The sequence below is a fragment of the Myxine glutinosa genome, chromosome 5, assembly GCF_964187855.1.
Source record: "Myxine glutinosa chromosome 5, kmMyxGlut1.1, whole genome shotgun sequence".
Taxonomy (NCBI): Eukaryota; Metazoa; Chordata; class Myxini; order Myxiniformes; family Myxinidae; genus Myxine; species Myxine glutinosa.
In genome coordinates, this window is record NC_136265.1 from 184,533,119 (window position 1) to 184,605,207 (window position 72,089).

Genomic DNA, 72,089 nt, shown 5'->3' on the forward strand with positions numbered 1-72,089 from the left:
GTTTCTGGTGATGCCAATAATGTCGTTGTGCATCTTGCATGTTCTGTTGATCCACTCTGTGGCTTGATCAGCTGGGACCTGGTTGAAACGCCGTTGACTTCTCTTCACCACAAAGTTTCCTTTGAGAAATTCTGCATGTACTTCTGGTGCTGTCTTCTCTAGCTCCTTCATGTCAGCCAAGTAGACTGGGCCCCATCGTGCATAGTTGGTGTGGTCATATATTGTGAACCATGGTAGCATTCCAGCGAATGCCTCCAGGTGCAGGTTCCAGTTGCCATCCCTTTCAGCTCGGATGAAGTCTAACAAGACCTCCACCATCTTCATGTACGTCAACCAGAATCTGTAGTTTGGGTTCTCTGCATATTGCGCAGAAAATTCTTCCAGGAGGTCTTGGATGTTGGTACCTCCTAGAACTTGTGATAGCTTGTACACGGCCGTGTTGAGATCGTCCCGGTTACCGTCTTTCTGTCTGAACTTCTGAGACACCAGCTGGGCCAGTTCCTTGAATTTAGCATCATCGGCATGACCATTTTCTACCAACCACATCTCAAACTGAGGCCACAGGATATGCCAAAGTGCTTCATAGGTCAGCCTGTGACCCCGGACAGCACGGTAGTATGCTTTTCCCTCCATCATGGTCTCAGTGGTGTTTGTGGCATACACGCCGGATTCAGTCCACAAATCATCGAGATTGAGTGCGAGGATTGAGGAAGGGCACAACATTCTCCATATGTTGCCCAATGGCCTTCAGGAAGTTGAAGCAGATGTGTAGGCCCCCCATCACGAAAATGACGTTTTCAAACTCTGGGTTGGCCCATACCAGCTCCTTGCCATACCATACCAGCATCCAACCACTTATTTGTTCCCAACCTACAGGCAATTGATGCAATGCAGATGCCTGTTTCTACATTCAACAGAAAGTTATTGTAATATAAAATATAGGCTCGAAAATACCCATTTTTAGCACTTTTTGGTCGATTTGACCTTGAAAAGTACCTTCAAGGTCAACATTGAGGGTGGAATCGACTCACATATTCTTCTACATCCTACGGGCAATTGATCTAATAAGGTTATAAATTTCTAAGTGCAACAGAAACTGTTATGAAAAATAGGCTAACGATATACCCATTTTTGCATGTTTTAGGTACATTTGACCTTGAAAATGACCTTCAAGGTCATAATCCAGGGTGGCATCCACCCACATAATTTTCCACACACCCCAACCAAGTGATCCAGCATGGATGCCTGCTTTTAACAGAAACTGCCATCCAAAGTTTTTTTTAGAGCACTTTTTCATAAATAGCTGGTCCACTATCTGGCTTCTTCGCCACTGGACTGTATCAACCGCTTGCAGAGATACTCGTTCGGAGGAACATTAGCCAGTTGGAGATGCCAGCATGGCCAAAACATTCCAGATCATAACATTTCCTTTCCCTGCACCTGTTCTAAAGTCCTGCTGTCATTCGGAATGTGGCACAACACACGACTGCATCCTTGGAAAAGCAATTATTATTTATCCAGCTGAACCTGAAACAATTATTGCTCTCTCTGGCATCATTGGAAGGGTACGGGTAGGGGGAAATCCCCTCCTTCCCCCAATGCATCTCTGTCTTGAAGTTATAAAAGTAAAGAATCACACTCTGGGTACGGTCAATACCCATTTTTCCTTTGGCATCTCACAAATAACTTCCAATGGCTGTCAGCAACAACTGTAATTCCCTGCATTGTACAGTATATTTACTTGTTTTTTTTGCACCCAACCGGAATTTGCCAGTTTGGGGGTTTATATTTTGGCTACTTTCAGTCTGTCTATCTGCTCCGTCCTTATGTCTGGCTGGAGCCTCGACTCGAAAATGATTGGATGGATTTCTTTCATATTCGGCACAGGCATGCAATAATTTCTAGGCATGGGCTAAGTCAAATGACGTTGGCATCGGAGCCAAAGATTATGGGGCATACCATTTTATTTCCGAATTTTGGCAATTAAATATTTTTTGTGTGAGAGAATAGTGCAGGATTATGGATCCCCTCGCATTCTCCTATGTAATTTTACTTTTCTCTCCATCTGATGTATCATACTCTTCACTGAGCGTCGGTGCCGCAAAAGCATCTTCCTGAGTAAGGGTTATGCTGGGTGGTTTACCATTGCCTTCCCAGCTGAAGAGCTAAAAAATTTCACTTTTTTAGGTGTACTTAAAATTACACTCCTTAATAAATAAAATCTGGTTATAGCCTGGTGTTGGCTTAGTGGTTAGGGTGCCAGCTTGGGATCCTGGGTTTGAATCCTGGTCGATCGCTGAATTAACGCCAGGGGGGTTGACTCAGCCTGTCATCCTTCCGAGGTCGGCAAATTGAGTACCAGTTCACTGTTAATTCCCTGTGTGTCGCAAGAGGTGACTAACAGGGTTAGCGGCAGGAAGGGCATCCGGCCGTAAAACATTGCTTCAAAAAGGGGACCACAGTGCCTGAAAAAGGCCAACCCCTCTTCTGCGGGGAAAAATGGCCTCTAAAGGTGGTTCAATAAATAATGTCTGGTTCAGTTGCGGCAGCATGGGGGGCACATGGGTTCTCCAGGGCAATGGGCCCGATCATTGCTGAAGATCAATCGGTGTCTCATTTGAGGGCATGGAGGGGCAAATGAGCATGAGGCGTGACACACACTCTCGATAAAAGGGGACATTCTGCGGATGACTGAGCCTTTTGGTGGCCAGATTCGCAGAAGGGAGCCATGTGAGTTGAACGACGACGATCTAGCAAGGTCCACCCTCAGAACGACTCTGCCCTCCAACAAGGTCTGCCCACTGGCCAAATTGCTCATTGGTTAAAGGAAGAGGAAGCGAACTGGCACTTCCGGTGAAGCTTTCATCTTCTCACGTGCATTTCACGTGCATTTCATCTTCATATTCATTTTCACTTTCATTTAATCTCTCTCTCTCTCTCTCTCTGCTGTCTTTTGTTTATTTCATCCACTCCCTGTGTTAATTGGAGCAAGTAGGCGTGTTTGAGCCATGGGTTGAGAATAAGCACGTTGCTTTGTGCCAGGTGGGATTCCCTGTATTTTTTTTCCTGCTCATCGTGTTTTCTTTCATTGGGTTTTCTCAAGTAAATGTGCTCGGCTCTTAAAACTTGTGTTTTTTTTGGGTTGATAGGACACCTTACAGACGTGGGCAAATTGGTCCAAATGTAGCGGCCTCCTCATTTGGTCCATTCTGCGAAACCTTTGTGTCTCAGTGAGCCGGGTCTGGGTCAATATAGTCCAGTAGATAGACCCGCAAAATTGGCCCAAGCATAAAAATGCGTAAATGAATGCTTGAAGATGCCCCTTTGAGATTAGCATGGGTATTTTTTCAGATAATGGTCTGGCAGGGTTGAGCATTTTTTTCTGTGGACAAAATAAAACATGTTCTCGTTTGCATATTTGATTCTGCAAAGCAGTGAGCGTCCACAGCACAACATATGTAATTATAGCCCCTAAGTGTGTCTGTTGGCCTAATGACTACAATATATTTGCTCACAATTTTAATGGCACTTCAGCCTGTTACGTTCATCTTTCAAGCTTTAGTACCTCTGAAATGGCCATGATCGTAGTAAAAAATCTATGAGTAAATAGTGAGTGGATAGCTTCTTAGTATATAATTTGTAGACTATTGCTTGCACCACCTACTAACGTTCATTTCCTCTTCTTGCAGGATTAGAATGAGCAAATCTTCAAGATGGATGCAGAGGCAGCAAAACAGGTGTACTTATTACTGGCCTACATGCAAGGATCATGAAGATCACTGAATCGAGCATTGAACGGGAAGACGCTTTGCAAATAGATTTGCGAGAACGTTTGGACAAAAATCCAAAATTGCCCATCAAATCCCATAATAACTGCGTTTCAAATTACACACTCAAACACACATGCAACGAGGATGAAGCGTGCAGGATGCCAGAGGTCTGTGAGTGAGGCACGGCCAAAAAGAAGATCGCAATCCCCGACCTTTGACGTTAAACTTTCACTATTCAGTGTAAACATGTTGAAGTGGAGGAGCACACACAGGGTGATTCAAACAAGCGGACTATTTGAGCAGCCTGATATTCTGTCGTTTCTAATGCTATACCCTTCTCTCCTGCAGGTTAAGGTGGTGGTGGTGATGGTGGTGGTATGCCATTTCCAACAAGTAGTCAGGAGGACCCCATGTCAACTATGGTGTTCACAGTGGAACAAATAGTGAAAATCGTGACTTTATGGTATGAGACAAAATCCTAGGTGCAGGTGTGCCGACGATACCGTCAGATTCACGATGCTCACACCCGTAATGGACCTGCGGTTTGTGGGGCACTTCCAAGCACATGGAAGCATGAAAAACCAAAATAAAGGCAAGAGCAGCTGCCCACCAAGTGTTACGGAGGACCAAGGGAATGTTGATCTTGTGAGAGATTCTGCTGTCAAAAGTCCTAAGAAATCCCACCGTCGACATTCCAGAGAACTGGCGATCTCATCCTCATCTGTGTGGCGCATTCTTATTTCTGAATTCAAGCTCTAACCCTACTTCATATCTGTAAGACATGAACTAACTCTGATTGGCATGTCAAGAAGAGTAACTACAGTGCATTCAGAAAGTATTCAGACCCCTTCACGTTTTTTCACATTTTGTTATGTTGCAGCCTTGTGCTGAAATCGTTTAAATTCATATTTTCCCTCATCAATCTACACTCAATACCCCATAATGACAAAGAGAAAACAGGATTTTAGAAAGGTTTGCAAATTTATTAATAATAAAAAACTGAAATATCGCATTGACATAAGTATTCAGACCCTTTGCTACGACACTTGAAATTTAGCTCAGGTGCCTCCCATTTCTCTTGATCATCTTTGAGATGTTTCTACACCTTGATTGGAGTCCACCTGTGGTAAATTAAATTTATTGGACATGATTTGGAAAGGCACACAAGTGATCGCAACTCGAGGTCCCACAACTCAGCTAACTCAAGGTCCCACAAAGAGGCCCTCAGGCTTTGGGAAACAGAGACACAAGTGGGGAGGTCTTATCCGACTGCGAACTCTACATGCGAGGCACCGGCGAAGTTTGGGGGGAGCCAGGGGGCAGGGGGAGCCATGGGGCAGGAGGAGCAGGGCGGGGGCACAATGCCCCCACCTTTATTGTTTTCAGTAGTTTACAATTAAGGTAAAAACATCCCATATTTGAACGTGAGTAACAGAGCGAAACGGAACCCAAGTGCGTGGATTTCTTACTCCAGCCGCAGATATCGCGGTGTTTGCATAGAGTGACGTGATTGGCTGCATCCGTTGTCAAATCAGATTAACAATTTTGAAATCTGTGATTTTTCACAAATGAAGGATTTTCACAAATGAAGGATTTTTCACAAATGAAGGATTTTCACAAATGAAGGATTTTTCACAAATGAAGGATTTTCACAAATGAAGGATTTTTCACAAATGAAGGATTTTCACAAATGAAGGATTTTTCACAAATGAAGGATTTTCACAAATGAAGGATTTTTCACAAATGAAGGATTTTCACAAATGAAGGATTTTTCACAAATGAAGGATTTTCACAAATGAAGGATTTTTCACAAATGAAGGATTTTCACAAATGAAGGATTTTTCACAAATGAAGGATTTTCACAAATGAAGGATTTCTCACAAATGAAGGATTTTCACAAATGAAGGATTTTTCACAAATGAAGGATTTTCACAAATGAAGGATTTTTCACAAATGAAGGATTTTCACAAATGAAGGATTTTTCACAAATGAAGGATTTTCACAAATGAAGGATTTTTCACAAATGAAGGATTTTCACAAATGAAGGATTTTCACAAATGAAGGATTTTTCACAAATGAAGGATTTTCACAAATGAAGGATTTTTCACAAATGAAGGATTTTCACAAATGAAGGATTTTCACAAATGAAGGATTTTTCACAAATGAAGGATTTTCACAAATGAAGGATTTTTCACAAATGAAGGATTTTCACAAATGAAGGATTTTTCACAAATGAAGGATTTTTCACAAATGACGCCACTTCGAAACGAAGCTTTTCTGCAATGAGACGGATTAGAAACTGTTTGTGCTCAACCATGGCCGGAGAAAGATTTTCTTCACTGACTCTTCTTCACATTGAAGGCGATTTAACTGTGAAGAAGATTCTAGAGGACATTGTGGACGTTTATGTCAACCGAAGGGGAAAACGATGTACCTACTTTACTTTAGTCATTAAGGTAAGAACAGTATTCATATTAGGACAATGTTTATGTATGTGTATCACCAGGGGAGACACGATTCATAAAGTGCTCGATTTATATTTTTATTCAAGAAGTTGTTGTTGTGCTAATAGTAATATTGGTGGTAGCTGGTAAACATGTCAAACTAGAAAGCATCTGAAAATGCAAAGCCCGTCCGCATCCGTTTGTAATCAGACCTTCTTCTTCTTCTTCCGCATATTCAAAATAATGAAAACGGTTTTTAAAAGAATACAAAATGAAAATTGATGATTGGATGCAGCCTTGACCTGTCATCTTTTGATCTAAAAAATAATCAGTTTCTAGCTTTCGATTGGTGAACCAATTCTGTGACCCAATATGCAAATTCTTAAATTTTCAAATGGATCATATGAAAATTGAAAAATGTAATGCAACCCATTCAGAGTATGGCCACGCTGTGGTTGCTCCAGCAAGTCTCATACAGTTTGTAGCATGCTCCTGCAAACCTGCAAATCCCTGTTCCAACAACAGATGTAGCTGTCACACTGCTGGACTATCCTGTACATCATCCTGCAAGTGTGAAGGTGAAAATGATGGTCTCAATGAGAAAACTGGCAGACCTCCCATAGTAGAAGATTCTGAATATGAAGATTAGTACTCGGAAAAGGTAATGTTGCAGAAGATTGTTCATAGTAGTTGATTGATCATTTGGTTATAGTTGTTTGTTGTTCATCGTTCAAGTTCATTATTCTTAGTAGAATATTGTTCCTAACAAAATAAAACTCATGAATTAAGTTTCAGGAGTTTCTTTGATACCATATACTGGATATCTATATAAATAAAACTGTGTGTGTGTGTGTGTGTGTGTGTGTGTGTGTGTGTGTGTGTGTGTGTGTGTGTGTGTGTGTGTGTGTGTGTAACTGATAGACTCCTAAACGGAGAGGCTCGCGTGCTTGATATTTGGCACAGACATGGCCTACCTCAAAATATTTGACGAGATCCATATTTTTTATTCATATTTACCTCAGCGCATTTCAGGGAGGAACATTAAACACGGAATCTCAGCCGATGCCAGAGCAGCTCGCTGATTCGCTCAGAGCGATCACGTGATGTTCCATCCTCGCCGCCAGACCACCGAACGGAAAATATATAGAATGACCATTGCCATTCACACCACATAGGTGGAGATGCAGCTGCCGGGCGCCATCTTGGTTGGCACTCGATGCTGGGCGATGGTGATTTCGGTCATGCGTTTGCACGTAATTCAGAGCGAAAAGCGATTGCGTTTTTTCACCTTTTAGTTTTGTGCAATCGTGTTTTGTGTCGATTTTGTGCGATATGAATTAAACGTCTTTGAAACAGCTATGAAACGTCTTTCCCACAACCCTTCCGTAACCGATTGGAGCAGTTTATTGCCGCACAAAATGGCATTTTAACAGTTGTCTCGCTTTTAAAATCTGGGACACGTTCAAAACAAACGAGATCCACGAAGCGAGTTGGTCGAGTCGTGCTAACCAAGATGGCGACACGGCGGCTACACTTTTCATGGAGTATGAGCGTTCTATATATTTTCAATTCAGTGCACCAGACTCGCTCACGTACTTGATTTGTGGCATAGACATGGCCATTGGGCCTTCACGGTGTAATTTGTGCGAGGCTTTTGTCCGAGTGAGCTCGAGTCGAGAGGGCGAATGTACGGTTTGGGAATGGACGGGTCTCCCTTCCCCCGCCCGGCAACGCCGGTACTGGAGGGCGTCACAGGATCGGAGAGTCTCCGGGCAAAGGGGGAAGGGAGAGGATGTTGTGCTGCTCTCCTAACATGAGAACTGCAACGTCATTGTTGACTGGCCCTCCCCTTCCTCCCCTCCCCTCCCCCTCCATTTCCCCCCTCCCCTCCCCCTTCCTCTCGCCCCTCTCCCTATGCCCTCCAGTACCCCCCTCCCCTTCCCCCTCCACCCTCCCCCTCCCCTCCCCCTGCTCTGCCACTGCTCAGGAGATAGGAGTGAGGAAACAGAATTTTGTACATATTTGAAGTGTTGGTTTAAGGGATTTAGAACGTTAAGGAGAACAGGTAAGTTAGCTACGACTCGCTTCCCATAGTCCCTCCTAATTTATTTCATGGGCTAATTAGGTGTGAGTCGGTAAGTAGTAAGGCTGGAACGGTAACGCCTTCATTGAACCTTGCAGGAGCTACGGTGCCGGGGAGGGGGGGTGGGTCTGTGTTACGTTTGTAGGGGTAGATGATGGAATACCATAGAAAGGCAGGATTGTAGATGTATAGCATAGACCGTGGACGAGTAGGAGGCATTTCTATGTATTTAAGGTGGGAAACTGGAGCTTAAGATTGTTTATGTGTCTTCACATGGGGGGGGGGGGGGGAGGGGGGAGGGGGTGAAGCTTTGTTAACTAGATCGTGATTAAGATTAGTTTCCCCCAGTATGTGATTGCCTCCTGTGGCTTTTCCCTACATTTTTACATCACCATAAAAACCTCTGTTTAAACAACAACCACCGGAATCGCCGACAATGACCGGACATTGCCGATCGGCAAGTAAGCCACGCCTTAATGATGCTCACGCCACGCAAAGCCAACAGGCCAGTCCCAAAGTTCGTCATTGGTCGAGCACGACCATGGAGTGATTCGATGGGGCTCGGCGATTGGCCAGTGTGACGGGAGAGCGAGAAAGTTCTCGGGAAAAAGGACAGTTGAAAGAAGAATTAGGCTCTTCGGTTTTTGTGCGGGAGGAAGAGGTTCAGCCATTGTGTGTGCACTCGTGAGGAGATTTTTTGGACCTCTTGTGTGAACTTTTGTAACGTTGGAGGAGGACGTTTTTGGCTGCCGCTTCAAAGCTCGGTGTGCTTGCGTCACTGAGTGACGCCATTTTTGGGTGTTTCACTGTGCAGGCCTTTCGTCGGCCAACATCACTGGACACTGCTGGCCTCACTAAAGTCCTCGTTGCGACCTGAGCTGAGTGCCGGCTGACTAAAAAGAAAACATTTTATATTTATTATTTTTTCCCCTGTGTGTTTTTGTGACTGAGCAGAGACATCATGTTAGTTTTACCCCAGCATTTATTTCATGTATTGCTTTATTTTTTTATTAAATCATTATTGTGGCATTTTTCATTTGTTTGTCGGTTCGGGAATACACCCGTGTGGCTTCTGTTCAGGTAAGTCGGTCCCGCACGCGCCATGAAAATAACTGCCAAGATTTCGGGAGTTCGCCTCAGTAGTAAAAACGATCGATCATTCGTCACCCAGTGCTCTTAATCGCTGGGCGACACGACAATATAATATAATTATATGTAATTTACTTTCTGAAATTTGTAGAAATTGTTTTTCACTTGGAAAATGAATGGGTTACGATGTGTAAATAAAGGTGGAAAAAGTCTGATTTAATCCATTTTAATTCCAGGCTATAAGTATAAGGCAACAAAAGGTGAAATTTTTGAAAGAGGGTGTCGATTTTCTATAGGCAGTGTATATCTTATTATAATAGAGCAAACGTATGTGGTTATGTTTGTCTGTTTGTATGTATGTTTACATGCGACCAAAACGTCTTCTTCTTCTTCAAATAAAATTAACACCCTCTTAATTCCGTTTAGACTGCTGAGACCCTTCAGACCGTTGACGACCCTTTAAGTCCCCCAAGACCCTTAGTACCACCAAGACCCCTGAAGACCCAAAGACCCAAAATAACCCAAAGACCCAAAAGACCTGAAAGACCCAAAAGACCCCGAAGACCCAAAATACCCTGAAGTCCCAAAACACCCGAAAGACCACAAATACCCAAAACACCCCAAAGATCAAAAATACTCTTAAAGGCCCAGAGCATACAAAAGACACTGAAGACCCAAATGGCGCCAAATACCCAAAAGACCCCAAAGACCCAAAAAGACCCAAAGACCCTTAAAGACACAGAGGCACCAAAAGCCCTTAATACCCAAAAGCCCCTGAAGACACCGAAGACCCAAACAACCCCGAACACCAAAGACCCTGAAGACCCAAAAGACACCGAAATGGTCAAAGATGCCTATCCCTCTCAAACGACGTGTGGTGAGGCGCGTCGAGTCACGCTAGTATAATCAATAAATCATATTGCATTAAAAATATCAAGCTTTGCACCATTCGCAGAATGCTCTCCTGCCCAATGTCCATACTTGCTTTCAAATATGTTTGTGAATCAATAAAAAGTAACAATAAATAAATATGGCACAATCCAATCAAAGTCATCAGTGTTTTAAGATTTCCTCGACAAGGAAGTGTTTAAACTTTTCTGCATGTTGGTGAAACTCTAGATTCATTGCACACCATTCCATTCGTATACATTTTACCCGAGACCACTCGGCATGAAAGCTTATCCTCCTGCCTAGTCGCCAAATGTGCCTTCCTCGTCTCTTTCTGGTACTTAAGGGGCAAAATTCATGTCCAACCACTTATATCAGTCAGAGCCAATAGTTTCCACCAAACTTGGATTGTACCACTGCAAAGAGTAGTTGTTCAAATGACCCTTTGGCACTGCAATACACCTCCACACACCGTGACTTCTCCCATTTGATATGTCTTTCACAAATGATCACATGACCCCAAAACACTATTAAACTGCAAAGACAAGTTGTCTTCTGGCGTCATAATCGTGCGATCTCATATTTGAATGACATGCCATTTTTGTTGTTAATTTGTGCAGAGGCTTCACATCCTTCTTAAAACTGGGAAACGATGCTGACATATAGTGGTATTTGCTTTAACGAGCTAAAAGGCCTCAACTGCAGAGACAGAAATGATATTGTATTTCAACAAATTCAAACTTTAATGCCTGCAGCATAATATAGAAACACCATCTTTTATATGTGGTCGAAGAAAGGCAAAGCCATAAAATAAAATTAAATGTTCCATCCCGAGCCACCTCTCCCCAACCCCCCAAAAGACAGAGTGAGATTGGAAAAAAACACAAAAAACACATCGGGGAGTTAAATCTCAAGCAATGCTGTATTCAAGTCCATCCATCCTTAACATATCAGTGAAAAAGGCACTTTTCACCCTTCCCCCATCATATTCGATCTTGTGAGCAGCTGTGCTGTTCCCAATGTGGTGGTCATGCCCAGTCATGCATCTGATTATCCATTAGACATAATGAACCTGGCACACAAGGTGTGAGCAGCTCGGCTGGAACAGAGGACGGTGAAGGATGAAGGGCGTGGAGGTTAAGTACCCTAAAGATATTTGAGCAAGTGGAAAGGTATGTGTTTTCAGTATTCCTTGCCTCTCTCTACAACGATGGGATTTCCTTTCCTCTGTCGTGTTAAATACGATGCTGTGACATCATGTTATGAAAGACCTCTTCATTGATGGAATGTGCTGTTCAATAGACAAAGGAAAACAAACAAACAAACAAAACAATAGACAAAGGAAAACGATACGAAGGCTTCTTGAGATAATTTAGACAAAGAAAGAATGAAGCTGCCATGCACAATGTGATGAATCGCTCAGTATTTGATGAAAAATAATGTGATTTATTTTGGGGGTAAAGAGGGGGCTATCCGTCAGTGCAGACTATCTTGAGAAGGTGCGAAAAATAACTTCTTGTCGCACACTTTTATTTAACTTCATCTGAACTTTGTTTGTCCCGTTTCAAATCTTTGAGCCGTTAGTTTTCTCGGTTGCATACGTCCGTCCTCGAGAGCTGAAATTTGGCCCACAGTCCTCTTTTCTGGTACATTTTCATCTTTCAAAATGTAATTTAAAAAAATTAAAAAGAAATTTTAAAAAATAGGTTAATAACTTTAAAAAAATTAATTTTGTAGCCCTAAAACATGTTTTTTCGTTTACTTGTTTTTAAATTATATTATTTATCATTCAATAAAAGAACCAATTGACTTTTCTAATAAACTTAGTTTGTTTGTCCCGTTTCAAATCTTTGAGCCGTTAGTTTTCTCGGTTGCATACGTCCGTCCTCGAGAGCTGAAATTTGGCCCACAGTCCTCTTTTCTGGTACATTTTCATCTATCAAAATTTAATTTAAAAAAATTAAAAAGAAATTTAAAAAAATAGGTTAATAACTTTTAAAAAATAAATTTTGTAGCCCTAAAACATGTTTTTTCGTTTACTTGTTTTTAAATTATATTATTTATCATTCAATAAAAGAACCAATTGACTTTTCTAATAAACTTAGTTTGTTTGTCCCGTTTCAAATCTTTGAGCCGTTAGTTTTCTCGGTTGCATACGTCCGTCCTCGAGAGCTGAAATTTGGCCCACAGTCCTCTTTTCTGGTACATTTTCATCTATCAAAATTTAATTTAAAAAAATTAAAAAGAAATTTAAAAAAATAGGTTAATAACTTTAAAAAAAAAAAATTTGTAGCCCTAAAACATGTTTTTTCGTTTACTTGTTTTTAAATTATATTATTTTTCATTCAATAAAAGAACCAATTGACTTTTCTAATAAACTTCGTTTCAATAGATATATTTATTTATTGGGCCTGCCAGTGAGGTCATCTCTTTTTACCCCATCTGCGTTACCCATTTCTCCTCTTTAGCTCCATCTGAATGACTTTTCTTTGTTTCTTTGCCAAGTATAATTTATTCTCTTACTCGTTGCTTTATATACAAATCGGCAAAAAAACATTTTCTAAAAACGAAAAAACATGTAGGGATAGAATATCCAAAAACAGCCAAACAAGGAAGGCAGGACCCCACAATACAACAACACAATCCTTTTATGGATTGCCATCACGACATCTTTTGACATTTTTGTTATAAGTGTCAATAGTAACAATTTTATGAAGATGTCTATGTTAGAGGTAGTTGGATTGTGGTGTTATCTGTAAATGGATTGTTGTGTTATTCCCATCTTTTCATTCCTTCCTCCAAAGTAGGTATTTTTTGTTTGTTTTTAGTCTTATGATTATGTTAGTATGATTCGACATGCTGCCCTGTCTTCTAGCAACCACTGAAATTGGTTCAAAGTACCTTTTGTCAGTGCAGTATACTATTTATTATACCAGGTTAGCGCCAGGGGTATTGCCCCAATGTTTACTTTGCCCTTTCTCTGCTCTTTCCCTTCTATTCTATCCTCATACTCCTATATACTTCCAATCTTCCTCCCCTTCTCTCTCAAACTCCGCTCATCTCATATAATCTTCCTACCGTCATCCATTCTGTTCTTTTCCTCAATTTACTCCCTACTTATATGTACACAATACAGATATACCTACATTCTTATCTTCTTCCCTTCATTTCCTTCACTCAATGTTGGCATTTCCAATTTATTCCCTCCCTATCCCTTCCTACCCTGTGTAAGTGTGTAAGTGTAATAAATAGATGCCTTATAATGGGGTCACATGGTCACATCTACACTACATGGCTAAAAGTATGTGGACACCCGAACATCACACCCGTATGTGCTCGTCGAACATCTTATTCCAAAATCATGGGCATTAATATGGAGTTTGCCCCCCTTTGCTGCTATAACAGCCTCCACTCTTCTGGGAAGGCTTTCCACTAGATCTTGGAACATTGCTGCAGGGATTTGCTTCCATTCAGCCACAATAGCATGAGTGAGGTCAGGCACTGATGTTGGGCAATTAGGCCTGGCCCGCTGTTGGCGTTCCAATTCATCCCAAAGGTTTTCGATGGGGTTGAAGTCAGGGCTCTGTGCAAGCCAGTAAAGTTCCTCCACACCAATCTGGACAAACCATTTCTATATGGACTTCGCTTTGTACACGGGGGCATTGTCATGCTGAAACAGGAAAGGGCCTTCCCCAAACTGGTGCCACAAAGTTGGAAGCACACAATCGTCTAGAATGTCATTGTATGCTGATTGCTGTAGCGTTAAGATTTCCCTTCACCGGAACCAAGGGGCCTAGCCTGAACCATGAAAAACAGCCCCAGACCATTATTCCTCCTCCAAACTTTACAGTTGGCACTATGCATTCGGGCAGGTAGCGTTCTCCTGGCATCCGCCAAACCCAGATTCGTCCGTCGGACTGCCAGATGGTGAAGCATGATTCATCACTCCAGAGAACACGTTTCCATTGCTCCAGAGTCCAATGGCGGTGAGCTTTACACCACTCCAGCTGACTCTTGGCATTGCGCATGGTGATCTTAAGCTTGTGTGCGACTGCTCAGCCATGGAAACCCATTTCATGAAGCTCCCGACGAACAGTTATTGTGCTGATGTTGCTTCCAGAGGCAGTTTTGAACTCGGTAGTGAGTGTTGCAACCGAGGACAGACGATTTTTACGCACTACATGTTTCAGCACTAGGCAGTCTCGTTCTGTGAGCTCGTGTGGCCTACCACTTCACTGCTGAGCTGTTGTTGCTCCTAGACGTTTCCACTTCACAATAACAGCGCTTGCAGTTGACCGGGGCAGCTCTAGCAGGGCAGAAATTTGACGAACTGACTTGTTGGAAAGGTGGCATCCTATGACGGTGCCAAGTTGAAAGTCACTGAGCTCTTCAATACAGCCCATTCTACTGCCAATGTTTGTCTATGGAGATGGCATGGCTGTGTGCTTCATTATATACACCTGTCAGCAATGGGTGTACCTGAAACAGCCGAATCCACTAATTAGAAGGGGTGTACGCATACGTTTCGTCATGTCGTGTATTTACATGAGGAGGAGGTCCTGCACGATTTGCCTGAACAATAGTATGCACAGGTAGATGGAAAGGTGAATTTAGAATGCTCTTTTCAATAATCGGTATGACCCCTTATTTAGACCAATGAAAGCATAAGTAGACTGTTCTGGGCCTTCTTCCTTTGTAAATTATGCATTTTGTCACACCTCACAATCCACATGGGCTTGCCATCCATGGGGGAGACTTTATGGCAGACGGTGAGTTTTACAGGAAATAGTAAGTTTTATCGCAGAGTTTCTCACTCTGCACATACGTAAATGGCAACAGGTTGGGAGAATGTAGCACCGAAGTATGATGTCACGTTGACATGATAACGCTTGACTGTTTCTAAGCGAATGGTAGAACAAAAGGTTCAAACAAACATTTGAGGCTTCAGCAATTTCTCCATACAATTGAGATTCGTGGTTTCCACCCAAGAGATGCCGCAATTTTTCGCTTTTGAAGCCGGCCCCACCAAATTTTCTGTGTGCCTTTTGGGGTCTCCTGCAAGTGTCCCAAAGCTAGTGGGAGTTTTCATAAAATTTCTGAAAACAAGTACAGATACATTCAAAATACACCACCCCCATACAAAATAAATAAATAACATATCCTCCAGCGGGCGGCATTGCTGGGGCGCCTTCAGCCTTTGAAGTGCCTTCGGCGCCCGGCAATGCATGCAGCACATAGAGACTGTATTGGGAGGGAGAAGTGTGCAATAATTGATTAATTAATTGCATAATTAAAATAAATACATAATAATCGTAAAATAATTAATTTCTGAATCAATTGGCTAATAGCATACCTCAACCACCAGTGTTTCATCCGAAGCTGTAACTTTTTGAAAATTAATTAAATAAGTCATTAATTGAAAAACTTAAATAATTAATTGATTATTTGATTTATCGATAAATCAAAAATATCTTTTATAGCCAAATCACTTGGTCACTGTTGTGTCCAAGTATCAGCTTCCTCACTCAAAAGGTGCCTGCGATATTGCCCAGATGAGAGAGAAAAAAAGTACTTAATAGATCGACAATAATTAAATAATTAATCAATTAATTGATTAATCAAAAAATAAAAAATACTTTTTTGCCAAAGCACGTGCTCACTATTGTGCCGAACTTTTAGCTTCCTAGCTCAAAGGATGGCTGAGATATCGCGTGGACAAACAAACAAGAAAACAATCCGAGTGACAACTCCGTGCTCCCTTTCAGCGCACGTCATCGCCGGGCCCCCTTCGGTACCCAGCGATGACGTCATTTAGCGCCTGGAGATGGATTAGGGATGGAGCAGTGTACATTTTTGTTTGCGATTTTGGGCTTCCACCTGCTTAGTGTGGGTAAATCATAAAACTGGGGCAATTAACCCCTTTGTATCAGGAGGGATTTTATTTACTAGCATTAAAAACCAAAAAAGGTCAACCAGTCACGTAGTTAACAAATCAATTGTAGTTTAAAACGTGTTTCAGCCAAATGCTATTTTGACTCTTCATATAAAATTTGGAATGAAAATAATGTGTACAGCTTGGTAGTTGTTTTGTCAAATATAAAATTGAAGGGAAAGAGTGTGCATTGTTGCAATGAAGACCTGGGATCTTTAATAGTCCAAAAAAACAAAAAAACCGAGAACCTGGCACGAAATCAAGGAAGTCTTTATTTGAAATGGGCAAGCTTTCAAAATGCTAATTGCTTTATGTCTGCAGCATAACCGCAGATGAGACTTATCCAAGTCAAACAATAAAGTTTTAATGCACTATTACTAAAATGTCAAGTAGTGTAATTATCATCGCTTTGTGTGCAAGGACGTTGTGCAACCACGCACATCTAACTGCAGATGAGACAAACGAAAATGCAAATGTCAGAACGCTTTGCAGACCAAGTCAAAGATAACTCAGAAGTGAAGGTTCCTCCATTGCCGCAGCGATAATTCCTTCAGTTGTGAACGGTTTGGAGACTGTTGACTGAGTACATCAGTTATGGATGCTGAAGAATTGTCCAACGCTCCTACTGATTAAAAAAATGCTTAGTACGACAATATAGACATCAACAGAGACATTTGGAGGACATTTCCATAAGACCGGATTAAAAAGACCGGATCCATAAGACCGGATCCACTCCTCAGGTGAAATGTGTGCATATTGAATGAGAGGAAGAAGAAGAACCTATCAACAAGGCCAAAAATGTTTGCCAACATTGGGCCCAAGCAAGAGGCCATGGCCACACCATCAATTTTGACAAAGATAATGTTGTGCAAGCTAAATTCCACGTCCCTTGTAGCCATGTTCCTCAATTCCACGGACAAATTCAGAAATGGGCGGATGGTCATGTTCCGTGTGGTATAGCAGATGGGCGCAAATATCAATGGCCTCTGCCAAAGGGACGTTTGTGAACAGAAAATAAAAACAAGATTACATTCTCCAAACTATAACGGTGCTCAGTCGACAGCATACCTCCACCTGGTTGGCCATATCACTCAATGGTGAAGAATCACTGAAAAAAAAAAATTCTCATTTCCGAATCATATTCAGATCTTCACCAAAATCGAATCGATTCTTCCTTGTCACACACACAACCGGTCCACCAAGTTTCGTCCAAATCCATCCCTAACTTTTTTGAGATATCCCGCAATGTATCGGTTTTAGCCCAATCTCCCAATAGTGAAGAATCACTTAAAAAATTAAATAATTCTCATATCCGAATCATATTCAGATCTTCACCAAAATCGAATCGCTTTGTCCTTGTCAGACACCCAACTGATCCACCAAGTTTCGTCCAAATCAGGGCACAACTTTTTGAGATATCCTGCTATGTATCGTTTTTGGCCCGATATCCCAATGGTGAAGAATCACTTTAAAAATTCTAGTAGCCGGATCTGAATCCGGATCTTCACCAAAATGAAATCATTTCGTCGTCGTGACATACGCTACATCCCTGCCAAATTTCGTCCGAATCCTGGGAAAACCACATTTCCAAGCTGGCCTCCAAAGCCAGTCGCCAACTGGGCATCCTCCGTCGTGTGAAGTCCTTCCTTGGCACACCTGAGCTCTTCACCACATACCTGGCTTTCATCCGCAGCTCAATGGAATACTGCTCTCCCCTCTGGGCTGGTGCTCCTGTCTCACACCTAGCTAGTCTTCACGTTGTTGAAACCAAAGCTTTCAGAATCATTGGAATCTCCCACGATGAAGCTGATTGTGAGGGCCTTTCACTCACTCATTGCAGGCAGGTTGGTGGTCTTTCTGTCTTCGTCCGACTCCTCTCCGGCCTTGCTCCCCCAGCTTTATCTGGCTCTGTCCCCCAAATATTCCTACAGGTCGCACAAGATCTGCCAGCAACCCTCTTTGGTGAAATTGCCAAAATCAAGACTCTCTGCTCACCTTCACTCTTTCATTCCTCTTTTCTCCCGCCTCTGGAATAAACTCCCTCACTCTCTTCAATCCCACTCCTCCCTCCAGGTCTTTAAAACAGCTGTTCGCCATCATCTCTTATCTTCCCCCATCCAAAACCTTGATCTTTTCTACCCCCGTTAATTCACCCCAGATCCACTTTTTTGAAATTCCGACTTCTTTCCTAGAAGTCCGAGCAGTGTCCATGTGTTTTCTACCTCTCCCACTCCCCCCCCCCCCCACCCTTCCCGTGCATCCTCCCCCCAAGCCCTCTCCCTCCCACAGATCTCCCGATGTCCCAGTTCTAAAATGTTGTACTTGTGTGCTTCCCTCTCCATCCCCATCTTGTCTGCCGCTCCCTTTATCTTAGGTTTTAAATGTCAGTTTGTCTTCTTGTAATTAATGTTAACTCTTACACGAGCCTCGATCTTGTATACAAAAAAAAAAAAATCCTGGTATGTCTGAGGTGCCTGTGTTGTAGACCTGTTAATAAGTGACTGAATAATAAGGGTTTCTGTGCTAGGGGTAAGAACGTTTCTTTTGTGACGCTGCTTGTAAATAAGTGCCTGTTGTTGACTGGATAAACCATTTCCCAAACTCTCCGATTGTCAGCCTCCATTGGTTAAACATGGTGTGTAGCACAGGGAGTTCACCCCCGTCATTTCATTTTGAGAAACCATTAGCCAACGTTTCCACTTGCTGTATCGTTCGGCCGTATGATAAATCACGGCACTCCATCTGGGGTGGTTTAATTCGCCGGAAAGGTAAAGCAAATTTTGACGCTGGACCCTGCCTGAATTGAACGTCATAGATGGCGTCCGTGGTTGGGTAGCAACCCGCCGCATTATGGAATTAACCGTGTTTCATTGGTTTGAGGATTGCCAGCCAGAGAGTGGATTCGAATCCGCAACAATATCATTAGTAAGAAATATTGCTCATGATTAATATATACAGTACTGTACTTGTATGTTTAAATTTTTACATGTTTGTGTATCTTGAATTATTTTGTGTGTCTGATTGCTCATCAACTTTTTGATCACCCACATATATTTGACAAGTGCCACAGCTTTGCTTTCGAGTGTGCATGCACTAATTTTAATATAAAAAGACACTTTTGATGATGAAAAAATGCATTTTGTCTCTAGAAGACGATTGCTAGCAATCATTCATTCTGTAAGCAAAGGATTGCACCTCGTGACGCTAGTCTTAAGCACAGACTCTTCCGTTCATGCCCAACAGTGTATTCAATAGTAAAAACGATGCCGTGGGTGCGTTGCGCAATTGGGTGGAAGCACAAATGATAGATGCGTTTGCAGGACAAATGGAAGAATTCAGCGAAAAAGGGAAAGCCAAGTGGAAATGTGTATTTTCACATACACCGGTGATATGGCAGAGTTCCTGCAGCCTTAAGCTTGCATCCCGGCAGTCTGAGCTGTGCCATCTCCCTCAGGGTACCCATGATTGATGTTTAAGTCTCGTGAAATGTGATGGCGTGCCAGCATGGTGTGGTGGCGGGCAAGCCCAATTGATAACATTACTCAGGCATCTGACAAGTCAAATTTCCCCATCTTCAAAGAATCCAGCATGTTCGTTGAATCTCTCTTCTTCTGCCTTCACTTTGACTCGTATACCTGTAAATTGTTCGGAATAACCTCTAGTGTGTTTTTATGGTTGTATTATGCTATGTATCCATCGTCATGGCGTAAAGAGGCCTGCTTCCCTTGTAGGCCTATAAATACCAGCAGGAAGTAGGTAAATTTATATTTTCCCCAGATTAGTCTCGTCATGAAACATGAAATACTTCACTTCAATGGGTCCTTATACAGTATTGTATCAATGTCGCATCCCAGACGTGTAATAATAGTTTCTAAGAAAGAAAATTTACTAAAGTTTCAAATGATGGGTGAGCGCTCGCATATGTTGGTTGATAAATGTCTTGATAGGCTTCAGAAATGATAAATACATGCGTTTTGATTTTATAAGGTCCAGATTTATATTTGTAGGAAGGGACAAATGGTGTCTGAGCTGTGATATCAGATAATTCCCTGAGGTCCAAATGATTTTTTCCAAGTGAATGGTTCTAAAGACCTTCATGCAGCTGTGATTCAATCACAAGGATTAGCTGAGCGATATAGCCATTGCAATTGTACTTTTGAAAAGTTTTACTTTCTATAAGTTTCAAATTGCACTGTGACTTGGTGCGCTCAGAAGAACAACCAGTCAATGCCTTTACAGAAAATACCACAATGTTTAAAACTTATGTGCATATACTTAGAAAAGCAATTGCAATTATTCATCAAAAGTCAAGTTCGGTTTTACAATTACTATAGATTGTTGTTGTTGTTGTTGTTGTTGTTGATGTATAGCCCCAGGCAGTGCTCTTGGACAAGCCTGCGGCACAGCGACAGCCGATCGATCTCGCAGGAGCGACCCAGAGATCCCCCACATCCAGGATGGTGTACCCCCACCTTCACGAAGTCAGAACCATGACAGACTTGGAGAGGGAGAAAGACAGGTAGAAGAGACACAGACAAGAGGGAAAGGGCCGGTCCATGGGAACGATCGGCACTCTGACCGTGACCACGCTGCCCTAACGGATCCGGGCAGCAGGGAAGAATGGGGAGGATTTGGCCCCCGGCTTGCATTGGGGGGGGGGGGGGGGAGGTACAACCACCACGAAGAGGCGTCCTCTGATGGATGTCCTACCACATGTTGTATGATTAGGCAAGCATGCACTGACGGCACAACCTTCACTGAAATTTAAGAAATAATCATAAAGAATGCTTAGCTTTTAATATTCTAATCTCTACAGAGAAACATGGTCATTCAAACACAAAGTAAAACGATGGCCAGAAGATACAAAAATTAACATTGGGAGGTACTTTGTGTTTTTTCTGTGTGAAGTGTTGAAATTCGTGAAGGAGCTCGAACACAGAATGGATGTAACACACCTCCGCCAGGCTGAACAGTTTACGTTTTCTTTCCCATTGATAGGTCTGATCTGGATCCGGACCTGAACCAAAATCTAAACGGTTTGTTCTTGTCACTTATGCAACTCATCCACCAAGTTTGGTCGAAAGTCATCCTCAACTTTTTGAAATATCATGCTACATATCGTTTTTGACCCAATCACCGAATGGTGAGGAATTACTTGGTAATATTGAAATATTCTTGTATCCGGATCGAGATCTAAACCAAAATTGAACCAATTCTTCCTTGTCACATACCCAACCTCTCCACCAAATTTCGTCTGAATCCGTCCACAAATTTTTGAGATATCCTGTCTAATACAAACAAACAAGAAATATGTCGTGCATAGCACGATACTTGCGAAATACCTAAAATAAGTTGTTGACCTTTGGCCTATATTGACCTTTTGGCCGATGTTGCCCTCAAAAATAATTGGTGGTTTAATTCAATGACCAGATATGCAAATCCTCTTCAAATTTGTCAATCAGATGAAAATTGAGGATTAAAAAAATTTCACACAGTTGACCTTTGGCCTATGTTTGACCTTTTCATATTTTGACGTCAAAATGAATAGGCTTCTTATTCATGACCAACTCTACCCTTTGGTAAAGTTTTGTAAAGATCAGTTTAAAATTGTGACATGTCGGCGATTGACAGACAAACAGACAGAATATCTCACAAAACCAACCAGTATACATGTTTGTAAAATTTCACAACGATAGGGTGAACGGTTTCAGAGATATAATTATTTAATATTTCCCTTCAATCCAATATGGCTGCCAAACCATGTAACCTATGATGTCATAAATTTAATATTTCAATACAAATGGGTCATAAATCATGTGCAGGCAATTTCAGATTTTTAGGATAAGGAATTCGATGAAAACATTTTTGGCTGGTATACCACTTCACCTATGATGTCCTCATTATCATGCTTTTGTTCCCCATGGGGAGTACTCGACAATGTGCGAAGTTTCAAATTTTTCCATTCAGCGGTTTCTGAAAAATATGTTTAATTATTTGCATTTAATCCAAGATGGCTGCCATACCTCGTGACCTATGACATCACAATTATCATAAAAACATTCTGAATGGGTGTCACTCCTACCCTGAAAGTTCCGTCTCAATCGGACATGTGGTTGCTCAGAAAAACGAGGTTTAACGCGTACGGACGGACGGACAGACCTACGGACGGACGGACAACCCAAAAACATAATGCCTCCGGCGACTTTGTCGGCAGAGGCATAAAAACTCGACTGGAAGCAGCCAATGTGTGGAATTTGAAACCAATTGTATGCGATGCATCTTACATATATGAAGTGCCAGATATCTTGTATCACAGACACTGTTGCTCCACATTCACCTACAAAAAAAAACACAGATGTAAGAACATCAACAAACCACCTTATAATCCAGTTCTCAGATGTGAGACAATCATCAAGACAAGCACATGTCACTAAAGAAAGGATATATGACAAAGTGTACTACATATTCTATGACAGAAGTAGTAAATATACAGTTAAGAAGTCTAAAATGCGAGGACCATTAACAAAATGCTGTGGACTGCACTCAGATGTCAGGATTCAAGCTTCTTGGCAAAGAAGAGGACGCATGATACCAAACTCTTGGCAGTTGCATCGAGAGAACTTACAGCAGCAGAAGCCCACTATCATCACTCTTGCTTTCATCAGTGCGCAAGAGAATGTCCAAGGAAATCAACAGGTTCCGAAGAAATTCATGATCCAGATCTTTTATACTTTGATGCTGAGAAAACTGTGTATGACATGCTATTTGACCACACGTAAGAAACGATATAATTGCTGAACCTAGAGTTGTACCAATGACTGAGCTGACAACAAAGCTGAACTCATTCATGATCTCCCTTGGTGTTTCTGAGGTCAAAACATGCGAGATGTTAGGGTTAGCTGTTATCATGAAACGTCAGATGGAAACTCGAGACTGAATTCAGTGAGAGCATCCTCATTTTTTATAATGACCGTGGGAGGCAATTCTCATAGTACTGAGCAGTCTCACAACACAGAAGCTAGAACAACAGTATATGAAGGTCAAGGATGAGTTAGTCACACCCAGAAGACTACACTGACACTTCAAGCATGCTGTGTTACGCGGCTTGCCATCTTCGAGGTGAGGTAAAATGATCCAATTCCAAACAACCATGCCCTCCGTATCCAAAAGATTTGAATGAGAAATACTCGTACATTACTGTACCGAAGGCACTCAATGATTTCCTCAGGATCTACTTCCTGGTTATGGCATTGATATGACTCTACAACCGCTTCTCCGATTGATGTGAAACTTTAAACAAAGGAAGGACTCCCCATGGAGAAAAACGTTGTCGATAACTCTGATGTCATAGGTCATATGGTATGGCAGCCATATTGGATTAAAGGAAAAGACTTGGACATCTCCAAAACCGCTCAACAAAAAAATAGAAACTTGGCATATGTCATAAATATCTCCATGGGTTATATAGGGGGATAACGGTCATAATTGGTTGAATCTAACTCCTTACCCGAAAAATCTGAAACTTCACACATCTGATCTATGACACAATGTGAGTGAAGAATTGAACTTGTGATACCAACAGCCACGTCGTCTGGTGGCCATATTGGATTGAAAATAAAAACGTAAAAAAATATTCTCCAGAATCGCTTCACTGATCAATTCGATACTTCATAAATATAATCGACGAGCCATGGGGAATAATCGCTTGAAATTATAATCCTTAGTCCCCAATATAGCCCATATTTTACACACAGCACTCACCGGATTTATTAAGCACCAGCAAGCAACTCACACCAACCACATAGGGAAGCAACAACACCACACCAGTTTAAATGGACTTTGTCAGGAATGCTGAAGAGCAGTGAAATCCGTTGGAGAGGGTGCGACTGCAGTGCGTTGCATTCGGGGCCCATGATTGACAGGAGAGCGGGCGGAGCATTTGGAGGCGCACCAATGAAGATGCTCTGTTCGGGACCAGGCTCTGTCCCGCTTAAGCAAGGGTAAATGGTGAAGCGCAAGAGGGTTTTGCTGTATTTGGACCGAGCCATAGATATGCTGTGGAGGAGGAGGAAGCACCTGCCTGTCACTTGAAGAAAGACCCATGTTGCACTGGAAAAAGACCCATTGCGCTAAGAGAGAGACGTGTGTTGTGCTGGGCACGAGGTGCTATCCAAGTGGCAGTGGAATGCAGGCAGGCAAGGCAGATATCTCTGTTGGAAGATGAGGTTGCACGACTGTACACTGCACTACACAGCACCACAATTCCATACTGGCCTTGATTCCCCTCCCAATCCCAACTGTGTCAGGACTGGTTCCCAACCAACGGCGCTACTCAGGTGAGTCAAAGGGTTTCAAGCAAGCCCTGAATCTCCCCCCTGTTCGATTTCTTTCTGTCTAATTTCCTCGGAGCATGTCTGATGGGCCCATGTCATAAGTGTTAGGTAATTAAATTGCAGAGGGGTTTAAGCGAAAAGTGGATTAAGACTTTTGGGGTTGTGATTATTGACTGCGTGGTTTATTTTATTGTGCCACTTACTTGTATTAATAATTGCTTTGTAAATGTGTCATGTATCTTTTGTGCTTGTAAACACTTCTTGCAATTCTGATAAACAGTTGTGTTAAACCTGCTCATTTTGTCTCTTTCCTATTGACTCAGCTAAGGTGCAATAGTAGGAGTTTGGAACACCTTTTCCCTAACCAATTGGCTCCACAACATTAGCCAATACGTGCTTGGCAGCTTGCTCGGCTGCATCTGATCAAATAAGAAAAGTATGTACCGAGGGCTCAATCCCAGGTTAGGTAGGCTACGTCACCCCCAGGTAAACAGTGTCAGAAGGGGGACCTTGAGCGATGTTGTGGTCATTTAATTGGCATTCGTGGTTAATTAACAACCTGCCGGACTGTGGCGTTATCTGCAGCTGATGGTCTCAGGACCAGTCGTTCAGCAGGAGCCTGAGAAGGCCCCTCATGGTGGAACCCCAAACCCGGTTCCATAACAATATTAATCAGGATATCTTGACATTCTGCAATAATCCATTATCGTCGATCTGCAACAATCAATTTCTTTCATAATGTGGAAGCGGTAGGATTTGTTTTGGTTTTCAACAAATAATAAAAAGAAACATTCCATCAACCTCAGAACTTTTCTTAGTACAGTCACGTGAAAAAGTAAGTACACCCCATGTAAAGTTTTGACTTTTTCAACATATTTCAACATACAGCTATTTGATCTTCATTTCAACAATATTGATAGATAAAGGTGATGTAATATAACAAATATCATGAAACATTTACATTTTGTAGTCCATTGTATAATTTAAATAAACATAAATTTAAATTTCGCATGTGGAAAAAGTAAGTACACCCTTGGCTCTAATAGGTGGTATTGCCCCTTTTGGCAGAAACAACCTCAAGTAGGCGTTTCTTATAACTGTCTACCAGTCTCTGACATCGACTGGGAGAAATTTTTGCCCACTCCTCCATGCAAAATTCTTTCAGCTGTACGATGTTTGAGGGGTTTCTTGCATGCGCAGCTCGTTTCAAATCCCCCCACAGCATCTCGATGGGATTTAGATCCGGGCTTTGACTTGGCCATTCCAGAACCCTCCATTTCTTTCTTTTCAGCCATTCCTTGGTGGATTTACTGGTATGTTTAGGGTCATTGTCATGTTGCAAGGTCCACCTTCGGTTGATCTTCAATTTTCCGACAGATGGCCTCACATTATAATCAAGCACCCTCTGGTACAATGAAGAATTCATAGTGGATTCTATGATGGTGAGCTGCCCAGGCCCTGATGAAGCAAAGCTGCCCCAAACCACAATATTTCCACCACCATGCTTTACAGTTGGTATCAGGTTCTTGTGTTCAAATGCTCTCTTTGGGTTCACCAAACATGTCTTCTGGTACTGTGGCCAAATAGCTCTAACTTTGACTCATCTGTCCAGAGCACATTGTTCCAGAAGTGCTGGTCTTTGCCGAGGTGTTCATTGGCAAACTTTAGTCTTGCCCTGATGTTCTTTCTGGACAGCAAAGGTTTCCTCCTGGCACACCTCCCATGCAGATCAAATTTGTGCAGCCTCTTTCTAATGGTAGACTCGTGCACTTTGACATCGACAGTGGTAAGAGCTACCTGTAGGTCCCGTGATGACATTCTGGGGTTCTTAGAGACTTCTTTCAGCATCTTGCGGTCTGCTCTCGGGCTGAACTTGCTGGGGCGGCCTGGCCTGAACAAGTTGGCAGTTGTTTGGAATCTTCTCCACTTGTAGATGATCTTCCGGACAGTCGAATGATTGATTTAAAATTGTTTGGAGATCTTTTTAAATCCCTTCCCAGACTCGTAGGCATCTATAACCTTCTTTCTGAAGGCCTCAGAGAGCTCTTTTGATCTCGGCATGGTGACGCCGCACACTTCAACAACAAAGAGCAAACCAAACTAAATGTCTGAGGTTTAAATACCACAGATTCCTCCAAGATCCTCTCTAACGATGTTGTAATCATTTGCACCTGAGCTGGTGCACCTGATTCTAATTTTATGTATTTGAAGTAGTGATAAATGTAGGGGTGTACTTACTTTTTCCACATGAGAAATTTGCATTCATGTTTATTTAAATTATACATTGGACTACAAAATGTAAATGTTTCATGATATTTGTTGTATTATATCACCTTCATCTCTCAATATTGTTGAAATGAAGATCAAATATCAAATAAATTGTCCCGGTCTTGCCGGCGAGGTTTCGTTTATTCGCAGCTCTCCACGCTCTCCATCGAAATCGAAGTTAAGTAATTGTTCCCATTTGTATTTTCGTTATAACTGTATTTATTTTATGGTGTGTGTACGTATATTGTGTCCCGAGGAAGATTTTTCGGTGCAAATCTTTCATACCTGTATAGAAAATCGTGTTAATTCGTCTCGTGTCTTTTGAGGCCTTGTACAGTGTACAACCTTGAGGCTTTGTTTTTCTCTCAGCGGTCCGTCGTTTGTGCTCCAATAACTTTCGTTCTCTGCTTTTCCCAGTCTTTTCACCCCATAGCCTACTTCCTTGTGTAAATCTCAACTCAAAAAAAACAAAAATTCAAAAAAAAACATTTCCTTCTCTGTTCTTATTCTTTGTTCTCATTTGTTTATTCATTCTTATTCGTTCGTTCGTTCTTCGAACACGTGTTTCCCGCCCATTTCCCCAGATAGTTTTCACTGTTATTAACCCTACAATGTTTACACTTTCCCCTCAAGTTCTGTATTCCGTCGTCTATTATAACACCTTTTTCTTCTTCTTCTTTAAAAGGCTGCTTTTGACTTGCTCACCAAATCGATTCATCCCAAAAAAAAATTCCATCTCTTATAGTGGCTTTTTCTACATTCCCGAAACTCTCCTGCACTCCATCCTCCATCCAGCGTCCTTAAACATATTTTTGACTCGAAGGTCACAAGAAATTCATTTTGCAATAAATGTTCGTTTCCCATTAATCGTACACTTTCTAAAATCCAATCTCACCCCTCCCCTCCAAATCTTCCCCATAACCCCTCCCCTCCAAATCTTCCCCATCACCCCTCCCCTCCAAATCTTCCCCATCACCCATACCTTTCAAATCTCCCCCCTTGCTCCCTCCCTCCTAAACAACCCCCTCACCCCTCCCCGCCAAGACGCCCCCTCGCCCCTCCCCTCCTAGACTCCTCCCTCACCCCTCCCCTCCAAATCTCCCCCATATCCCATCCCTTTCAAATCCCTCCCCTTGTCCCTTCCCTCCCAAACTCCCCCCTCGCCCCTCCCCTTCAAATCTCCCCACCCTCATTTCTTCTCCATTTCCCCCCTCTCACCCCTCCTCCTCAAAGCGTCCTCTCCGCTTCTTCTCCCTTCCAACTCTCACCTCCATCTCCCCCAACCTTCTGCCTCGCTCCACCCCCTCCTCAAATAACACCTCATTGTGCCTCAACCAATCACCATCAAACCTTTTGTCTGCCCCATCCTTCCCTTTCTCCGAGCTATTCTGAAATCTCTGACACACCTTCAACAGCTCTCCCTACCTCTTCCACATCTTACCCTACCCCTCCTCCCCCCTGTTCTGTATCCAATGCTCCCCCTTCCTCTTCATTAACGGTATGGACTTCAAACATCCGGGGCCTTCGGTCAAACCTAACTGATCTCTCCATACAGGTTGTTTCTGTCAAACCAGACGTGATCTGCTTAACAGAAACTTTCCTCCTTCATGATGTCTCTGATTCCTTAGTATCTCTCCCGGGTTACTCCCTCCTCCAGTATGATAGACCTGAGCCTCATCCTGGAGGTGGGGTTGCTATCTTTATCAAAAACTCTCTTCCTCACTCGTCCTGCACTGCACTCTCTCCACTTCACCCCCAGGAATACCTCTGGCTACGGCTTCCCCTTCGCTCCCACCTCTTGTTCATATGTGTGTTGTACCGTCCACCAAACAGTGATGACTCCATCTACATCTCGCTGTCTGATAAGATGGACCAACTTCTATCTACTCATCCCAACTCTCTCTTCCTCATATGTGGTGATTTCAATTGTCACCATTCCAGTTGGCTGGGTGTGGGTACCTCTCTCACCAGCCATGGCTCCTCAGCAAAGGACTTCTGCGACTCACTGGGACTGACACAATCTGTCAATTTCCCGACCCGATCTCAGTCAACGGAGCATCTTCTCTTCTGGACTTGGTTATGACTAACTTCCCTGAAAATGTCTGCTGCTCTTCTTCTGCTCCAATCGGATCATCTGATCATGTGCTTGTTAAAGTGGACATCTCTCTGGCCATTCTCAGAGAGCCTGCTCAGCGTCGACGAGTCTGGCATTTCACTCAGGCCAACTGGCACGGTCTTCAAGCAGCCATAAATCATCTGGACTGGTCTCCCATCTCTACCACTTTTGACATCAACTCATCCTGGGAATTCTTCCAAAGTAAATTGCTCTCTCTCATGCACAGATTTATCCCATCTCGTCTTCAGTTGTCATACCCTTCCTCCCATCCATGGTACACGGAATCTTGTGGTGAGGCTGTTGCCCAGAAACAACTTGCCTTAGTCTCCTGGAAAACAAATCCAACGGAAGGAAATCTCATTTCCTTTCACAAAGCCCGAAACAAGTGTGTGTCCACCCTCAGGAGAGCCAGGAAACAATATCTCTCCGTTCTCAAGACCGAACTCTCTTATCTGTCTCCCTCTTCCAAATCCTGGTGGCGTCTGGTCAAATCTGTTTCTGGTGTTTGTTCCCCCTCCATCCCCTCCCTTACCTCAAATGGCTACACAGCTGACTCCGCACATGAAAAAGCTGAATGCCTCAACTCTGTGTTTGCCTCTAAATCTTGTGTCCCAAACCCATCCCTCTCTGTACCCACCATACCCAGTCGTACCCAGCTGCTCCTGGACTCCGTGTCCTTTCCTCCTGACAAGGTGGAAAAGTTTCTGTCAACCCTCGACTCTGATTCTGCAACTGGACCTGACGGCATCAGCCCACGGGTCCTAAAATCCTGTTCTTCTGCTCTTTCTCTCCCACTCTCTGTTCTCTTCACCCTCTCTTTTGCTCAAGGTCAACTGCTATCTGCTTGGAAATCAGCCAACATCACCGCTTTGCACAAAAAGGTGCAAAAACAGATCCTAGCAACTACAGACCAATCAGCCTTCTCCCAATTATCAGCAAAGTCATGGAATCCATCATTGCTTCGGATATGAAATCTTTCCTCTTCTCCAATGGCTTGATCTCTGATCATCAATTTGGTTTCAGACCAGGTCACTCTACTCTGGACATGCTGCTTCTGCTGTCTCAACAATGGATGGAGGTCCTCAATGCCAAACAGGAAATTAGAGCTGTCTCCCTCGACATATCACGTGCCTTCGATACGGTCTGGCACCCCGCTCTGCTCACCAAACTCTCCTCCTTTGGTATCCATGGAAATCTCCATGCATGGCTGGCGGAATTCCTCTCCAGTCGTAGTCAACGTGTGGCCCTGAATGGGTTTCTGTCATCTCCTCTTCCTGTTCAGGCTGGAGTTCCCCAAGGCAGTGTTCTGGGCCCTGTGCTTTTTCTGGTCTTCATCAATGATCTCTAAGACTCTCTTGAAAATCCTCTCTTTCTCTTTGCTGATGACTCCACTCTCTGCCGCTCCATTCCTCATCCCTCAGATCGGCAGTCTGCAGCCTCCTCACTCTCTGCAGACCTGGACAAAATCACAGACTGGGCAAACAAGTGGAACATGTCTTTCAATCCTGACAAATCTCACACTCTTACGATGTCTCTCCGAAAAGACCGACTGGACAACCCTCCCATCTACTTTCTGAATAATCCTCTCCAAGAAGTTCTGTCACTCAAGCTTTTGGGTCTCACTATCTGCCATGATCTTTCCTGGGAAAACCACATTTCCAAGCTGGCCTCCAAAGCCAGTCGCCGACTGGGCATCCTCCGTCGTGCGAAGTCCTTCCTTGGTACACCTGAGCTCCTCACCACATACAAGGCTTTCATCCGCAGCTCAATGGAGTACTGCTCTCCCCTCTGGGCTGGTGCTCCTGCTTCACACCTAGCTCGTCTTCACGCTGTTGAAACCAAAGCATTCAGAATCATTGGAATCTGCCGCGATGACACTATCTCCGAGGGCCTTTCACTTAATCACCGCAGGCAGGTTGGTGGGCTTTCCTACTTCTACCGACTCCTCTCCGGCCTTGCTCCCCCAGCTCTCTCTGGGCTCTGTCCCCCAAATATTCCTGCAGGTCGCACAAGATCTGCCTGCAACCCTCTTATGGTTAAACTGCCAAAATCAAGACTCTCTGCTCACCTTCACTCCTTCATTCCTCTTTTCTCCCACCTCTGGAACAAACTCCCTCACTCTCTTCAATCCCACTCCTCCCTCCAGGTCTTTAAAACGGCTGTTCACCACCATCTCTTATCTTCCCCAATCCAAAAACCTTGATCTTTTCTACCCCCGCTAATTTCACCCCAAATCCACTTTTTTGAGGTGACGTTTGACTTCTCTCCTGGAAGTCCTTGGTGTCCTTGCGTTTTATACCTATCCTGCCTCCCCCCAGGCCCTCTCCCTCCCACACATCTCCCGATGTCCCTGCTCTCAAATGTTGTGTTTGTGTGCTTCCTCCCCTTCTCTCCCCATCTTGTCGACCGCTACCCTTTTTATATACTTTGTTTGATTTGTTTGTTTGATGAATGTTAGCTCTTTCACGAGCCTCGACCTTGTATACAAAAAAAAAAAAAAAAAAATAGCTGTATGTTGAAATATGTTGAAAACGTCAAAACTTTACATGGGGTGTGTTGTGAAAATCAACCAAATCCACAACTCGTCCCATAGATAGGTTTAATTTCAATTAGATCGTAACATCATCCTGTAAAATACACCATGCAACATATATGTCAGGATCAAGGCATCATATGAGAAAGATTGGATATATCAGTCAATGCAAGCAAGCCTAGAATATAAGTGGGTACATACCATTCAATTCTACATGTCATTGTATAAAGTCGCAGGAGTGGCCTCGAGTCGCGGACGTCCCGAGGTCTTATAAACACCGCCCAGCGGTTTAAGTGAGCGTCACACCTGGGTTCAACTTACATTTTCACCACATTCTCCCCGCCATTAGAACTATGCTGCCACTAGGCAGGAAGCGAGCGCGCGTCAGCATTAATGGGTAGAGGAAGTCATTATATCATTATTAGGGTGTCAAAGAAATATCCCTATTGATTCTTGTCTTTGCGCCATTGTGTTATGTTTCGCACACTGTCAAAGCGTCTTTAGGGCTTCCTGGAAAGCGCTATACGAAACGAATCCATTATCAGTAGTACAGGTCAGTCGGTCCATCCGTAGAGGTCAGTGTGGCGAATTACCCTGCCAGCACAGGTTCGGAAACTACCGGGTACGACGTCCCCAAATCCGGAGTCCCCTGCTTCGGAGTAGCCGCTGGAGGCAGGTGTCGGAGGGGCACCTCAGTGCCCTCACCGCTTCAGGCAGGGGTGTATCAGGCGAAGGGAAGGACGGCAGATGTTCTCTAGGCGCACTCATAGCCTGGTTAGCAAACATGTCCGATACTGGCAGACGATGAGCCTGTGGGTCACAATAGTCTAGTCTCACAGGCCTATGTGCTGGATAAGGTGTACCTTTGCGATATGCAACGCATTACATAAGGTGTACCTTGTCGAAGAGCGAATGTCCATTCGTCGCAATGCAACGCATTTCAGGCAGATGTGTCGATGTGGAAGATGTGTAAATCCGTAAGCCATGTCTATTCGTCGCAAGGCAACACATTACAGGAAGATGTGTCGATGTGGAAGATGTGTAAATCAGTAAGCCTCTTTACAGTAAGCTGTAACAGTAAGTAAGATTACATGACAGGAGGCCATGACAGTGTAAGTCAATTACAGTAAGTCTGTACCGGCCTAGGAGTTGTAACAGTAAGTAAGATTACATGACAGGAGGCCATTACAGTAAGTCCATTACAGTAAGTCTGTACCTGCCTTGGCTCCCAAGGGTACATGGTCGATCCACATTAGATCCATGTCATGGAATTGCCGAGGGAGAGAACCGACGAGAGCCATAACGAGAGTTACGTGATACCCCGGAGTCCCCCTGTTTTGAAATCACGAGACTCGAGCGCTCTCTGACGGCAGCGCGTACGAATTACAAGCTCCGGCAAATAGTTTCAAGCAAAACGTTTGCCACGAGTGCCCTCCGTAGGCTGCCCGAACGACCGGCATGGCAGTTACGACGACGCACAAAACGACCGAAATGCGCCTTCCCAGCGAAGCGCGCAGAATCTCCCGACCTGCAGCACAGCGCGCAGAGGATCGGAGAAGATCGGCTATACCGGCTACCGGCTACCGAGAGAACGTCCCGGATGGATTGTCCATCCATGGCCCATTCGGCCGTACCGGCTACCGAGAGACGTCCCGGATGGATTGTATCCATGGCCCGTCCTATTGACTACGCGGCGATACCAGCTATACTGGCTACCGTCCCGGAGGGATTGTCCCGGAGAGAAAACGTCGAGATCGAGAAATGGAAAACGTCCCGGATGGATCGACATCCAAGAGAATGGCCCGGATGGATGGATCGACATCCAAGAGGATGGCCCGGATGGATCGACATCCAAGAGGATGGCCTGGATGGATGGATCGACTTCCAAGAGGATGGCCCGGATGGATGGATCGACAGCCAAGAGGATGGCCCGGATGGATGGACCATCATCTCACCCCCTCACTCATCCATTCCCCCCCCCCCCCCCCCCCCGGGCGTGAAGTGTGAGATAACAGCCGCGCACCGCGCACCGAAGTCGAGCGACCTTCACAGTCTGGGTCAGAGGGAACGCAATCAGGCAGCGGCCGGGCGAGGCGTCTCGCAGTCTCGAAATGTGTGGAGGCGAGCCAAGAGACCTGTCCTAGAAGCAACAAGCCCAGAGTCAAGGGCGATCCGGCGGGCCGGTGCCCACGTGGCTTGCTCAGGAGACGAGGGAGTCGGGCGCAACGCTCAATGTCACCGTGTCATGGGGTCACCGTGCACCCCCAAATGCCCCGCGCCTTATCGATTAACGGCATAAGTCCTCGATGTTGGCTAGTCGCCCTCGAAGGCCGCCACGTTATGACACGCACTTTCGGGCAGGGGCGGTCAGATTGAGTATTTCTGCTATCTGTAGAGGTACCCAGGTAGTCGAACTCTGATGACGCAAGCGCGGGAAACAGTTAAATGGCGCTGTAAAGCAAACGCGTGATTTAGTCGATGACGTCATCAATTGGTTCGGGCGCGTGCGGGCGGGTTTGACGGCGAGTTCCAGCTGAGCGGTATCCCCAGACGGAGTAAAGTAGCACTCCGAAATCTAAAGTCTCGCGTCCATTGGGCAGCAGCATTCGAGCGGGCTCGAGATCGGTGTACGGAATACGAACCCGGCCGACGAGCGAAAAGTATTATCTAGGGCGCACCGCGTACGAGGGAAACCGAAAGTTGAGCTCGGCCCGTTGAACCAGTGCGGCTTCGCCGAGTCGAGAGGGCGAGCACGCCGAGTCGAGAGGGCGAGCATGCTTGGCAGCGATAGACTGCACGACCTGAAGTAGCGTCTCGTTTGTTTAGCTGTCGGGTCAAAGGATCGAATACATATCACGCCCTGAAGTAGCGTCTCGTTTGTTAGCTTTCGGGTCAGAGGATCGAATACATATCACGCCCTGAAGTAGCGTCTCGTTTGTTAGCTTTCGGGTCAAAGGATCGAATACATATCACGCCCTGAAGTAGCGTCTCGTTTGTTTAGCTTTCGGGCCGTGTTTTGTCCGGAGTTTTAGACATAGTTAGTCATATAGAATACACATGGTATATGATCATCTATCATAAGCATGAGCCCGAGTGTCGTGAAAGGCTATGAAGGTCCCGCTCGACGTCCTTAGAAACTCATCCGTGCTGCGGCGAGTCCTTGAATGGTGCCAAGCGAGCCTCCATTGAGGCGATTCCAGGCAGCGGAGTTCGCTGGCCTCGTTGAGTAGCCACATGTAGGTGGGATTTCGACGAGCCGCGATCAGAATCGCCGGCCTCGCAGAGTGGTGCCCGCGAAGGACGCAGTGCGCGATTTGCGCGTAGGAGGTGATTCCACCGAGCAGCGATTGATCGGGTTGTGCCCGCGATGGGGCAGCGCGCGATTCGCGCGTAGGTGGGATTTCGACGAGCCGCGATCAGAATCGCCGGCCTCGCAGAGTGGTGCCCGCGAAGGGCGCAGTGCGCGATTTGCGCGTAGGAGGTGATTCCACCGAGCAGCGATTGATCGGGTTGTGCCCGCGATGGGGCAGCGCGCGATTCGCGTGGGAGGAGGTGATTCCGACGTGCAGCGATTGGAATCGCCGGCCTCGCAGAGTGGTGCCCGCATTGGGCGCAGCGTGGCTGCGTGTAGGAGGAGGTGATTCCGAGCAGCGATCGGAATCGTAGGCCTCTCGTAGGCCTCACAGAGTAGTGCACGCGACGGGTGCAGCGCGCGCGATTCGCGCGGGGAGGTGCTTCCGAGCAGCGATCGGTCGGGCACAGAGTAGCGCACGCGACGGGTGCAGCGTGCGGCGTCGCGTAGGAGGAGGTGATTCCGAGCAGCGATCGGAATCATAGGCCTCACAGAGCAGTGCACGCGACGGGTGCCACGCACGCGATTCGCGCGTGGAGGTGCTTCCGAGCGCGGCATGACAGTCAAGGGAGTCGTGAACACTCGCGTGGTCATCTCATCTCGGGCCGAGGCACGCAAATCAGTTGGTCGGGTCGTCGGCTCCAAGCGGGTCTGTCGTTCCGACGGGGTTTCGGCTGCAGGACGTTGCCCAGTAGCATCGTTCTCCAGGCGTCTTGCCGGAGTCCGTCATGCCTGCTCCGGCGTTCGGGCCTCAGGAGAGCAGTTCGCGTTTTGACGACGCGGTCCCGCAAAAGGCTTGCGAGGTCCCCATCGCATCCGGTCCTTTTGTGGCAGACCGGCGGCGAGAGTAGTCGGAGCTCCGTAGCTGGAGCTAGCTCGACAGGTCCTCCGCCGGTCATTCTTCTCCGAGGTGGGCCTCGCAGGAGCGCGGAGAATGTCGGGAACGCTCATCTGTGATCTGCGTTCATCCGGCCATCGCAAGACTCGTGTCCCGCCATTTCCGAAGATCATAATTGAAATTAAGTGTTGTGAAAATCAACCAAATCCACAACTCGTCCCATAGATAGGTTTAATTTCAATTAGATCGTAACATCATCCTGTAAAATACACCATGCAACATATATGTCAGGATCAAGGCATCATATGAGAAAGATTGGATATATCAGTCAATGCAAGCAAGCCTAGAATATAAGTGGGTACATACCATTCAATTCTACATGTCATTGTATAAAGTCGCAGGAGTGGCCTCGAGTCGCGGATGTCCCGAGGTCTTATAGACACCGCCCAGCGGTTTAAGTGAGCGTCACACCTGGGTTCAACTTACATTTTCACCACAGGGTGTACTTACTTTTTCACGTGACTGTATATCAGTTCATTCATTCCCATCGACAGATAAGAGGGTATTGCATTTGGGTCTGTTTGTTACTTGCGAAAATCGAATATTTTTTCAAGTCTGTTGGTTGGTCTTGTGCGTTATTCTGTCTGTATGTCTGTCTGTATGTCTGTCAGTCGCCTACAGGTCACAATTTTCAACCGATATTCATGAAACTTCACCAAATGGTGGAGTTGGTCATAAGCAAGAAGCCTATTGTTTTTGGGGTCAAAAAGTCAGTATGTCAACATAGGCCAAAGGTCACCAACTTTGTCAAATTTCTAAAATCCTCACTTTTCATCTGATTGACTTGCAATTTTAAGAGGATTTGCATACCAGGTCACTGAATTCAACCACCAATTATTTTTAGGTCATCATAGGCCAACAACTTATTTTAGGGATTTCACAAGTATCATGCTATGCACGACATATTTCTTGTTTGTTTGTCCACACAAAATGTGAGTATATTAATTAATTACATTCGACCCTTTAGAACCCCAGGAGCTTTTGCCACCACTAAGACCCTTTTGAACCTTTACAACCTTGAGTCTCATGAAGATCACAAAGAACCTAAGAATTATGAAGATACACAAAGACCCTAAGACCCTTAAAACTCTTAGGACCTCTAACACTTTCAAACACACCTAAAACACTTGAGAGCCTCTTGAACCCTCAGACCATTTGAGATCCCTAAGAACATTTAGACCCTTTATAAGCCTAAGAGCATTTCAGACCCCTAAGTCCCTATCAAACTCGAAGATGCTTTAAGACCGTGTAGAATAATAAAAACCTTTAAGACTCAGAGGACCCAAAAGATCCAGAGGATCCAAAATACCCCAAAGGCCCATAAGATGCTGAAAACCCTTAAATATCCCGAAGACCCTGAAGGCCCCAAAGACCCCAAAAATGCTCAATGCGCTTAAAGACACAAAATATCCTAAAGACCCAGAGGATCCTCAAAGATCCCAAAGACCCTTAAATATCCAAAATATACCTCTCCCACTCCCCCCCCCCCCCTCCCCATTCCCGTGCCTCCTCCCCTCAATCCCTCTCCTTCCCACAGATCTCCCAATGTCCCTGCTCTCAAATGTTGCACTTGTGTGCTTCCCTCTCTCTCTCTCCATCTTGTCTGTCGCTCCCTTTATCTTATGTTTTATGTGCCAGTTTGTCTTTTTGTGATTAATGTTAGCTCTTACACAAGCCTCGATCTTGTATACAAAAAAAAAAAAAATACTTCGAAGACCCCAAAGATCCAGAGGAGCCCAAAGATCCCAAGGACCCTGAAGACCCAAAATACTCCCCTTCCCAAATATCCAAAGGACCCAAAAGACCCTTAAAGACCCCACCCAAAGACCCAAAATACCCAGAGGACCCAAAAGACCTAATATTCTGAGGACCCAAAGGACCAAAAAGACTCATAAGACCAAAGGAACACCAAAAGAGAGATGGAAAGACTCATAAGGAACCAAAATACCCCGATGACTCAAAAGTCCCAGAGGACCAAATGACACAAAGGACCCAAAGGACAAAACCACACAAGTCATGGCAAGGGTCTGCAATCTCTCATTGGTCTTTCTTGTTCCCCATAGTTTCAGAAACTCTCGAGCAAAATCGCTCTGAAATTGACAATTTCCCATTAGTGTACTGTCGGATGTACATAATCCTTAAAATAATGAATATCTTTACCTTATAAATAACCTTGGACACAAATAAAATCAATTTATTGAAGCTCATTTCTTGCTACTATTTATGTATCGTAACATATGATAACATATAACACCACCCCATCTTCCCAGAACACAAATGGGTTTGTCTCCCCTTACTACATAGAGTTTAGTACAATCAGTTTTCATCATATAATTTATTCTTTAATCAGTTTATTTCCTGTTTGCGAAAAGCAGTGGCACATATTCATTATGAAAATGATGTCATAGGTCACGTGGTTTTACAACCATCTTGGATAGAAAAACGAACCTTATCCGATCAACACGAAACTTCACAAACGTGATCCCCTACCCATACATATGCAGAGTGATGGCATCTACCCGTTGTGGGACTGTGAAGGCATATTGGCGACAGTCGCATTGTTCTAGTTTTATATTTTTTGTATACAAAATCGAGGCTCGTGTAAGAGCTAACACATTAAACACAAAAAACATAAACGGACACATAAAACATTCAATAAAGGGAAGCACACAATCACAAAAACAGGGCGTTGGTAGGGCGTTGGTAGAACGGGGGCGTTGGTAGATCTGTGGAAGGGAAAGGGCTGGTGGGGAGAGAGGAGGTGCTGGTGAAAAGGGTACATGGTATAAAGCAAATGAACACTACTAGGAATTTTAGGAATGAAGTTGGAGATTGAAAGAGGTGGATTTGGGGTGTTTTAACGGGGGTAGAAAAGATCAAGGTTTTGGATGGGGAAAGATAAGAGATGGTGGTGAACAACTGTTTCTAAAGACCTGGAGAGAGAGGAGAGGGATTGAAGAGAGTGTGGTTTGTGCCAGAGGCAGGAAAAAAGAGGAATGAAAGAGTGAAGGTGAGCAGAGAGTTTCGATTTTGGCAGTGTCACCAGAAAAGGGATGCTGGCAGATCTTGTGCGTCCTGAAGGAATATTTGGGGGACAGAGCCCAGAGAGAGCTGGGGGGGGCAAGGCCAGAGAGGAGTCGGTAGAAGACGGAAAGACCACCAACCTGCCTGCGGTGAGAGCAGATAGTGAGACCCAAAAGCTTGAGTGACAGAACTTCTTGGAGAGGATTGTTGAGAAAGTAGATGGGAGGGTTTTCCAGACGGTTTTTTCGGAGAGACAAAAGGAGAGTGTGAGAATTGTCGAGATTAGAAGACATGTTCCACTTGTTTGACCAGTCTGATTTTGTCCAGGTCTGCAGAGAGTGAAGTGGGTGCTGCCTGCCGATCTGAGGGATAAGGAATGGAGTGGAAAAGAGTGGAGTCATCAGCAAAAAGATAGAGAGGATTTTTCAGAGAGTCAGAGAGATCATTGATGAAGAGTTTCCCATGATGACGTATTTTGGTGTTGTTATCAGACCAGCAGCTGGAGCTTTCCACATCACATGTGATTGTATATCTGCCCGTAATCTCTTTGGAAGCTTCTCCCATTCTTTTCTGCAATCAGATGTGATGGTGTCAGCTTCTGAAACCGAAACACACATGTTAGATATCGACCATATAAAACACAATGTTATTTGTGTTTGTACAGATGTCTGTCCCCCTTCATAAGGGTAGGTTTTAAAGGCCAAGCTTTTAACACGAATGTGTGTTCGTTGCGGTTTATTTTTTTTAGGACTAAACAAAGTCGAAAAACATTTTCCACAAAGGACAAAACATTTTAAAAATAAGAATAAATGCAAGGTGCAGGGAGGTGAAATTTGCTGCATGTGATGTGCAACGCGAGCAGAGTAAAGCGCGTGTTCATTTACATCCATATGATGTGTAATAAATAAAGAAGATATAAGCACATTGACACTGGGCCGAGGCTGCAGACTTTGGCACGCTTACGCGTCTGCATCGTTACATAAACTGTTCCAACCCTTCATTTGATGGGCTTTTGCACTAGTATATATATATATAATCTTCAAACCATTTTCCATAAAACCATGGGATACTCAATATGACACCTCATTTGTGATGCGGTCAAGTATAGATAGAAATATATTGATGAAAATGTTTTCTGCTAATGGTCATACTCATTTATATACTAAGGAGTAACATATACGTAAATAATAAACACATGCAATGGCTTCATTACATTCCTTGACCTTGAAAACATGGGTATAGACACCACATTTGTGATGCCGTCATGCTTAGTTCCGAAGATATCAAAGGTAATGTGTTTTTTGTCAATGGTGACAATAAAATGTTCATAACTCCCAAAAGCTACCCCTCAGACAAGTGCATCATATATTCATGCCTATATTTCTGTCTGTCTGGATTTCTGTGAGCAGGATATTTCAAAAAAACAAGTTATTGGATTCGGATGAAACTTGGTGAACACCATAGGTGTGTAACAAGGCCAGATTGACTCAATTTTGATGAATATCTCAATCCAGATCCAGATTCGAAATTTGTTTTTTTTTAATCCTCTCAGTGATTCTTCACCATTGAGAGATAGGGTCAAACACGATATACTGTATAGCATGATATTTCAAAAAAGTTGTGGACAGGTTTTGCCAAAACTTGGTGGATGAGATTGGTAGGTGACAAGAACAAGCCGATTAGATTTTGGAGTTCCGGATGCAGATCCGGCCTCTCTGTGGGATACAAAACGTAAACTGCGGAATCTGGTGGAGGTACGAGGTCCTCCACCGAGTGCCGGTCTCGTAAATGTTGTTACGTGCAAGTATCGGTATCGGTTTCGAGTATCGGTTTCGAAATCACGAGTATCGGTTTCGTTTTGTGCCTCCAGATGGTACCAAAATCTGTCGTGGCCCATGGACAAGTAGTCAATGGACCATGGACCCATGGACAAGTAGTCAATGGACCATGGACCCATGGACAAGTTTGTTTCCAAATGATAAAATATGTCATCACTTGTGGCCATTTACAAATAACTCGTGTCTCTATTTGTTGGTGTTGGCTTAGCGGTTAGGGTGCCGGCTTGGGATCCTAGGATCCTGAGTTCGAATCCCGGTCAATCCGTTGAATTAACACCAGGGGGGTTGACTCAGCCTGTCATCCTTCCGAGGTCGGCAAATCGAGTACCAGCTTGCTGGGATGAATGATCACGGTGTGTACCCCGATTTAGAATAGGTACACCGTATCCCTGCGCATCGTAAGAGGCGACTAAGTGTTGGCGTCAGGAAGGGCATCCGGCCATAAAAAAAAAAAAACATTGCCTCAAACAGGGCACCATGATTGTCATGGGGCCCGCAAGGCTAACCCCCGCTCTGGCGGGGAAAATGGCCTCAAAACGATCATTCATTCATTCATTCATTCATTCTATTTGTCCATTTCTAAAGCCCAGGGGTCTCCATTATTTAGCAGTGGCCAGGATTTCACTCTTTATCGTTGTGCTTGTATTAAAATGTTGTTGATAATGCCGCCATTAATCATCTAAACACTTTGTTTGACTGTTTTCAGTAACTTATCCTCGCAATGAATTGTCACAAAGTAATACAGTATCAGGAAAACGTTGGCGATATGTTTTATTGAAGGCATTATATAACTGTTGATCATGTGAAATTACTTTGAGGTTGACGTCAAAAAAAGGAAAGATGTACATCAGTTTATGCTACATTTCACAATATATATTAAGGTAATAAACCCAGTGGCATCTTTGTAACCAGATAAAGCAAATATTGCTGGTTATTCGATGCCATATGCATTATCGTAATAAAATCCGATGTATGACAGAGCAGGCAATTGGAGGATCCACGTGTTAACATTAAAACACGTGATAATGTTCTCCAAAAAAACCATCTTCCGCTAAGGCAGAAAAACAACAAAAATAATGCATTTAATTAATTTCATTAATATAATTTTACGAAAGCACAATTCAAGTTATCTTGTCAATACAAATGGAGAGTGTCTCTGCCGCACACAATGGAGAAAATAAATATTCCCTCGATATCATGTGCCGATTGAAAGAGATGTCCATTTATGTGATCATTCTTTCCGCAACCTTCCAACATGGCTGCCATGCCCAATTGTCTGCATGAGCAAATGCAAAAATGTGACATTTGAGACAAAATGATGCAGTAATCGCATCACGTCATTCTCAATTCAGCATGAACTACCAGGCTGATGCTGCAAATGTCAGGGTGGTTTCCAAGGGCTCAAATCCATCTTGGATTCTGTGTGTCGAGATGCCACGTGGGCACGTCCGTTGGCACGATGCTGGATTGGCAGTCTTCTTGTTACATTCAACCTCACAAAGGTAAAAGAATCCTGGAGCAGATGTCTCGGAGAGAAGAAATACGAACGAGGCTATCCTGTACTCCTAAAGTCTACAGCACCTAAGCAGTTATCCATGGACTTTCAAGTAATAGCTGCACTTGATACCTCCGCCCCCAAAGGTGGTGATGCAGGTTATGTTTTCACCCCTGTCTGTCCGTTTAATTCTCATTCTGTCTGTCCGTTTGTCGTGTTAAAAGACGGGAATATAGAGACATTGGGGAATGTTCTTTTTTCACTCACATGGAGCACAGTGAGTGACCTTATACTAGCTGATGGTTCTGTCTGTCCGTTTGTCAACAAAATATCTCAAAACGTTGTGGACGGATTCGGACGAAATTTGGTCGAGATGTAGCGTATGTGACACTGATGAAATGATTTGATTTTGGTGAAGATCTGGATTCGGATCCGGCTACTAGAATTTTAAAGTAAATCTTCACCATTGGGAGATGGGGCAAAAAACGATACATAGCAGGATATCTCAAAAAATTGTGGACGGATTTGGACGAAACTTGGTGGACCGGTTGGGTGTCTGACAAGGACGATTCGATTCGATTTTTGTGAAGATCTGAATATGGATTCGGATACGATAATTATTTAATTTTTGAGTGATTCTTCACCATTGGGAGATTGGGCCAAAAACGACACATTGTGGGATATCTCAAAAAGTTATGGACGGATTTGGACAAAACTCGTTGGGCAGGTTGTGTATGTGACAAGGAAGAATCGATTCAATTTTGGTGAAGATCCGGATCCTGATCCAGCTAGTAGAATTTTTAAAGTGATTCTTCACCATTGAGTGATAGAGCCAACCAAGCGGAGGTCACGGACGTATATAATAAACCTGGACCCGCAATGCGTCTATCGCTCCCACGCGAGCTAATGAAGTCACCGGAAGCAGTCTGGCGGCCATGTGGGTGTGACACTCCTGCCACCCCGCGAAACTTGAAACGAGTCAGTTTGTTCATCAGGTGTTCAACGTACTTTGACATATATTGTGTGTATGTAGTATGAAGGTAGCATGTAGTATGAAGGTAGTAAGTATGTAGATAGTGTAGCGGTTACCGCTGGATGCACACAATCGCCTTGCACCGGCCAGAACACGGCCAGACGCGCCTCTCCCGGGTATGCCCGGACTCACTGTTCCCGGGCACGCCCGAACCTCCCGGGCACGCCCGGTCTCGTCTTTCCCGGGCATGCCCGCTATCGCCTTTTCAGGGCTCGCCCAGAGCGTCCGGGCATGCCCGCTATCGCCTTTCCAGGGCTCGCCCAGAGCGTCCGGGCATGCCCGCTATCGCCTTTCCAGGGCTCGCCCAGAGCGTCCGGGCATGCCCGCTCTCGCTTTTCCAGTGCTCGTCCAGAGCGCCCGGGCACGCCCAGCCTCGACTTGCCAGGCCGCAGCCAAACACGCCCGGGCAGGTCCAGACTCGCCTTTCCAAGGCTCGCCCTTGACACCCGGGCATGCCCGGTATAGCTTTTGCCGGGCAAACTTCCCGACATAAATGTGTATATATATTGCTGCCCGATAAACGGGCTTGTCAGAATACCTGAGCTGTTTTGTTTCAACAAAGCAACTCGGACGAATTCCGTCTTTGGTCGCGTCAATTCTTTCGACTCGCGTTGGAGCGCAGTTCCTTCATTGGTGACCTACCGACATGGATACGGCAGTGACGCTTAAACTGCCTACCTTCTGGGAGGCTCACACGGCTGTTTGGTTCGCTCAGGCGGACTCTCAGTTCGCCCTGCGAGGCATCACCGCGGACGACACCCGCTTCCACCATGTTGTGGCGGCGCTCGGTTCCGCCACCGCGGCCCGCGCCTTGAGCCTCCTCGAGCACCCGCCGGCTGCTGACAAATACGACGCGCTGAAGACACTCCTCCTCGACGCTTTCGCCCTCTCACCGGCAGCACGCGCACGGCGCCTGCTCGCTCTGCCCGAGCTCGGCGACACGCGCCCGTCCGAGCGCATGGACTATATGCTCTCGTTGCTCGGTGAGCACTCCGGATTTTCTGTTCCGCGAGCTGTTCCTTCGCCAGCTGCCTCACCTGGTACGCCTCGCCCTGGCTGGCACGTTGATCACGGATTCCCGCGCCCTCGCCAGGGAAGCCGATAAGATCTCCTCCGCGGGCCAGCACATCGGCGCGGTTACCTGGAGCCCTCCGCCGTCCGAGGCGACGCCCATGACACCCGAGCGCCCTGCGCGGTTGGAGGCCGAACTGCCGGTGCAACTGGCGGCCGCCACGCCGCACCGCCCGCTTCCGACACGACGGCCGGGGCCTCCACCTGACCGGGCGTGGTGTTATTACCACGCCAGGTTCGGACACAAGGCTCGGACGTGCCGGCCCCCGTGCACTTTCGGCAGGTCGGGAAACGGCCGGGCCGGCGTTCATTCCCAGCCATGAGCGCCGGCCACTCGGGCAACTTGCTGTTTATTCGGGACAAAGCGTCTGGGCGGCGTTTCCTGTGTGACACCGGCGCCCAACTGAGCGTCATACCCGCCTCCGAGCAGGACAGGCGGGACGCCGTTTGCGGCCCCTCTTTGGTCGCTGCTAATGGCTCGGCCATACGCACTTTCGGCCCACGCGTCGTCACCCTCTGCTTCGGCAGCCAGCGTTTTCAATGGACTTTTGTGACCGCCTGCGTCCCCATGGCTTTGCTGGGCGCCGACTTCCTCTGCGCGCACGGGCTGCTGGTCGACGTCAAACGTCGTCGCCTTGTCAACGCCGAGACCTTCAGCTCCCTGGCGTGCACGATGAGCAGCTCCGCACCGACCGAACTGGCGTGCGCCCTCCCGGCAGCGAACGAGTTCGCTCGCCTGCTCGCGGAATTCCCGGCCCTCACGCGGCCGACGTTTTCGGCCGTCGCGGTGCGGCACGGGATCGAGCACCACATACCCACTACGGGCCCGCCGGTCTACGCCAGGGCCCGCCGCCTCGACCCGGCCAAGCTCGCCGTGGCGAAGGCCGAGTTCGACGCGTTGGAGCACCTCGGCATCGTGCGGCGCTCCGATAGCGCGTGGGCCTCGCCACTGCACATCGTGCCAAAGCCGGGGGGTGGATGGCGCCCGTGTGGCGACTACCGCCGTCTCAACGACGCTACCACCCCCGACAGGTACCCGATCCCGCATATTCAGGACTTTTCCGCCCGTTTGGCGGGACGGGTCATCTTTTCGAAAATTGACCTGATACGGGGCTACCACCAGGTACCTGTCCGGGCGGCCGACGTCCCGAAGACGGCCGTCATCACGCCGTTCGGCCTGTTCGAATTTTTGCGGATGCCATTTGGCCTCAAGAACGCGGCCCAGGCGTTCCAGCGCATGGACGGCGTGCTGCGCGACCTGCCGTTTCTTTTCGTCTATCTGGACGATATCCTCGTCGCCAGCACGTCCCGCGCCGAGCACCTCCGCCACCTCCGAACACTGTTCGGTCGCCTCAGCGAGCACGGCTTAATTGTCAACCCGGTCAAATGCCACTTCGGCGCGACGACCGTTGACTTTTTGGGCCACCGCATCACCAAGACCGGGGCCGTGCCGCTGCCGACCAAGGTCGAGGCCATCACCACGTTCCCGCGTCCCCGTTCCATCAAGGCCCTCCAAGAGTTCCTCGGCATGGTGAATTTTTATCACCGATTTGTGCCCCGCGCTGCTCAGCTCATGCGGCCCCTTTACGAGGCCCTCCGGGGCAAGCCGGCCAAGCATGACATTGTTTGGTCCACGGCCATGGACGCGGCCTTCGCCAGCGCCAAACGGGCCCTCGCCAATGCAACGCTGCTGGCTCACCCGGTGCTCAACGCGCCCATCGCCCTCACTACGGACGCCTCCAACTACGCGGTGGGCGCCGTCCATGAGCAATGGGTGGACGGGGTTTGGCAGCCACTCGCTTTTTTCAGCCGGCAACTCCGGCCGAACGAGTTAAACTACAGCACGTTCGACCGCGAGCTGCTCGGGCTATTCCTGGCCGTTCGCCATTTGACACCTCCTGGAGGGCCGCCCGTTCACGGCTTTCGTCGACCACAAGCCGTTGGTCTACGCAATGGCTAAGGTCACGGAGCCTTGGTCGGCCCGCCAGCAGCGCCACCTCTCCGCCGTGTCGGAGTTCACCACGGACATCCGGCACGTCGCCGGCAAAGACAACGCCATGGCCGACTGTCTTTCTCGGGCCAGCGCGAACGCAGTCCACCTCGGCGTGGACTTCGCGCTCATGGCGGCCGACCAGACCACCGACGCCTCGGTGCAGGCACTCCGTGCGGCGGACACGGGCCTCCGCCTGGCCGACATTCCCTTCGCGGGCACCGTCCTGCTCTGCGACGTCTCCCAGGGCCAGCCTCGCCCCATCGTGCCCGTTTCCTGGCAGCGCCGCATCTTCGCCTCCATCCACGGCCTTTCTCACCCGGGCCGGAAACCTTCTCAGAAGCTGGTGTCGGCGCGTTTCGTCTGGCACAGCCTTCGACGAAACATCCGCGACTGGGCCAATGCCTGCACGGCCTGCCAGCGGGTCAAGCTCCACCGCCACACCCAGGCCCCGCTGGCACCTTTCGCCGTGCCTGAACGGCGTTTCGACCACGTCCACATGGACCTGGTGGGTCCCCTGCCCCCCTCGCGGGGGTTCACCCACCTGCTCACCATGGTGGACAGGACCACCAGGTGGCCTGAGGCCGTGCCCCTCACCTCCACCACCACCGCCGACGTGGCGCAGGCGTTCATCGCCACCTGGGTCGCGCGCTTCGGCGCACCAGCGGACATCTCGTCCGACCGCGGCCCACAGTTCACATCTGAGCTTTGGGGCGCGGTCGCCCGTTCGTTGGGGGTCAGGCTGCACCGCACCACGGCCTACCACCCCCAAGCCAACGGGTTGTGCGAGCGGTTTCACCGCTCCATGAAGGCGCACTCATGGCCGGCCTTCAGGACGACGGTTGGGCCGACCGGCTGCTGTGGGTCCTTTTGGGCCTTCGCACGGCCCCCAAGGAAGACCTCCAGGCGTCCGCCGCAGAGCTCGTCTACGGCCAGCCGCTCCGCGTCCCGGGCGAATTCGTGCCCGACGCTACCAGTCCCTGGTCCGCCGCTCGCCAGCGCTCGGACCTCCAGGAGGCCGCCCGACGATTTGCCCCCGTGCCGACGTCCCGCCACGGTGGCCCCCAGTCCTACGTCCCCCCGGCGCTTCGCACAGCGGAGTACGTCTTTGTGCGTCATGACGCGCACCGGGAGCCACTCCAGCCGCCGTACGACGGGCCCTTCCGGGTCCTGCGACGGGGCGACAAGTCTTTCATCGTCGACTTCGGCGGCCGGCCGGACCGGATTTCTGTGGACCGCCTCAAACCGGCGCACATGGACGTCGACCGACCACCACGGTTGGCCCTTCCTCCGCGGCGAGGCCGCCCCCCGTCCACAGTTCCCCCCGCTCGACCACCCACCACCACGTCGGACCCCTCCCCACGACCCTCCAGGGGTCGCTTCGGCCGGGTCATCCGGACCCCCCTTAAATTGACCCTGCCGGTGCAGGTTGATTCTGGAGGGGCGTGTGTAGCGGTTACCGCTGGATGCACACAACCAGAACACGGCCAGACGCGCCTCTCCCGGGCATGCCCGGACTCACTGTTCCTGGGCACGCCCGAACCTCCCGGGCACGCCCGGTCTCGTCTTTCCCGGGCATGCCCGCTATCGCCTTTTCAGGGCTCGCCCAGAGCGTCCGGGCATGCCCGCTATCGCCTTTCCAGGGCTCGCCCAGAGCGTCCGGGCATGCCCGCTCTCGCTTTTCCAGTGCTCGTCCAGAGCGCCCGGGCACGCCCAGCCTCGACTTGCCAGGCCGCAGCCAAACACGCCCGGGCAGGTCCAGACTCGCCTTTCCAAGGCTCGCCCTTGACACCCGGGCATGCCCGGTATAGCTTTTGCCGGGCAAACTTCCCGACATAAGTGTATATATATTGCTGCCCGATAAACGGGCTTGTCAGAATACCTGAGCTGTTTTGTTTCAATAAAGCAACTCGGACGAATTCCGTCTTTGGTCGCGTCAATTCTTTCGACTCGCGTTGGAGCGCAGTTCCTTCAATAGTAAGTATTAAAGTAGTAAGTATTAAGGTAATATGAAGGTAGTATGTAGTATGTAGTATGAATGTCGTAAGTATGTAGATAGTAAGTATTAAAGTAGTAAGTATGAAGGTAGTATGTAGTATGAAGGTAGTAAGTATGTAGATAGTAAGTATTAAGGTAGTAAGTATTAAGGTCGTATGTAGTATGAAGGTAGTAAGTATGTAGATAGTAAGTATTAAAGTAGTAAGTATTAAGGTAGTATGTAGTATGAAGGTAGTATGTAGTATGAAGGTAGTATGTAGTATGAAGGTAGTAAATATGTAGATAGTAAGTATTAAAGTAGTAAGTATTAAGGTAGTATGTAGTGTGAAGGTAGTATGTAGTATGAAGGTAGTATTGAAGGAGCTGGGGCTCCCACGTCGATCGGAAGAATGGACGCGACAAAAAGCTAGAATTCATCCGAGTTGCTTTAATGAAATCAAACACTCAGGCACCCTCTAAACCCGTTTATCGGTCAGCAATATATATCTATTATCCCAGGGGGTTTGCCCATGCCCGGCGCCAGGGGGCGTGGCCCAGCGTCCTGGCTGCGGCCTGGCAAGTTGAGGGCGAGCCTGCCCGGGCATGCCCGGGCATGCCCGGGCGTCCCGACCGAGGCCTGGCAAGTTGAGCGCGGGCCTGCCCGGGCGTCCTGGACGAGCCCGGCATGTTGATCGCTCCGCGTCCTTGATAGGTGCAAGGCGATTGTGCAAACCCAGCGGCAGCCGCTACACACGTCCCCCCCATAATCGACTTGCACCGGCAGGGTCAATTTGAGGGGGGTCCTGATGACCCGGCCGAAGCGACCCCTGGTGGGTCGTGGGAGGGGGTCCGGTGAGGTGGTGGGCGGTCGAGTGGGGGGCACCGTGGATGGGGGGCGGCCTCGCCGCGGCGGAAGGGCCACCCGTGGTGGGTGGTCGACGTCCACGTGCGCCGGCTTGAGGCGGTCCACTGCAATCCGGTCCGACCTGCCGCCGATGTCGATGACGAACGACTTGTCGTCCCGTCGCAGCACCCGGAAGTGGCCGTCGTACGGCGGCTGGAGTGGCCACCGATGTGCGTCGTGACGCACAAAAACATACTCCGCTGTGCGGAGTGCTGGGGGGACGTAGGACTGGGGGTCACCGTGGTGGGATGTTGGCACGGGGGCAAACCGTCGGGCGGCCTCCTGGAGGTCCGAGCGCTGGTGAGCTGCGGACCAGGGACTGGTAGCGTCGGGCACGAATTCACCCGGGACGCGTAGCACCTGGCCATAGACAAGCTCGGCGGTGGATGCCTGGAGGGCCTCCTTGGGGGCCGTGCGAAGGCCCAAAAGGACCCACGGAGCCGGTCGGCCCAACCGCCGTCTTGAAGGCCGGCCATGAGCGCGGCCTTCATGGAGCGGTGGAATCGCTCGCACAACCCGTTTGCTTGGGGGTGGTAGGCCGTAGTATGGTGGAGCTTGACCCCCAGGTTGCGGGCGACCGCGCCCCACAGCTCGGAGGTGAACTGTGGTCCGCGGTCTGACGAGATGTCCGCCGGTGCGCCGAAGCGGGCGACCCAGGTGGCGATGAAAGCCTGCGCCACGTCGGCGGTGGTGGTGGAGACGAGGGGAACGGCCTCCGGCCACCTGGTGGTCCTGTCCACCATGGTGAGCAGGTGTGTGAACCCCCGTGACGGGGGGAGGGGGCCCACCAGATCCACGTTGACGTGGTCGAAACGCCGTTCGGGCACGGTGAAAGGTGCCAGCGGGGCCTGGGTGTGTCGGTGGACCTTGGCCCGTTGGCAGGCCGTGCAGGTGCTGGTCCAATCGCGGACGTCCCGACGAAGGCCGTGCCAGATGAAACGCGCCGACACCAGCTTCTGGGAAGCTTTCCGGCCCGGGTGGGAAAGGCCGTGGAGGGAGGCGAAGATGCGGCGTTGCCAGGTGACGGGCACGATGGGGCGAGGCTGGCCTTGGGAGACGTCGCAGAGCAGGACAGTGTCCGCGCAGGGGATGTTGGCCAGGCGGAGGCCCGTGTCCGCCGCCCGGAGGGCTTGCACCGTGGTGTCGGTGGTTTGGTCCGCCGCCATAAGCGCAAAATCCATGCCCAGGTGGACCGCGTTCGCGCTGGCCCGGGAAAGACAGTCGGCCACGGCCCGGATGTCCGTGGTAAACTCCGACACGGCGGAGAGGTGGCGCTGTTGGCGGGCCGACCATGGCTCCGTGACCTTGGCCATGGCGTAAACCAACGGCTTGTGGTCGACGAACGCCGTGAAAGGTCGGCCCTCCAGGAGGTGGCGGAAATGGCGGACGGCCAGGTGTAGACCGAGGAGCTCCCGGTCAAACGTGCTGTATTTGAGCTCGTTCGGCCGGAGCTGCCGGCTGAAAAAAGCGAGTGGCTGCCAAACCCCGTTCACCCATTGCTCATGTACGGCGCCCACCGCGTAGTCGGAGGCATCCGTGGTGAGGGCGATGGGAGCGTTGAGCACCGGGTGAGCGAGCAGTGTTGCGTCGGCGAGGGCCCGCTTTGAGCGTTGGAAGGCCGCATCCATTGCTGCGGACCAGGCGATGTCGTGCTTGGCCGGCTTGCCCCGGAGGGCTTCGTAGAGGGGCCGCATGAGTTGAGCAGCGCGGGGCACGAAGCGGTGATAAAAATTCACCATTCCCAGGAATTCCTGCAGGGCCTTAATGGTGCGGGGACGCGGGAACGTGGTGATGGCCTCGACCTTGGTTGGCAGCGGCACGGCCCCGTTCTTGGTGATGTGGTGGCCCAAAAAATCAACGGCCGTCGTGCCGAAGTGGCATTTGGCCGGGTTGACGATGAGGCCGTGCTCGCTGAGGCGCCCGAACAGTGTTCGGAGGTGGAGGAGGTGCTCGGCCCGGGACGTGCTGGCGACGAGGATGTCGTCCAGGTAAACGAAAAGGAACGGCAGGTCACGCAGCACGCCGTCCATCAAGCGCTGGAACGCCTGAGCCGCGTTCTTGAGACCAAACGGCATCCGCAAGAATTCGAATAAGCCGAACGGCGTGATGACTGCCGTTTTAGGGACGTCGGCCGCCCTGACAGGTACCTGGTGATATCCCCGTATGAGATCAATTTTCGAAAAAATGACCCGTCCCGCCAGACGGGCGGAGAAGTCTTGGATATGCGGGATCGGGTACCTGTCGGGGGTGGTAGCGTCATTGAGACGGCGGTAGTCGCCACACGGGCGCCATCCACCCCCCGGCTTTGGCACGATGTGCAGTGGCGAGGCCCACGCGCTATCGGAGCGCCGCACGATGCCGAGGTGCTCCAACGCGTCGAATTTGGCCTTCGCTACGGCGAGCTTGGCTGGGTCGAGGCGGCGGGCCCTGGCGTAGACCGGCGGGCCCGTGGTTGGTATGTGGTGCTCGATCCCATGCCGTACTGCGACGGCTGAAAACGTCGGCCGCGTGAGGGCCGGGAACTCCGTGAGCAGGCGAGCAAACTCGTTCGCCGCCGGGACGGTGCATGCCAGCTCGGTCGGCGCGGAGCTGCTCAATGTGCATACCAGGGAGCTGAAGGTTTCAGCGTTGATTAAACGACGCCGTTGGACGTCCACCAGCAGTCCGTGTGCGCAGAGGAAGTCGGCGCCTAGCAGAGCCATGGGCACGTTGGCGGTTACAAACGTCCAAGCAAAGCGTTGGCCGCCGAAGCAGAGGGTGACGTTGCGCGGGCCGAAGGTGCGGATAGTCGATCCGTTGGCCGCAACCAAGGAGGGGCCGCAAACCGCGGATTGCCTGTCCTGGTCAGAGGCGGGTATGACGATCAGTTGGGCGCCGGTGTCGCACAGGAAGCGCCGTCCGGATGCTTTATCCGCGATGAACAGTAAGTTGCCCGTGTGGCCGGCGCTCATGGCTGGTAATGAACGCCGGCCCGGCCGTTTCCCGGCCTGCCGAAGGTGCACGGGGGTCGGCATGTCCGGGCCTTCTGTCCGAACCTGGCATGATAGTAACACCACGCTTGGTCAGGTGGAGGCCTCGGTCGTCGTGCTGGAGGTGGTCGGCTCGGTAGAGCGGCCGCCAATTGCGTCGGCAGTTCGGCCGTCGACCGTGCCGGGTGCTCGGGCGCCATGGGTGTTGCGTCGGACGGCGGTGGGTCCCATGTCGCCGCTGCGATGCGCTGTCCTGCGGCGGAGATCTTGTCGGCTTCTCTGGCAAGGGCCCGGGGATCTGTGATCGTCGTGCTTGCCAGGGCGAGGCGTACCGGGTTAGGCAGCTGACGGAGGAACAGCTCCCGGAACAGGAATGCCGGAGAGTGCTCGCCGAGCAGTGAAAGCATGTAGTCCATTCGCTCGGAAGGGCGCGCGTCGCCGAGCTCAGGCAGTTCGAGCAGGCGCCGTGCGCGTTCCGCCGATGGGAGGGCGAAAGCATCGAGGAGCAGCTTCTTAATCGCGCCGTATTTGTCAGCGGCTGGCGGGCTTTCGAGGAGGCTCAGGGCGCGGGCCGCGGTAGCCGACCCGAGCGCAGCTACCACATGGTGGAAGCGGGTGTCGTCGGCCGTGACGCCTCGCAGGGCGAACAGGGACTCCGCCTGCGCCAACCAAACCGCCGCGTGAGCCTCCCAGAAGGTAGGCAGTTTAAGGGCGACTGCCGTGTCCATGTCGATAGGTCACCAATGAAGGAGCTGGGGCTCCCACGTCGATCGGAAGAATGGACGCGACAAAAAGCTAGAATTCATCCGAGTTGCTTTAATGAAATCAAACACTCAGGCACCCTCTAAACCCGTTTATCGGTCAGCAATATATATCTATTATCCCAGGGGGTTTGCCCAGGCCCAGCGCCAGGGGGCGTGGCCCAGCGTCCCGACCGAGGCCTGGCAAGTTGAGCGCGGGCCTGCCCGGGCGTCCTGGACGAGCCCGGCATGGTGATCGCTCTGCGTCCTTGATAGGTGCAAGGCGATTGTGCAAACCCAGCGGCAGCCGCTACAGTATGTAGTATGAATGTAGTAAGTATGTATGACAGTGTTACGGATTCGTCACATCCGTTGTGGTGGTTTGCATCCACCATAAATATTTCTGATTCCATGTATTATTATTGTTGTCATTTAAAGGGAACATACATTTCTATTTTCAAACGTTAAAAGTTAATGTTAAAAGAAACAGGAAACCGGATCGGGAACCGGACTACGAGGAGGAAGAAGAGAGAGAAAGGGCGGAGCGAGGATAAGAAGCGAGTCGCTTCAAGGTCCAGGGCGAACGTTGTCGAACGAAAGTCGCTAGTGAACTCTCGGGGTTCCTGGGAAAGGAATTCCTGCGACAGAGTTGTTATCACTGAGACTGATCAACCTGCATGTCAGGTTTGGCATTGAATTCCGAGGAATCATCGTCGTGTCGTTTCGACCCGAGTACGGGCCGTCGGCCATTTTGACTCGCGCGCTTTGCGCGTCGAGCAAGGTTCGGTGCTTCGTCTGCCGTTTCCACCGCTTTCAGACGTATCCGATGTGTGTGTGCATGGTGGCTTTTGAAGATTAATTTGCGGCTCGCCGACTGTGAGCCGTGGAAATTCATACCTGGAGGGCGCCTTTGGATTTCCCAGTCACCTTGAGTGCACTTTTTACGTAGTAGTCAGGTTTGTTATGTAATTTCGTTCTTTTTTTGTGGAGATTAGCAAAACTATACATTTTTGGAAAGCTGATAGCACCAGGAATCCGAAAAACCATGTTTCCATTTGCGCAAATTTTTCTTTGGCGGCCATATTGGATTTTCAAAATGGCCACCATCGGAAACCTATTTTTCGCGATATCTCAACATCCGAACCACCTAGAGTGCTGATTCCAACACCTATACCCACATTTTTGGGGATGAGGAATCACATGAAGCCATCTAAAATAATCTACACCTACCCTGGGATACCAGGTGGCAGCCTACAGCGGATTTTCAAGATGGCCACTTTCAGGAAACATGTTTTTTTCTGAATATGTATACCACATTGAGTGATGTTTCGCTACATTGTGGCACACGGATCATAATTATGAAACCACATCCCTCATATATCCTAAACAGGTGATTTATGTATTCAAGAGGTAAGTATATAGAGATGAGGCTATACAATCCATAATTATACATGTAATAATTACTTTTATTTGAACATAGAATATTTCCCATAGATGAAATTTTATCTTTGTCAACATTCATCAACATTTTGTCCTCATAGGTTTTCAAATGTCCTCATCACTGTCGTCAGAGCAGAGAACAGGTTGACAGTCATCGTCGTTTTCACATTCGGAGCTGCACAAACACAAGTCTGTGCATGCCAAGTCATTGGCACGGCACGAACACCGTCTCGATGAGCAGTCTCCTTTGCACTGACATCTGACCATCTCAAGTATTGCTTTCGGTGCTGGTGGTACATCTGTCATTAGTGGTTTCAATTCCCCATCGTTGTCCTTGAAGTAGCCATGTTGCTGTGGATCCAGGAACACTTGATGTGCGATAGTAGCCTGAGCCCATACCCTTGCCTGAAGATGTACACGATCAACATGCTGATTTAGAGCCCCTAGCGTTGGAGGTAACTTGTGACTTTCAGTCATGTGTTTACAGAAGAGGTACCAGCGCAACTCCGGAATGCTGTTGATACATATTCCCTTTGGTACGTACACTGCACATACAAATCTTGCCAAGTTGGACATCTGATCTGCGGTCACATCTGCAGCATCACCGAGCATTCTCATGGCCTGTATCACGTCACTATCGGCTCTGACGAAAGCTTCAAACCATGTTGTTTTGCCTATTCGCGAAAACCGTCCAGTATTGTCTGCTCCTGTGAATGTGTGGAATGCTGGCAATGCCTTGGCCTTTTCGACGCCAAGATTGTTCCAGATTGGTTGTACTTGCACAAGGCCCGACACAAGGGAGACAGCAGTGTTTTTGAGCAGAACATCATAGTTAGCTATGACCAAGACCAGGACATCCGTATCAGGAGAGAAGAAGGTAAGCTGTTCTGCGTTGGGATTGCGGCGAGTTGCCAGCACTGCTTGGTGAATCATCAGAGTGTCTGCCTCCTCATGATTATTGTCTTCAAAATGCACGCCTTTGTTACTCTTGGCCTTTCCTGCTGCACATATAATTATCAGCTTGGAGGCATCTCTGTTGTACTCCAACGTTTTCTCAGCCAGATATTCTGCCAAATCTGACTTTGTCTGAGCGTGTGACAAGAACCGCTTCATGGTGATGTGTTGGATCTTGGTATTGTCCTTCACTTGGTACTGGACTGGATTGTGCCCCCCTCGTCTTTTTTGTCTTGTGCTTTGCTTCAACGAATCGGCCTTGTAAGTATCAAACACGAGGATAACTTCGTCAAAATGTCTTGTCAGTGACATCAATCTGGTATTAAAGCTGACACTGAGATCTTCAACGGTTACTGTTGCAGCTGGTTTTGTCGACAATTTCTGTACAAGAACCATGGCGTCGACTACTGCTATTTTCATAGCTGCAGAGTTATTGACTTGAGCTTGAGGACTTGAGGTCGGAGCTAAGTCACCCGGAGCTAAGTCTCCATGTTTCACAAGGAGATGGATTAACTTTGACTTGTCAAGGCAAGGAAGCAGGTCACCGTTTGGTGCGAACAAGGCGCGAGGTGTAAGGGTGAATTCGTAGTTGCCTATTGCGTCTTTCTGGTCAACATACGGATGGGTTGTGTTCCATGGGTTGTGATGAGATAACATCACGGCTTGATTTTGTCAATATCATCAGCCTTCCATACAAGTCTTTTGTTTCCTTCAAGTCGACTGACTTGTCCCTGAGCATGATCTTGGTCTTCTTCACACCAGACAAGTACATCGTGTTGTTTTCTTTTTTCACGGGTGCAAATAAGCTGACTGTTCCGTTGATTCTTTCGTCAACATACTCTTCGTACAAGTGTTGACCAATGTTGTCGATATTCAGGATTTGTGACGTGTGCTCCTCTGGGACATAGGCATGTGTGATCAAGTTGTATATGCTATTTCCTTCTGTGGTAAATGGATTGCCATGACTCATGATAGCAGCCTTGATCTTTTCAACCGCTGTATTGTTCAGATTCACTGCCCTCGGACTAAGTTCGTGGTGTTCTGTCACTTTGTCTGTTTTGGTGTCGAACTGATCTTTGAATTCTCTGGTCAGCCGTGACAATTCTGGAGAGGCCATAAAGAATCTCTGCCTTGCATTGGCATTATTGGAGATGCCTGGAAGTCCAGAATGAACCTTCATTGCTCTGTTTTCCTGTTCACAAGCGTGGTCTGCACCGATTGATACAAAGGGGATGCTAGATTTCGTTACTGAGATATTTCCATTCTCGAGTTCCCTGTATGTGGCCGGATGCGTCTTCCTCAGGTCATACATATCTGCTATGTATCGCGGCCAAAGACGTTTGTATTTGATACGATCCATGGAGAAAAATAGCTTGCTGAGTGCCTCACCAGATTCGAGGTGGAGTTTGAGATCTGCGTCCCGAGAAGCTTCCACAAAGAACAGAATTGTCTCCACTCAATGCAGGTAATTCATCAAGGACTTGAACATGGCTTTTTTGGATTGTTCTGTTTCCCAAGTCTTGAATATGTTCACAACATCAGCTGTAGTGATGACATTCAACAGTTTTGTGTTGGCTTTTCACACTTGTGGCTTTGGTGAACTTGTCCTTTTCTGAACATGCCTCGTCTATTTCTTCTGACATATCTGAGCAAACGGCTTTCAACTGTGGATAATCTTTGAAGAACAGGTCCAGCGCCATTTCATAAAGTGCTATATATGAATAAATATGAGCACGGAGAGTGCGTTTGTAATGCGAACATCTCAGGATCTGCCTTGTTGTTGAAGGTCCGTAGAGGTCGGCCTCTATCCACGCGTCATCAATACCTGAGTTCTCAATGGAAGTACCCAGGGCTCAAAGCAGCCATGACCACATGCAGCTCGCCAAGCCGAGGTACAACGGTACCTTTCAGGTCTGGCCTTGCATCCAGCAGCCTTATCACCTTTTCATAGAGGGCCATATCCCAGGAAATGACTGTAGGGTGGCTTGTACCAACAACTAAGTTCTTTAGCTGAGTTGTCTGAGAGATGACGGTCAGAAGAGTCGACCACTCGTGTGCTACTTCAGGTAGAAGGGGTAAGACTCCGACTTGTGTCAAACTGTGACTACCCGACAGCAATGAGTGGTATCCTGCCCAACCAGGTATATATGTGCTGTTTGATTTCTGCATTCTGGTGATCATAGAAGCAACCAACCATCCTAGATGTGTAAGGTGATACGCTGGTGATATACCATCCTTGCTGATGTGGAATGTGTCTGTTCTCTTTATGGTTTTCGGCACCGGCTTGTCACAATGAAGCATAGGAACCTGGTACGGGGTCACTGACAAACTGGTAGTGTCAGCTATGCTCAGTTGTGGCGCCAATGTTTCTCCTTGAGTGTCACGTTTTTTATAAACAGCAATGATTGTTCCATGGGTTGTCCCTTTGCCATCCACGCTGTCTTCAGCAAACTCTGTTATCAGCTGCAAAAAACACAAAAGTTCCCTTCTTCAAAAATGGAGGAACATAAAGTCCTTGGAACTTCAGGGTGTTTTCCACAATGGCATTTGCTAGGGCTGTTTCGAGGTGCATAACACGACTGTACGAGACACAGTAACCTTGAGAGCAGAGACTTTCCAGGAGTTTCTTGTTTCATGGTGAACTGCCAAGGCTAATCCTAGAGACTGTGGAGTTTCTTGTGATTTGGTTGATCGGAAGGTCGCAGAATCAGTTTTGGGCCTATAGTTCACTTGCTTGTCAGATTTGAATCCACCCAATAGCATCTGACTAACAGTGAGTACTTCTCTGTTAACGTGAGTGGTTCGTTTTTCAGTTTCTAGTGTTTCTGTTGGCCCCACCATAACCCATCTGATCATTGCGTGGAGTGCTGCTGGAACATCATCTGTGCTGCTAGTGACCTGTATAGCATCGGATGAGTTTTCCTGTTGGTGGAAGTTCTTGATAATTCTGCGCAATGCCTTTGCTGCTTTATAGATAATATTCAGATCGTCTACTTCACTTTCTATCATGGCAGACTGAACCATATCGGATTCGCATGCATCTGGGGAGTAAAGAACAGAAGGTTTTCTCCTGTCCTTTTGCCTAACAGACGTTACGTGTGGTAGTTCTAGAAGAATTCTCTCCTTGAGCCAGTGTCTACTATATGCAGGGAAGTGGTGCGCCAATGCATCTGTGCCACCAAGCAAGTTGATGTATGTTGTTTCAATATGTGCCATGGATAAGTATTGTTTATTCTGAGTTTGACAGTCGACAAGGCTAATCAACTCAATCAAACATGATGTTTGAAACGGATGACCTCTCTCTGTTGTTCCCTTGTTATCCTTGGTACGTAACACATGGAATACATTTGTTGTCCAACATGACTTGTGGTATTGAACATCGATTGCATGTGCATCAGTGGGTGAGATGGATGTGTTTAACCTAGTTTGCAGGGTGAGATTTCCAGACAGCTCCACAGCATCGTGTAATGCTTTCCCACCGTTTTCTGTTCTCAATGTGTACAATTTTTGCTCGTTATCTTCCTGGCAGAAAAAGCAATGTTCCTTAATGAATGGAGCTGTTGCAGAACGTGTAAACGGACTGGTGGTGGAAGTTGATGGTTCGTCCAGTTCTGTGCTTTTTCGCTTTTGTCCACGTTTTTTCTCTGTGTAGGAGCCGGCTGAAATGTGATATTTATGGCGGTCTTTGGCACGTTGTACCTTCTCTTTGTTGGATGCATTTGAATAACAGATACGATGCCAAACTGCATTATTGAATTGCAGACTTTCACTTGTTTCATCCTTTAAGCGACTGTGAATTTTAACATATTTTCCATCATGGTAGGCTGCTCTATCATTAAGGGTTTGTAGCAAGTGTTCAAACGAGTCCGGTTTGGGCTGCTGGACAAGCGTTCCATATTTTGCTGAAGCGGTTTGACAAATTATGCAGTGCTGCCACTGTGTGGGCTGAGTCGTAACTTCACTCATCTTCTCTCAAGACCTGCAAATATATAAAACGACAACAGGTAAGTAATTGTGAGCTTCATTTTAAATGAACTATTAGGTCTGATATAATGACTTTCCATGTACATGAACTGAACATGTTGAAATGATTATTTTCATGTACATGAATTATGAAATGAAATGAAATGAGTAGATTATTTTAGATGGCTTCATGTGATTCCTCATCCCCAAAAATGTGGGTATAGGTGTTGGAATCAGCACTCTAGGTGGTTCGGATGTTGAGATATCGCGAAAAATAGGTTTCCGATGGTGGCCATTTTGAAAATCCAATATGGCCGCCAAAGAAAAATTTGCGCAAATGGAAACATGGTTTTTCGGATTCCTGGTGCTATAAGCTTTCCAAAAATGTATAGGTTTGCTAATCTCCACAAAAAAAGAACGAAATTATAAATCTGAACATAATGAACCTGACTATAGCTTTGGGCCGCGTGACTCTGAGTTTGCGCTGCTTTCGCCGCGTACGCCTTTGTGCAGTTTTGGCGGCCTGACGGGGCCCGTCAGCGGAACGGGATTCTGGTTTCGATTCGACATCGCTCTAACGATCGCTGGAGGGGATCAACTTTGAGCTTGAAGATGGGAATATAGAGACATTGGGGAATGTTCTTTTTTCACTCACTTGGAGCACAGTGAGTTACCTTATACTAGCTGATGGTACCATAATAAGATGTATTGATTGTACTTTTAACTGCTATTATTATTGTACTGTTATTCTTGTGTGATTTTCTAATACAATATTTGTTTGTGAGTAACAATTGGGGTGGCTTCTCCATTGATATTTGACACCCAGAATAACACTTTTTTCTGCCGTGACTCCTCTCGGGGCTCGGAGGTACCTCGTGACCAGGGGGTCGGGGAGGAGCACGTAACAATAGTAAGTATTAAAGTAGTAAGTATTAAGGTAGTATGTAGTATGAAGGTAGTATGTAGTATGAAGGTAGTAAGTATGCAGATAGGAAGTATTAAAGTAGTAAGTATTAAAGTAGTAAGTATTAAAGTAGTAAGTATTAAGGTAGTATGTAGTATGAAGGTAGTAAGTATGTAGATAGTAAGTATTAAGGTAGTAAGTATTAAGGTAGTAAGTATGTAGATAGTAAGTATTAAGGTAGTAAGTATTAAGGTAGTATGTAGTATGAAGGTAGTAAGTATGCAGATAGGAAGTATTAAAGTAGTAAGTATTAAAGTAGTAAGTATTAAGGTAGTATGTAGTATGAAGGTAGTAAGTATGTAGATAGTAAGTATTAAGGTAGTAAGTATTAAGGTAGTAAGTATGTAGATAGTAAGTATTAAGGTAGTAAGTATTAAGGTAGTATGTAGTATGAAGGTAGTATGTAGTATGAAGGTAGTAAGTACAGTATGTAGATAGTGAGTATTAAGGTAGTGTGTAGTATGAAGGTAGTATATAGTATGAAGGTAGTAAGTATGAAGGTAGTAAGTATGTGGATAGTAAGTATTAAGGTAGTATGTAGTATGAAGGTACTAAGTATGTAGATAGTAAGTATATAGAAAGTAAGTATGTAGTGGTATGTATGTAGTATGTAAGTATGTATGTAGTAAGAATGTAAGAAGTATGTATGTCGGTAGTATTTATGTAGGTAGTATGTATATAGGTGGTATGTATGTAGGTATTATGTATGTAGGTGGTATGTGTGTAGGTAGTATGTTTATAGGTAGTAAGTAGGTAGGTAGTATGTATGTAGGTAGTAGTAGTATGTTGTGGTAGTATGTTGTGGTAGTAGTAGTATGTAGTGGTAGTAGTAGTAGTTGTTGTAGTGCCAAGTTGTCATAGTAGTATGTAGTATGTAGTAGTAGTAGTAGTAGTAGTAGTAGTAGTATGTTGTAGTAGTAGTAGTATGTAGTATGTTGTAGTAGTAGTAGTATGTAGTATGTTGTAGTAGTCGTAGTATGTTGTAGTAGTAGTAGTATGTTGCAGTAGTAGTATGTTGTAGTAGTAGTATGTAGTATGTTGCAGTAGTAGTATGTTGTAGTAGTAGTTGTAGTATGTTGTAGTGGTAGTATGTTGTAGTAGTAGGTTGCAGTAGTAGGTTGTAGTCGTAGTAGTATGTTGTAGTGGTCGTATGTTGTAGTAGTAGTATGTTGTAGTGGTAGTATGTTGTAGTAGTAGTAGTATGTTGTAGTGGTAGCATGTTGGCCGCAAGAAAATATGCTTCCCTGACATATGCATCCACGTTATCACGTTGGTTTGTTTACAAGCGAGTGTCACACAAACATGGCCGCCGACCGACTCGCTCTGACTTCAGCCAAGCAGGCGCATTGCGGGTCCAGGTTTATTATATACATCCGTGGTGGAGGTCTGCTCTCCACTGAGTCTCTCGTTTCTGCTTGCATTCCCTGATCTCGTGGGATTGGATGCATTCGAGTCATCAGCATTGAATATAAATCCTGTGCAAAGTCTTTTCTTACCTCAAACAGTTTCCATCGGCTCCACAAAGAAATAAGACATCCGCTGCGCTCCGCAAACGAATGCGTCGGTGAGTCGCAATCCTAAATGTTGAAAACCCATTGGAACTTTTTGTGTACATACACGAGGGATCCAATAATATAATGAAGCAAGACCGAAGGAGTTCATATCCGCTTTCACAAAGAAAGGATGTAGGTGATGGGTGCGTAGGTAGCTATGTGTGTACGTCTGCGTGGGGTCGGAGGGCGATAAAGGGGAAGAACATTTTGCAATTATGCAGGGAGATGCATTTACAGAATATCTGATATTTTCTACATTTGGCCAAGGAGAATATATAAATTGTTCACATTAGTCTGATAAAAAAATAGGCCAAGATAACGTCATGCCAAGTTAGAAGAAGGAAAATCTGTATTTTTTATGAACTGAGAAAGAAAAAAAAAAGATATGAGGCTTTCGCTAAAATTGAGATATTCATAATAGTTTCGCATTGCCAACATTTTCTTCAATATATAGCGCAATATAATTTGTAAGAAAATGTATGTACTGTATTGGTTATATTTAAGCCTTATCCTTTTTTGTATACCTTGGACAATTGTGCAGGTAGTGGACAAAAAATGGAATCATCTGGGTAAAGGAAGGACACCAAGCAACAGCTTCTACACAGGTTTGGCCCTTGTGTTAGTTGAGCAAATAACATCCCAGCATGCTTAGGGTTATGTATAAAATTGCTGCAAAGACCTGGATGCCTATAATCATGGCTGCCCCCATCCACAGAGCACGTGGGGTCGCCCAATGGTTTTATAAGCATGACACTGATGTTATCCATGTCATGGCCTTCTCAGTCACCAGAAACGAACCCAATCGAACATTTATTGGATATTGTGGAATGATGCCTGAGACAGCGTTTTTCACCTCCATCGAACAGGTGTGAGTTGATTGACTTTCTCATGGTAGAATGGTGCCGCATCCCTCCTGCAGAATTCCAGACTCTGGTGAACTCCATGCCACGGTACGTACAGAATGTATTGTTCGCACGTGATGACCCAGCGCCATATTAAGTGACTTTACATTGGCATTTCCATTTTTTCATTAACTACCTGAATCTCGTTTGTGGAACGTTTGGAATGCCCACGCATTCTGAATCTTCGTTGTCCTTGCCTAGTCGATTCATAAATGCAAAAAATAATTTGGCATTTATTTTAAAAAGCCAAGGACCATTGTTACATAGTGCATAAAATATTAACTTGCTTGTATTTATGAACTGGCAATCAAACCAAAACGTGCAGAACACTTTTTGAACTCCTTTCTTTTGGGTGAGATTCATTTTGCTTCCTGCATTCAACTTCGCACGCATATTTAATAATTCAGCGAGCGTATGAAGCGGGGTTAACAGCCGAGTCAAAATGATCTACACGCATTGCAGATATATTCAGATACTTCTCCCTTCGTTCCTGAACAAAGAACTGATCTTGTTCCAAATTTCCAAGCATCGCTTACATTACCGCACACAATTTATTCGATGAATTACATTATAAAGAAAAAAATTAAAAGCTTACTATTTTGGCTAACTTGAAAGCTTATTCATTTCTTGTGCTTTGTATAATCTTTTTTTTGTCTAAAACTGCAATGCATTTGATATATATATATATATATAGCGCGGCGTTACGCGCGCTGCTTGCGAGCAAGGAGGAAGCGGACAAGCGGTAACTTATAAGCGTCTTTATTTCAGGAGCTCACTGTAACACTCGCACGCTCCGGGCTGCGCGCCCGGTGTATATCATGAGGCCACGCCTACCCCTCGGGCGTGGCCACCGCCCACTTGGTGCGCGGAATGATGTCACCACGCCAGTGGGCTTTTGTGTCCGCCACACGCGCCCCCCCAGAATTCCCGCGCACCTGGAGGGCCAGTTTGCGGGGCAGACGAATGACCCGGCCGAAGCGCCCCCTGGCGATCGGCGGCGTCCGGGGTGCAGGGATGCCAGGTGGGATGCCCCTGGCTGCCCCTGGGATGGGTGCAGGACCGGGGTGCGGCGGGGCTGGGCGGTGCCGGGGGTCCGCCCGCAGGGGGGCGGCCCCGACGTGGGGGTCGGGCCACTGGCGGTGGATGGTCCACGTCGAGGTGGGCCGGCTTGAGGCGGTCTACCGAAACGCGGTCAGGAGTACCGCCGATGTCCAGGGTGAAGTGCTTCGCCCCGGTCTCCAGCACACGGAAAGGCCCATCGTACGGGGGCCGCAGTGGTGTCCGGTGGGCATCGTGGCGGACGAAGACGTACTCCGCCGTGCGAAGCTCCGGGGCGACGTGCGTCGGTGGGTGCCCGTGGCATGCCGTTGGCACCGGGGCGAACCTCTGGGCGGTCTCTTGCAGAGCGGAGCGCTGCTGTGCCGCGGACCATGGTGCCGTGGAGTCGGGGAGGAACTCGCCCGGCACCCGCAGCGGTTGCCCGAAGACCAACTCCGCCGCGGATGCGCGCAGGTCCTCCTTGGGCGCCGTCCGGAGGCCCAGCAGGACCCAGGGGAGCCTGTCGACCCAGCCGCCGTAGCGGAGGGTGGCCCGGAGCGTGGCCTTCAATGAGCGGTGAAATCGCTCACACAGGCCGTTAGCCTGGGGGTGGTAGGCCGTGGTTCGGTGCAGCCGGACCCCGAGCCCCTGCGCGACCGCCCCCCAGAGCTCCGAGGTGAACTGGGGGCCGCGGTCGGACGAGATGTCTGAGGGGGCGCCGAACCGGGCGACCCAGGTGGCGATGAAAGCCTGCGCGACATCGGCCGCCGTTGTCGACGCCAAGGGCACGGCCTCCGGCCACCGGGTGGTGCGGTCCACCATGGTGAGGACGAAGGTGAAACGCCGCGAGGGGGGCAGAGGTCCCACCAGGTCAACGTGGACGTGGTCAAACCGGCGTTCCGGCACCGTGAACGGGGCCAACGGGGCCTGGGTGTGCCGGTGCACCTTGGCGCGCTGGCACGCGAGGCACGTCCTGGCCCAGCCACGGACGGCCTTCCGGAGGCCATGCCAGACGAACTTGTCGGCGATCAGCCTTTGGGAGGCCCTCGCGCCCGGGTGGGGCAGGCCGTGGATGGCGTCAAACATCTGGCGCTGCCAGCCCGCGGGCACGATGGGGCGAGGACGCCCGAGGGAGACGTCGCACAAGAGGGCCGCGCCCGCGCCGTCGAACGCCACCTCAGTGACGCGGAGGCCCATGACGGCGGTCCGCAAGGCCTGGACGTCGGGGTCAGCGGCCTGGTCCGCTGCCATCTGGGCATAGTCGATGCCGAGGTGGACTGCGTGGGTGACGGCCCTGGAAAGGCAATCCGCCACCGGGTTGTCCTTCCCCGCGACGTGCTGGATGTCCGTCGTGTACTCGGACATGGCCGAGAGGTGACGCTGCTGCCGGGCCGACCACGGCTCGGTGACCTTGCCCATCGCGAAGATCAGCGGCTTGTGGTCGACGAAGGCAGTGAACGCACGGCCCTCGAGCAGATGGCGGAAGTGCCTGACCGCCAAGTGAAGCCCGAGCAACTCGCGGTCGAAGGTACTGTAACGGCGTTCGGGCGGGCGAAGCTGCCGGCTAAAGAACGCCAGCGGTTGCCAAGCTCCACGCACCCATTGCTCGTGCACCGCGCCCACCGCGTAGTCCGAGGCATCGGTGGTGAGGGCGATCGGTGCATCGGGCGCCGGGTGCGCGAGCATGGTGGCGTTAGCCAAGGCGAGCTTCGCGCCCGTGAACGCCGTGTCCATCTGCTCGGTCCAGGTAACGTCGCCTTTGCCCGGCTTACCTCGGAGAGCTTCGTGCAGGGGGCGCAGGAGCTGGGCGATACGGGGCAGGAACCGATGGTAAAAGTTCACCATGCCCAGGAACTCCTGCAGCCCTCTGATCGTGCGGGGGCGCGGAAACCCCTTCACCGCCTCCACCTTGGCCGGCAGGGGGACGGCTCCGTGCCTGGTGACACGGTGCCCCAGAAAATCGATTATGGTGGCGCCGAACCGGCACTTTGCGGGGTTCACAATCAGGCCATGCTGGCCCAGGCGTTCGAAGAGCGTGCGGAGGTGGCGTAGGTGCTCTTCGTGGGATGCGTTGGCGACGACGATTTCGTCCAGGTAGACGTAGACAAAATCCAAGTCACGCAGGACGCTGTCCATCAGTCGCTGGAACGCCTGAGCCGCATTCTTCAGACCGAAGGGCATGCGCAGGAACTCGATGAGTCTGAATGGCGTGATGACCGCCGTCTTCGGGACGTCCTCCGGCCTGACGGGGACCTGATGGTAGCCGCGTATGAGGTCCACCTTCGAGAAGAAGGACATGCCCGCCAAACGGGCGGAAAAGTCCTGAATGTGGGGGACGGGGTAGCGGTCGGGAGTCGTGGCGTCATTGAGACGGCGATAGTCCCCGCACGGTCGCCATCCCCTGCCGGGCTTCGGCACGATGTGCAGCGGCGACGCCCAAGCGCTCTCTGAGCGCCGAACGATGCCGAGTCGCTCCAGGGTAGCGAACCCCGCTTTTGCCACCGCCAGCTTCGTCGGCTCGAGGCGGCGTGCCCGGGCGTAGACCGGTGGCCCAACGGTGGGGATGTGATGGGCCACCCCGTGCTTGACGGCCCCCGCCGAGAAGGTGGGCCGCATGAGGGCCGGGAAGCCGGCGAGGAGGCGGGTGAATGCGTCCGCTGCCGGAAGCGTACAGACCAACGTGGCCGGAACCGAACCGTTCGGCAAGCCGCTTGGCAAGCCGCTCGTTGAGCTGGGCAACGCACAAGCGAGCGAGCTGAACGTCTCGGCCTGGACAAGACGTCTGCGCTTGACGTCGACCAGGAGCCCATTAGCGCACAGGAAGTCCGCGCCAAGCAGTGCCATGGGCACGTCGGCGGTGACGAACGTCCATCGGAAAACCTGCCCTCTGAACCGCAGAGAGGGGCAGCGTTTTCCGTACGTACGGATGGGCGTCCCGTTCGCGGCAAGCAGCGCGGGGCCCCCACCCGCGGCGTGCTTGTCTGACGTGCCAGCGGGAACGACACTCACCTGCGCTCCCGTGTCGCACAGGTAACGGCGCCCAGAGAAGGTGTCCGTTATGAACAGCAGGCTGCTCGAACGGCTGGCGCTCATCGCCACTATTGAGCGCCGGCCCGGGCGTTTCCCGACCTGTTGAAGGAGCATGGCGGATGACACTGCCGAGCTTTGTGGCCGAACTTGGCGTGGAACCAGCACCAGGTGGTGGAGCTGGAGGAGCGCGGCTGGCTCCGCCAGGCCGGTGGAGTTGGCGGGTTTCCCCGCGGTGGCGGTTTTCGCCGCGGCGGTGGGCGGGGCGTGGCGGCGGTCACGAGGTGCGTATCAGCATGCTGCGTATGCTGTATAAGCTGATGCTGTGGATCAGCAGCATCAGCAGCAGCATCAGCAGCATCAGCCACGAGGGCCGTGACGGCCACACCGACTCTCGCCCGCGTGTCCGAAGCGGCGAAGTACTTGTCCGCCTCGGCTGCCAATGCTTGGGGTTCCGTTAGCCCGGTCCCGGCCAACACGAGGCGAACCTGCGCTGGAAGTTGGCGACGGAAAAGCGCCCGGAATAGAGAACCGGGGGCTTCGTCGTCCAACAGTGACAGCATATGGTCCATTCGGACCGACGGGTGCGTGTCACCGAGCTCGGGGAGATCCAGGAGGCGGTCGGCCCGTGCGTCGTCCGTGAGGCCGAACGTGGCTAGGAGTAGCCGCTTGAGTGCCTCGTACTTGTGGCCGTCCGGTGGGTGGCGAAGGACGGACACAACTCGAGCGGCCGTGCCGGGCCCGAGGGAGGCGACGACGTGGCAATAGCACGTGTCATCGCCGGTGAGGCGCCGAAGCTGAAATTGGGCTTCGGCCTGGACAAACCAGACTTCGGCCTGAGCCTCCCAAAATTCGGGAAGTTTGATGAGGTTGGCCATGGCAATGGCGTCGCGTGTGGAAGGATCGCTCCGGCAGATCCAACGTCGAGGGGGTCACCAGTAAAGCGCGGCGTTACGCGCGCTGCTTGCGAGCAAGGAGGAAGCGGACAAGCGGTAACTTATAAGCGTCTTTATTTCAGGAGCTCACTGTAACACTCGCGCGCTCCGGGCTGCGCGCCTGGTGTATATCATGAGGCCACGCCTACCCCTCGGGCGTGGCCACCGCCCACTTGGTGCGCGGAATGATGTCACCACGCCAGTGGGCTTTTGTGTCCGCCACATGTGTATATATATATATATATATATATATATATATATATATATATATATATATATATATATATATATATATATATATATATATATATATATATATATATATACTGAAACGCAAAAGAAACTTACCACTTTTGAAACCTTTAAATATCAACAATAACACTGCGTGTAGTAAATGTGTGAACTTATTTGCGGACAATGGTGTCCTCACTGTCAGACAAAACGGTCACGGATGGTCACTTGAACCTTCAATGGTCACTTCATAGCACAGCTGTTGAACAGCCATTTTGACTGTCAGTGATTAGCCAAGGGGTACGGGATGATTTTAATGAGCTGCACATGACATCTTGATATTGGCTTTAAAAAGGCCAGTGCAAAATGGGCATTTTGACCGAAAAATTTGACCATTTTGACCAACTTCAAAAAGACCGAAAACGCAAAAGAAACTTACCGCCTTTGAAACCTTTAAATATCAACAATAACACTGCGTGTAGTAAATGTGTGAACTTATTTGTGGACAATAGTGTCCTCACTGTCAGACAAAACGGTCACGGATGGTCACTTGAACCTTCAATGGTCACTTCATAGCACAGCTGTTGAACAGCCGTTTTGACTGTCAGTGATTAGCCAAGGGGTATGGGATGATTTTAATGAGCTGCACGTGATGTCTTGATATTGGCTTTAAAAAGGCCAGTGCAAAATGGGCATTTTGACCGAAATTTTTTACCATTTTGACCATCTTCAAAAAGACCGAAAACGCAAAAGAAACTTACCACTTGTTTGAAATGTAATAAAATTGTAACAGTTCAAAATAAAACAAACCATCAATTGCTAATTGAAACATTGGCATTTTATTGATGACATGTCAAGTTTTTGACCAAGATACACCATCTCATCAGTTTGTTCTACAGTACAGAACAGCACAGGGTGCAATGTCAGTCCCCTTTCAATAGCGTGTGTGGCCACCATTGTTTTGGATACAGGCAGTGCATCATCGGCGTATACTGCCTACCAGTCTTTGGATGGATTGCTGCTGGATTCTGTCCCACTCAGTCCTCAATGTCTGAAGCAGCTCTGCCCGTGTCTTGGCCCTGCCAACTACGCGTCTCCCAAGCTCATCCCACAGGTGCTCTATGGGATTCAGGTCAGGGGAGAGCGCAGGCCACTGCATGGTGTTGATGTTCTCGCCTTGGAGAAATGCAGTGGTAAAGCGAGCAGCATGGGGACGAGCGTTGTCATGCTGAAAGGTTCTCAGTTCTGGGTGGTCTAGCAGGAATGGCAGCAGATGATGTCGCAGGATGTTATCCACATACCGCTGGGCGTTAAGATTCCCATCCACAACCACCAGTGGCGTCCTGTACCGGCCTGATATGGCGGCCCACACCATCACACTTGGGCCACCCCACCTGTTGGCTTGACGCACGCAACAATCGGCATATCGCTCGCCAGTTCTTCTCCAGACACGCTCATGCCCATCAGGACTGTCCACACAGAACCTTGACTCATCGCTGAAAGCGACCTCGTTCCACTGTGCCAAGGTCCACCGCTGATGCTGCTGGCACCATCTCTGTCGGTTGCGGCGATGGGCAGCCGTCATCACAGGGCATCTGTATGGTCTTCTGGCAGTCAGGCCATAGTCATGCAGTCGTCTTCGTGCAGTATCATTGGAGATCCGTGGGTTTGCACGCCCCGGAGTTTCTGCCGCAGTGCGGGATGCTGGACGGAATCGATCCCGCAGGTGACTTCGGGCCATCTGCCTGTCCTGCCTTGCAGTGGTGACTCTTGGCCTCCCTGATCGAGGTCTGTCATCTGCAGAGTTGTGGAGGGTGTCTGTCCACCAGGGCCGATATCGTCTGGTGTGAACAGCCCAGGCGCCGTGGCACCTCACGGTAGCTCAGTCCGCCTTGCAGCATGCCCAGGGCACGCTGCCGTTGATCCCTTGACAATCGTGGCATGTTGATTGAAATGCCCATTTTGCACTGGCCTTTTTAAAGCCAATATCAAGACATCACGTGCAGCTCTTTAAAATCATCCCGTACCCCTTGGCTAATCACTGACAGTCAAAACGGCTGTTCAACAGCTGTGCTATGAAGTGACCATTGAAGGTTCAAGTGACCATCCGTGACCGTTTTGTCTGACAGTAAGGACACTATTGTCCACAAATAAGTTCACACATTTACTACACGCAGTGTTATTGTTGATATTTAAAGGTTTCAAAGGTGGTAAGTTTCTTTTGCGTTTTCGGTCTTTTTGAAGTTGGTCAAAATGGTCAAATTTTTCGGTCAAAATGCCCATTTTGCACTGGCCTTTTTAAAGCCAATATCAAGACATCACGTGCAGCTCATTAAAATTATCCCGTAACCCTTGGCTAATCACTGACAGTCAAAACGGCTGTTCAACAGCTGTGCTATGAAGTGACCATTGAAGGTTCAAGTGACCATCCGTGACCATTTTGTCTGACAGTGAGGACACTATTGTCCACAAATAAGTTCACACATTTACTACACGCAGTGTTATTGTTGATATTTAAAGGTTTCAAAGGTGGTAAGTTTCTTTTGCGTTTCAGTATATATATATATATATATATATACATATATATAATCACGTGAAAAAGTAAGTACACCCCATGTAAAGTTTTGACCTTATCAACATATTTCAACATACAGCTATTTGATCTTCATTTCAACATTATTGATAGATAAAGGTGATATAATATAACAAATATCATGAAACATTTACATTTTGTAGTCCATTGTATAATTTAAATAAACATAAATGCAAATTTTGCATGTGGAAAAAGTAAGTACACCCCTTTAGCGGTTGCCGAAGACGATAAGAAGAGGCCATTTCTTTGGGTACAAGAGGTGTTTATTGTACAGAAATCTCCAGCAACTGCTAGCGAACGGAAGTCGTAACGGCTAATATAAAACAAGCACCCGCTTCGGAAGGCGTGGCTCCAACAGCCGCGCGTGCGTCACGTAATGGTAACTGTCTCCTTGGTTAACCATTATACCAAACCCATCGTAATGGTAACCGTCACATGCGGATAAGTGAATAAGGTAACCGCGACATGTGCACAAGGTAACCACTACATGCGCCCCCCCAGAAGGCACGCCACGGGCGTGTATGTAGTTCGCGGGTGGAACAGAGCCGGGCCACGGGTGGAACCGAGCCGGGCCGCGGGTGGAACAGAGCCGGGCCGCGGGTGGAACAGCCGGGCCGCGGGTGCTGAGCAGCGGTAGCAGTTGTAGTTGCAGCAGTAGGAAATGCGGGAGTGGCGAGCAGCGGTGCGCGCGAAGACAACGAGGCTCCAGTGCGCGCGAAGGTAACAAAGCAGCCGTGCGTGCGCAAGAGATGAGCAGCATCAGCCCCGGGATCCGCCGTAGGAGCAGTAGTAGGAATTGCGGGAGTGGCGAGCGCCAGTGCGCGCGAAGGTAACAAAGCAGCCGTGCGTGCGCAAGAGATGAGCAGCATCAGCCTCGGGATCCGCCGAAGGAGCAGTAGTAGGAGTTGCAAGAGTTGCGGGAGTGGTGGGCGGGGTGTGGCGGCGCCCACGAGGTGTGCAGCAGCATCAGCCTCGGGATCCGCCGTAGGAGCAGTAGTAGGAGTGGCGAGCAGCAGTACTCGGCCTGTGTGCATGGAGGCGACGAAGTAGCAGTACTCGGCCTGTGTGCGCGAAGGCGACGGGCAGCATTACTCAGCCTGTGTGCACGGAGGCGACGAAGTAGCCGTGCCGCCAACGCCCCGTAACGGCGTCCTTCTGAGGGTCCCGGAGCTGGTTCGCCCCTCCACTGTGGAAGAAATTGCGGTCGCAATCCTGCCGTGTTCATTCGGCCCCCAAATACGTTCGGGGGCAACGGGGTCACCAGTTTAGCGGTTGCCGAAGACGATAAGAAAAGGCCATTTCGTTGGGTACAAAAGGTAGTTTATTGTACAGAAATCTCCAGGAACTGCTACCAAACGGAAGTCGTAACGGCTTATATAAAACAAGCACCCTCTTCGGAGGGCGTGGCTCCAACAGCCGCGCGTGCGTCACGACGACACAACCAAACGCCCGTGTGCGTGGGTTATACCAAACCCATCGTAATGGTAACCGTCACATGCGGATAAGTGAATAAGGTAACCGCGACATGTGCATAAGGTAACCACTGCATGTGCCCCCCCAGAAGGCACGCCACGGTCGTGTACATAGTTCGCGGGTGGAACAGAGCCGGGCCGCGGTGGAACCGAGCTGGGCCGTGGGTGGAACAGAGCCGGGCCGCGGGTGCTGAGCAGCGGTAGCAGTTGTAGTTGCAGCAGTAGGAAATGCGGGAGCGGCGAGCAGCGGTGCGCGCGAAGACAACGAGG

At 48.2% G+C, this 72,089-nt stretch overlaps 1 long non-coding RNA gene across 1 annotated transcript; it reads right to left on the reverse strand.

The window, feature by feature from the left end:
* Window positions 1–35,863: 35,863 nt before the first annotated feature.
* LOC144892074 (uncharacterized) lies at window positions 35,864–36,065 on the reverse strand. Its single transcript, XR_013623382.1, has 2 exons — window positions 36,013–36,065; window positions 35,864–35,905 (listed from the first exon to the last, which is right to left on the reverse strand). It is a non-coding gene; the product is annotated as an uncharacterized LOC144892074 (long non-coding RNA).
* Window positions 36,066–72,089: the final 36,024 nt, after the last annotated feature.